This window comes from Mauremys mutica, chromosome 8 (genome assembly GCF_020497125.1).
Source record: "Mauremys mutica isolate MM-2020 ecotype Southern chromosome 8, ASM2049712v1, whole genome shotgun sequence".
Taxonomy (NCBI): domain Eukaryota; kingdom Metazoa; phylum Chordata; order Testudines; family Geoemydidae; genus Mauremys; species Mauremys mutica.
Genome location: NC_059079.1, coordinates 99,956,792 through 100,028,880, shown reverse-complemented (window position 1 = coordinate 100,028,880; position 72,089 = coordinate 99,956,792). Strand labels below are relative to the sequence as shown.

Here is a 72,089-nt window from a genome sequence, read left to right as displayed (position 1 = left end):
TGGGAAAACTTTCTGACCCGCCAATGGTCATTCTAAGCAACTTAGCCTCTAACTTCTCAGCTGTTCATGTAGCTTAGATTGTTTAAGGGATCCTCTCAGTCACGTCACATTTCTAAATCTGTAAACTCAACAGGGTGTTACTATATTACAGTGCTCAAAATACATTCTGTGTTTGAACTGTGCCTAGCACAACAGAGTCCTTGTCCAGGACTGAGGGTCCTACCTGCTAACACAATACAAATACAAATAATAATAATCACAACACTCAATAGGAACCAAATATTACTTTGGGACTTTGTGAGTCAAAACTCAAGGGAGATTATTCTTAGACATTTAGGACCCACTCCATTAGATTCAATGGGAGCTGAGAATGACAGAACAGGAAGTCCTCATCAACTTACATATTGAAAAAATGAGGATTGTAGAAAAATGCAACAGATTGCAATAAATGATGTACATAGGTCATAGTTTTCTCCCAAGGGTGTGGGAACAGCTTAAAATCGTTTAGGTGGGTGTGCCTGTGTATATAACCACTAACATTTTAAAGTGTGAAGCATACATCAGCATGTTTTCAGGAGGACACCTGCTTGACTAACAGGCCTCCGGGCTTCTAGGAGTATTGAAAAACCTGTTTTTAAAGGGTAGTATACTAGTAGACAGCACCTGCTTCTGTTCACAGTTCTGTCTATTGCTTATTATTATCCCAGTGCTGTATGAAAATCAAGCGTCTTCTGTACATTTCTAGCTAGATTTGAGTTGTGCTCTTTTTACCGAAAGTTCATTCACACATATATAAGCATGTGGTGCACATGATTATTTCATATAAAGTATCTTGTGTTCTAATTTATTCTAGCCTGTAGCCACCCATTTTAGCAATCCCACTATTATTCTGACTACAGAAGAAAATGACGAAGAGCCTCATTAAATGCCCTTTTTGCAGTACCAATACTTTGAGCTATGGTACAGACTGTAGGGGCAAAAATAAGACCAGATCCTAAGAACCAAACTATAAACAGAATCCATTTAAGTCGCACTCAAATCTATGTGCCAGTGCTATGTCACAAGGCACAAAAGTAAACAACAGCAACAGATCAATAGAAATGAAATAACATTCCCTTTACAATCCTGTTTATTACATTAAGCTTACAAGTCATGATTTTGGGTGCCTCAACTCTTGGGTGCCCAACCTGAAAAGTCTTGGGCTAATTCTCAGAACTGCTGGTCATAGGTAGTTGTTTAAATATGTAACCAGAAATTGTGAGCAGCAGCAGCCATGTACTGAAAGGAATAAAAGGAAAGTAACTCATCAAAAGCAGCTACAAAGGATCAGGGGTCGTCATTCATGAATTCAGATCAGGTAAAAAGGCACAATCCTGCTGAATTTAAGAGAAAGCACATCTGTTTATACTAGGTTAGACTTTGAGCCCGGGACTCACCCACATGCTCATAGCAAGCAAGATAAAAAAGCATTTGCATGCCCATAGAAATCAAATCCCAGACTGCCCATTGAAAACCTACCCTAGGCTTCACACCTGGTTCAGGTGCCACCCACTATTTATAATTTCCACAGAAAAGTAACTAAATCATGAGCTTGAACTTCAATACACTGGTGAGATCTCAAACTCTCTTTTGAGACTGAAAGAATCTAATGATCGCTATTCTCTTATAGCCGTATATTACTCCATAAACAGGAGAGTCTGTGTGCAGTGGTTCACTGGATTGACGCTCAGGAGACCTGAATTTGACTCCCAGCTCTGCCCTATGTGAATTGGCTATGTGAATTTGAGCAAATCACTTTGCCTATTGGCTATGTGAATTTGAGCAAATCACTTTGCCTCTCTGTGCTTCTTTTTCTGCTCCCGCCCTTTGTTTTGTCTATTTACATTGTAAGCACCTCAGGGCAGGGACTGTCTCTCACTATTAGAGCTGGCAAGGAATTTTTTGACAGAACATGCTGATTTGTGAAAACCAAAACTTTTTCACGGGAAAGAGTCGGTTTCAACAACGTTTTGGTTGAGAAGGTTTCTCAGGTCCCAGATGAACTTTCTGGTCAAAACCAGATAGGGAACGGAAGAGTGACCCTGGAATACCCAAGTGCTTCGGGCACTCACTGGGGAGGTGGGAGACCTGGGTTCGAGTTCCTTTGCTAAATCAGGCAAATCGGAAATTTGAAGACAGGTCTCCTATGTCCCAGGTGAGTGCCCGAAGCTCTTGGCTAGTCTAGGGGGCTTGTGACAGGGTGCTAAGCAGAAAACTGCTTAGCCAACCCTCTCTCACTCCAGCTCCAATTAAGGGAGGTGAATTGGCGCTGGGTAGACCACCTGGCTCTGATTGGGGAAGCTTGAACAGCTGCTGCCTCATCAGGCTGGTGCTGGATAAGAGCCCCAGGAGAAGGAAGCCAGGGAGGAGCTGGAAAGCTGCACTAGAGGAAAGGCAGTGAGGGGAAGCAGAAAGAGATCGCTTGCCCCCTCTCTCCTGCCGGTGGACTGCAAAAGGGGGACTACTTGTGTGGTGGAAAGGTGGTGGGAGCACAACCTGTAAATAAAAGCATCAGGTGGGCACTGCACCTAAAGGTCTTTGTGTGACTTTCTCAGCCCAGCAGGGGCAGGAGCCAGGAGGGCCCTGCAGGGACGCTGCTACACGGCTCTTGCTCCTTTTCTCATTATTTTTTTTTCAAAAAAAATTAGAAAATTCTCCATTTCATCCTGATGCAGAATGGGAAAATCTTTTGAAATCCTGAAAAATGTTGTAGGACAAAAATACCATTCTCTGCCCGCTCCCTCCCCCCACCCCATCTCTACTCGCTGTGTGTTTGTGCAGCGCTGAGCACAATGGGAGGCCAACTTTGGTTTGGGCTTCAAAGCACTGTTGTAATACAAATACAATTATGAACCAGACTTGACCACTCCTACTCATGTTGAGCAGCCCCTTGCTCGGCTATGGACTGACTCCCTGTGTGACCTTGAACAAAGGCTAAAATAATTTCCAAACTTCGCTGCCTAAAGTTAGGCACTGACATAAACAGCCTCATTTTCGGAGGTTCTATCAAGAGTGTTTTCCATCCACAGAGGACCCGCCCCAGGTTAAACGGAAACCCACATGTGCAGATTTACATGAATAAACCCTAAGATGAAATTCTGCCTCTGTCTCTGAGTCAATTTAATTAAAATGGTAAAGTAACTGAATTTCTACATTACACTGCAACTTGCTATGTGTGTAGTAAGGAAGGCACAGAACCTAATTCCCATTGAAATCAACTGGAACTAGGTGCCTAAATATCTTTGAGGATCAGGCTGATGTACTCAACCTCGGAAAGGTGGCATAAAGTGGCCCTATAGCTTCTTGATGTGGTTAAGACCGTGAAACTCCCACCCACTGTCACAATGGTGCAGGGGAGACAAGTCCTACCTGCAATTTGTTTTTCTCTTTTAAGAGGCTTTGTGATGATCTATAACACCCACAAACAAAAGCAGCGGGGAATCAGACGCTTACGTGTGAGCCGTGCCATATTTCAGCATTGAAAACATTAAGTAATATATTGCAGTAATCCATTACAGAAAACCATTACATATTGTGCAACAGATGTAGCAATTTTTCAAGCAGCCAGCACATTGTTCGTCACATCACTTAATGTGCCAGTGGAAAGTGCTCAGATATTATGGTGATGAGGGGGTGGTATGAGAACCTGTCTAGAACAGAAGAGATATACAGAAGTCCCGGTTTATAAAATTACCTTACATTAATATTGTGTTTATTATTTGTATTTCAATAGCACCTAAGAGCCCCAGTCGTGAACCAGGACCCCGTTATGCTGGGTGTGGTACAAACACAGAACAAATAGTGAGTTTACAGTCTAAGGGTTTGTCTAATGGTGCTTTAGTCCACACCAGAGGGGTGTAAATTTCTCCCACACTGGCATGTCATGCACTAACAAGCCTGTGTGGACCCTGTCGCACAGAAAAAGCTCCCCAGTGCATGTTAATATAGTTCGGTTTCACACAGCACGACACTGATGTGCACTAGGGAACTTTCTGTGCACTCCAGCAGGGGCCAGTGTGCAACATGCTGAAGTGGACTAAAAGTTACACCCCTGTAGAGTGGACTAAGCACCTTGTAGACAAGCCCTAAATCTTACCAGGTTGTGTTGGACTCTGTATTGGGATTTTTTTCAGTTGTGGCTTCACATGAGACATGGCTTGGTAATGTCAGGTCTATGGAGTCCAATCTGTAAGCAATTCAATTTGCCAATTTTACACACACACACACACACACACACACACACACAGTCTGCAAGAAATTCTGGTCACTGAACACCAGCCGTTGCCAAGACATCTGCAGCCAGAAAGCTAGAGGAAACACTGTTGGCAGAATGGGCCTCCAAACGAAATGAATGGAAACTGAATGATTTCCCCAAATGGAGGTTGGATAGACCCATCAGAAACAAATTAAAATCAAAACAACATTCTGCAAGAAACAATGGAACAGATGTAATAATATTTATTATTGGAACCAGTGAAACATGCCAATTAATTTTAAAGAGACTTAAAGGGATCAAACCATTTTTAACTGCAAAGTATCGTAACAATACCTTCAGCCATGTATATGCCTTTCCCTGAAGGTCAGTGTATAAATACATTTTTAAAAACTCCTAAATGTCCAGAGGTTGGCAACAGCCAGTCTTTATTGGATTCATTGTATTAATGCCAGAATTGCTATCCCTAAAATGCTCCACTATTATAGCATTGAGAATGCTGACGTCAGTTGCACAGTGCAACATCACCTAGCATCCTCATAGTACCCTGAGATGATTGAAAATTAGCCCTGAAGCAGAGAGAGCAAAACTACCACCAACACCGGCAGCCGCTTGTTGAATTTGTTTGACTAACATAGCAGAAATATGATCACAGCCTAACGACTTATTTAGCAGAGCCTTATCTCTTGCATCAATTATTTCTCTGTTAAAGTCCATGAGTACTAGAAAATAAAATGTATTTTCCATCATTCTCTCTCTCTCTGGGCCTAAATTCAATCCCTTCTCTCTAAATTAGGCAGCACACCAATTTGAACTTGAGTCTCCAACATCCCGTGGGAGGGCTCTAGACTCTGTTGGTTAGTTGGTTGGTTAGTGCGCGCACTCGTGCTCTCTCTCTCTCTCTCTCTCTCTCTCTCTCTCTCTCTCTCTCTCTCTCTCACACACACACACACACACACACACACACACACACACACACACACACACACACACACACGAAATTCCATCCTAGACCTAATTTTGATGAATCAGAATTTGCAACAACAAAAAATTGTTGAAACATTCCCAACCAGCTCTACTTATTATTGATCCTTTGATCCTCCCTCCCCTTTTCCTCCTCTCAGTTGTCACAGTTAGTGTTATATCTTTTCTGAAATTAGATTGCAATTTTCCTTCTATAACAGGGCCCTGGCTTCCTATGTTTTTCTGCAGTGCCTAGCACACTGGGGTCCTCCTGATCCTGACTGGAGTCTTTGGGTGTTATCACAAGAATAATATTAATAAATTTCTATTTTTCCAAAAAGCTTGGAAGTAGGAGAGGAGGAGAATAAAAGATGAAGGGGTGCAGAATCCACAGGATTCCGCTCATTTACATATGGAAGATAAATCCTGGACATATATCCAGTTAAACGGTAAGCAGTGGAGGAATACTGATAAAGACAAAGCTAAATGTAAAATCCAAAGGCACAATTTGAATTACAAACTCAGGAAGCAGAAGAAAATGTAAATAAAACCAATTCAAATTTAATGTGTAATTTAGCAGAGACTTGTTGTTGATTTTGGAATTAGTCACCTCAAAAGATAAATTGCTACATGATTGCATGCCTTTGCTTTGTATGTTTTATGCCATTGTTGTGATCTCAGCAAGAAAGATTCATTTTATTTCCTTCCTAGTGGCTTACGATCAGCAAAATGTATTTAGTTTGGCGGATTCATAGTGATTGTGAAAATGTTTTTGTCTGTGAATCTGGTATGTTTTCCTAACCAGAAAATTACTACTAAGTCCAGCCCTTACTCATGCTGATAAGTACCTTACCCTTTGAGTGACTTGTAAGAGAGTTTTAAATTTGCAAGGAATGCAAGATCAAACCCTTAGTACAAGGGTATAAGTGTTTCAACACATGGGTGAATACTAAGAAGGTTAAATAGAATGGTAGGCTAGAAGCAGAAAGAGTTTTAACATTAACCGAGCTTGATTCTCCACTGCCTTGCACGTTGGGTAGTCATTCACATTATGGCCTGGCATTGGGTGATAAAGCTTTCTCTTTGCATTGAGCTCACAATGTTTGTTTTATTCTGCTGTTTCGGACCCCACCAGCACAGGGAACACAACAAACCAATCGTATTGCTTGAGCAGACTTCATGGGTAACACAAATTTGCCAATAAAGAGGTAAAACAAGGAAAAGCCAAACTGGACTGTGTTTTATAGAGGACAAATCAATGTTTGACCAATAAAAAAACTAATAAGTAAACTGGGGTTATATTTAAGCTTCCAAACAATGGAGCATACCATTTTTTTAAAGCAATTGTTCACAGTATCCTCTAACTTACTCCCGGTTGTATGCCGTGCCAGATAAATGGTACAAAATGCTTGCACCATGCTGCCTCTGCTATTTGGTACAGTTCAATGAACATCTCAAAGGTTGCCATCATGCAAGGGTTCCTACAACAGTCATCATGGAAAGGGTTAAAAAAAACAAATAATGAGAAGCAAATTGTCCAAGGGTATTTTAGCTGCTAAAGTGCAGGTGTCAGCTACGGACCCCTCGGAAAATACAATATTTTCCCTACCATCAGCACAAAGCCCACAAGGAATTAATTTCACACTTACAGCCAGATGCTGCAATCACTTGCTGTTGGGAGAAAAAGGACTCACCACAGTTCATGTACTGGTTTTCCTAAGGTGTAAGACATATCCAGCCAAACTGTGCTCTCAGTGACTGGTGTGAAACTGGAGTGACTCCATTACAGGCAATGACGTTCTTCTGGATTTTTATCAATGAAGCCGAGATTAGAATTTGGCCCATTGTCCCTTGTTTCTAGCCATTTAGCTCTTATTTATGGGTTTCTCAGGAGAAGACAGCTCTCTAGGAGCCAAGCCCTTCAGTTGTATTCTCCCTTGCTTATTAAATACTTGATTATTAATTCCAAATTCCACAAATGTGAGGACATCTTTTAAAAAAGTACAGCTCAGAAACAGAAAATATGTGTCATTGCACAGTGTAGCAGTCAACAGGGTGGGTTGCTTGATGTCCCTGAGTGATTCCTTCCTTTCCTCCGCTCTGCTGCATGTGACGTATGGACTCTCTAATATGCAACAAAAGTGGTTGATGTAACAAGTAGCTTTAAAAAATAATAATAGGTATCGTCTGCCATTGTATTATTCTAGTTTAACACTGGTGCAACTGTGCTGATTTCAACAGAGCTCGGGTGTTACAGTGTTGACTCAAACCCTACATCCATAATTATACTCTTTGTAGTTTCCCATAAACCAAGAGCGAACCGTATTTCTCAGCCTGGATGGTTTCCAAAGGATGAATGTCACATCTTAATAAGAAACAAGGCAGAGTGTGTCTGTGATTCTGTAAGATCTTCCATCTTGAATCCCCTAATTCACTGCTCCCAGCAGCCTGAGTCTCCATTCACTTCTGCCAATGTAAATCTGGAGTCACTCCATGGACATCCATGGCCTTGATTTTCCACTATGTCCTAGCTGCATTCAGGTGTAGTGGACTGTGGTAGTCACTAGCAGTTGGTCGTGGCACCTGATTCAGCACGGTCTAGCCCCGGTATAAGCTGCAGCAAGAAGGCTCCTGTTCTAACTAGCACTGCTGGCCTAAGTCCCTGTCACAGGCTGGCTGGGGCCAGTAAATGAAGTAGGTCCAGCTCCCCTGTGCCAGAGCAGGCGCTCCCATTTGGGCAATTAAGAGGATGGGGCAGCATGTGTGGGTTATAATGGACCAGAGGGGAGCCAGTCAGAGAGATAGACTCAGTGAATCAGAACCAGTGAGGAAAGGCCAGGTGAGAGCTGCCAGAGGCTGTACATTTGTGACCTGGGAGAAGGCTGAAGGCCTGGGAACAGCAAGAGGGGTTTGCTGGCTGGGGTCTCCAAGCCAGAGAGTCAGAGCCAGAGGGCTGAAGGCAGAAAGAACAGCAGTGGAAAGAGTTCTCTGCTTGTTCTAAGCTGGGCAACCAGAACCAAGTGCTGGAGAGGGCCAAAGGTAGGGGGCTGCAGAGGAGCTTAACCACCAACATCTCCAGGGCTGGAGAGTTGGACCAGAGGAACCATGAGAGGACCAGGGAAGCGAGGGATGCTCTTCTGGCAGGAAGGCTCCCCAGCAGAGAGGCAGTGAGGGTTCCCCCAGGAAGACCGGGGTTGCATTCCAGTTGGAATGCCTGAGGCAGCTGCCCTGATACCAGGACAGAAGAGAACGGACAGAGACCGGGAATGAGCGAAGGCGCCAGTGGGTGATATGTGAGGCACCCACGGGACAAGATGTCGGGTGATCTTAATGACTTTACACTGGGGGTGAGAAACGGATTTATAGGTCTGACAGATTGTTTTGAAATACTGTATGTTTTGTTACTGGGTACTCTGAAAGGGATGTCATGGTGCAGCCTGCCACCAGAGGGTGCTCCAGGTGGGACGGCCCTACCACCAGTAGAGGAACAGGCATAGGTTACCTCTTAACACTGCAGCCAGGGATGTGATTTGCATCTTGCGTTGATGTACCTGTGCTAACTGTAATCTAGTCAGCTTGCTAAAAATAGCAATGAGGATGCAGTGACACAGACTTGACAACCTACTCGTTCATGCAGCCCACACTGAAACCTGTGCCCCTGCACCTTCATTGCTAGTTTTGATGAGCTCAGCTCTGACGTGCCTTGTCCCACCCTTCCTTCCCCTTACATCAGGTGGGGGCAGCTGGCTACACTACCTCTGCCAGCTCTGTGAAAATGGAGATTCCCCCAGTACAGAGTGAATTCTTTGCTGGAAATCTCAGGTTGGTTTAAAGCCACTTTGCACCATGTGGCCTCAGCAAACCACAGACTCCTGCCCTACATCTGTAATTCAGAAACAAACCCTTCCGCCTCTTATGTCTGTGGTGTATCACATATGCATGTACTTAAAGTATTTGAGCACTGTCCTTTGTTATTCAGACCCATAAAGTGGAAAGTTTTAAACTGACATTGCTACGGAAGTGATAATGCCTGAACTATTCCTAGTGCACACTGCTTATGCTAAATCCATAGCTCAGAGTATACATGGAACAAATGGGAAACAATGTGAAATTCATCAGGTTGCGGACCAGTAATTGCTGGAGATGTTATGCTTAAACAAACTAACAATCTGCTTTAAACTGTTTGCCTTCAACCTCTTGAAAACTAATCCAACAAAGCCCCAAAATAGCAAAAATCTGTGTGGGTTGGAGCCTGAAAAAAGATTAGGGAATATTTATTTAGCTCCCAGTATTTTCTGAGTGTACTCAAATCTCTCTTCATAAGAATCTGAGTGCAGAAGGATGAGCAGAGGGAATAAATAGCACAGCAGGCGACAAATTCATTTACAACTGTGAGAGATCTCTCTTTGTCTTTGTAATTTAGTACATGACATCTCTGGACAGCCTCCCTATTAAACCTGCCTAGTCACATTATTTTGTGATACAGCCTGGCATGATATCATAAAGCCATATATCTGATTTATCAGGCTTTCTAATGAAAAAGGCAGTAGGAAGCAAATTGTAGAAGGAAGGCAGGGAGAAGGGAGGTGAGAAGCAGCATTGGTGCCCAAAGGGTGGCGGTAAATGGTGTGCCCCAATAAAGGAAATAGGACTGAATCCTGTCTCTTTAGAAGCTCATGGGAGTTTTGTCATTGATTCCAATAGCACTGGGATACCACACAATACCTCCAGGAGTGTTTGGGAAGTGGACTAAGCAGCACAATCTTGCAATACCTGTAAAGAGCTGTAGTGTTGCTCTCCTGGTTAGAAAAGACTCCAGGTAGCCTCAGTTCAGTGCACTGTATGGGAAGGCAGCCATAAATTGGCCTTTGAAATTAAGCTTTTCCCTCATTAATTTCTCACTGCAGTATATATTTTCCAGTGGCAAATCCGAAATATTAAAAACAAGAAATCAAGTCTCTCAAAATTCTGGAAATGTAACAAAATTAAGACTGAATGTTCTCAGTCCTAGTTGTCCTCCTTGTATATAGACCTTTTAGGTAAAACCTTTAACTACTTCTTCTCTCTGTGGGCTGAATCTTCAAATTCTTTCTCAAGCAAAACTCCCACTGAAGTCAATTGGACTTTTATCTATGTTAGGCCTTCAAGATTTATCATGATATCATTGCATGTTACCTATCAAATAGTATAATATTTAATGCAATACAAGCTGGAATGTCTTATGCAAATAAAATTGGTTCATTGTTGTACAGGGAACTACTGAAAGAGAAAAGACGAAGTAGGAAGTTGTAATAATGGAGACAGCAAGGGTTGGTATTTAGACAGTTTGTTTGCTTTAAACATCTTTCAGAAAAGCGTAACCGTGAACAGCACCTAATTTGAATATGTTAAGATTTATTGGCTGATAAGACAATAATCATTAGATTGCAGCCTATAAAGAAGCACAGTGCCGACCAGGAAAAGACTTCTGTGATTAAGGGGGGGTAAAACACTAAAATGATTTGCATAGTGTTTGGCAGGAGGACAAAATGCAAATACAGGTTGAGCTTGTGCTATAAACATGAAAACAGAGGCACAGGGCCAGAGTAACTCACCCTGGTGTAAATTATTCCCTTCTGTCCCAGGCAGGCCCCTGGATCAGTATATCTCCTGATTACCTTGGTCATACCCCCTCAATGGCTAGCACCACCCACTTTTCTAGCCACTTCTATGGGACCCTGGTAGATAAGAGGCTGCAGCATCTTTGTCTGACTAGCTACTCCCCCATAGCAGACTTTCCACCACTGGTGGCCTCTACCACCATGGACTCTGGAATGAATTTAATTCTAGCACTATCTAAAGAATTTATAAAGCCTTGCTTAGGGACATAGACTCATCATTGCAGGAGTAGTGGGGATGTGCATTACTGATATGTCTCCACTTGGAGCGGGGGGAGGGAGGGTGATTCCCAGTTGGAGGAGACATACCCAGGCTAGGTCTGATTGAGCTAGTACACTAAAAATAGCATGTAGCCAGGGCAGCAGGAGAAGCTAGAAGGGAAAGGCACATACTTGAGGCAGCTAGCTCTCATGCCATTTGTGCTGCCCTGGATACAGTCTATTTTTAGTGCGCTAGCTCAATCAGATCTAGCGCGAGAATGTCGCCACGAGCTGGGAATCATGCCCCCACCTCAAAGTGTTGACATACCCTATACCTTACTAGGGTCAGCGTGTTATCTATGCAGATTTCCCCATACTCAAATGAAATTTTACCCTTAATCATATAAAGTGGGATTTTCAAAAGCAAAGTCCATTGAGAGTCACTGCAACTTGTGCTACTAAGTCACTAAATTAGATACTCTGAAAATCATGCCCACGGTGACCAACTCTACTGAAGTTCTCTTATTCATGGAAGGAGACTGATGAGCTTGAAAAGGTCAATTACAATCTCATTATCAGCCCACTGCTGACTGAAAGGGCTCCCTCACTCTCCTTACTCCTTTGAGACAAAACCTCACGAAACATACTGAAATGTATTTTACTTTCAATGATGCACGCTGAAAATATGTGCTTCTACCAGTCCACTCTAGTCATTGAGCAAAACATTAGAACACAGCATCAAAGGTGCAAGAAAAATAGCGCCACAATGCAATATTAAACAAATGGGTAGGGGGAAGCTACATTACTGGAGTTTCACAGATGCATAGTGAACGAGGTGCATAATAGTGAAAGCAGCATTTTAACTCTGCATGCAAGAGACTAAAAAGAAATCGCTAATTTTAATAGGATGAGGTGCTCATTCGTTTAGAGCCTGATCCGAAGTCAACTTAAGTCGATGGAAAGGCTCCTATTAACTTTGGCTTTGGATCAGGTCTATGATTGCCATAAAAGTGTATTGAATACAAGCCAGATCCTCAGCGGGTGCAAAGTAGCATAGTTCCACTGAAATCAACGGAGCTACATTTTTGATGCTGCAGTGTTGATTTACATCAGCTGGCGGCCCCATATATTTAAAATGAGAGTTTGTTGTGAATTATTTTCCTTCACAGAACAAGTGAGAAAGTAGTATAAGAAATTTAACTTCGGACATGTGATAGTAATACATAGCACTTATATAGCTTTACAACTTGGTATAATCATTAATTGATTAACCTTCACCCACTGCTTTTGAGGCAGGTAAATATTCCTACTCATTTTACAGATGAGGAACATGAGTCAAAGGGAGATTAAATGACTTCCCCTCTGAGTTACATTAGAAGTCAGGATTAAGACTCAGGAGCTAAACGGCTCTCAATCCTAAACAGAGCTGACTAACGATGCTTGTTCTCATTCCCACATTGTACTACAGTCTGAAGCTCCAGCCACACAATATCTTTTTACTCTTCCCCTAAGTGATGGAACATTGTTTAGCACCTTCAAAGATGAACCTACTATGCACAAAAATTTCAGAATCTCTTATAATCTATGACTGAATAAGAAGAAAAGTAAGGAGAAGATGATTATGGACTCCATGTAGGTTATGACAGAGCACAAGAGCAATACAACGCTGATTTCTGTGGAGGAACAGGGAGCTGTGCATGAAAAGAGGAGAAAAGGGTCTGAAAACATACCCATAGTCCTTTGCACAGACAGTTGCTGCAGAGGGAATGTGACAGAGCTGTCCAGAATGTTCTCCTAACAACTCAGCAAGGGAAAATACTTGGTGTGAACATGAAACCACGGCATAAAAACTGCTCCGTGGTCAGAAACTGAACCACATAACTTGTAACCAGTTACGCTGCACATACTCCCAACTGACTACAAGTCATACAATTCCAGCTGTAGCTACTGAATTCCAAACTACAGGTCAAGTAAATACCAATTTGTACAAGGTGCACAAAGAATAGAGAAGAAGCTGGGTGAGTTATCAAGGATGGATTTTTTTTTCTGTATTTACACCATCAAGCTACACTGTTTGGCTCGTGGACTCTCTTCAGAAGTCTGGTAGGTGTAACATTTGCTGGAGTTCCAGCAGAAGAAAAAGGCTACAGCTACAAAATTACCCAGAAACTGGCCAGTCAGATGATTGCATTATGGTCAAGGATTCTCCTCCTCAACATCAAGGCAACTGATCTATACGCCTAATGAACAGAACAACACAAGTGAGAAAGCTAAAGAGACAGCATAGGACTGGTAGATTTCCCATAAAGCAATCCAACTACTATGAAAAGCACAGCATACAAACATAACTAAAACCATTTGCATTATCAGATTACTGTAACATTTCTTTGATGCATGATGCCTTCAAAATACCTCAAATAACTGAATGTTTGATCTGTTCAAGAGATACATAATTTATGGAAGCATCTGTCTTACCATTTTATTACACATTTTTAATAAATCAAATAACTCCACCCAAAAACACAAGCCTTAACGTGAGTAACTAAACAATCCAGAACAGGCATCCCTGAGGACTCAAACTAAACACATATTAAGCCCTAGAGGTCTGGGTGAGATGATAGCCAGAACTACTGGCAATTCATCTGTTGTCATAAGTAATGTTTTTATAAGAGTCAATAGCAAAAGAAACATAATTACTTTATCAAGCTAGTTTCCATTCTGCACTGCCTTACACTCTGTGAAGCCCTACTGAACTGAATGGAGTTGCATATGGTGGAAGTCAGCATGAAATTTGGCCTACAGAACTCAATAAAGTCACACACTTAAAAAAACCAGACAAATATGGGCCAGATCCTCAGCTGATGAAGCTAAGCTGATTTATACCAGCTCAGGATCTGGCACTCTGCCTAAAGGTGTCTCAGGAATCTAGAATATATGCACAATTATCTCAACAATGTACATGTTGCATGATCTCAAGTAAATCCCATAGTATAAAAGATCAAATTGGTTGAATTAAAATGGATTTTGCTATGGCTCTGTTCCTACCTCATTTCCACCAACATTATAGCAAACAGTTTCACTAACAGGAATATTCATGGTATAGTGGACAATAGCCAGAAAGTAAAGTTTGAATTAACGAATGCTTGCATATACACCGTTAAACTGATTCTTATCCAATCTAGGAAAAGAAACAATACCATGTGATCTAGATACCCAATTACAACTATCCAGCCTGGCTGGAATTTTGAGTATTGAGTTCTGGTCATGAACAAGTCACAGATCAAGAATTGGTGATTCAACATATTTGGCAAATAATTCTGAACAACAAATACATTTGAGAATATCTTAAACGTCTCGCAAAAGAGAAGTGGAGGTTAGAGTCCTCACATAAATGATACAGTATGAATTGTCCACCTACACCTACATGCAATTAAAAGAGAATTGTTACCCTTCTGTGAGTGGATATATATTGTTATATATATATATATTGTTTCCATCTGTCTTCTGGTCCCAGCTGTCATTCTGGTCCTCCTTCCATTGAAGTGGGACCTCTCTCACCATACGTCTGTATTGAAGAATGGCTACAAATTATTTACCGCTGAGTAATGTTACAAATAACGTAGAATATTTAATGGATGCTTATTTGCATTTTTGTAGCCAACACAAACATATTCCTAAAACATCTGCTGTTCCCCCTCTTATGAGACTGAAGGGACACTGCAGTAAGTACCACTATGGACAGGTTAGCAGAAGGCTGGTGCAAACCCTTACAAATATTTTGTTCTGTTTTCTCACTAAAACAGCCAGCAACAGTGAATCTCAGAAACGCAGCCCTTAGAATTTGACCCCTGAAATCTACATTGATTGCATTAGGGAAGGGAGAACTACGTGCAAATAATTGCTGCCTCACCCTCAAAATTGTCTCCTAGCAGCAGAAAATAGAACATAAAGAATGTTAAAGATCTACTTGTCTTATCTTGCTTCAGTTCCTGATGGGTTTGTGCAGACAGGGGCATAAATTATAACTGAAAGTAATGACATTTGAGAAAACAGATTAAGGCATCTCTTTTCCCATCTGCTCTGTAGGGGCCACATTCCTGTCTCTGGGACACCTGTGTTAATGCTTAAGTGACACATAAGCACCAACATAGGAGAATGCATTCTTCTGTATCTAAGAGTCCCTTTTCATGAGCTGGGGAAGGAAGGCAGAAGGAAGATCCCTCAATTATGCCCCATATTTCTGCCCTGACTGATGGCAGCCTTCATTGTGGAATACTGGAGGCAGTTCCCACTGAAATCCCTCAGTGCTGTTTCTTCAGACAGCTAGAGAGAGTCACAACTGGTTGAGGAGAGATGGTCCACTACCCACTGAGACTGAAGGCACATTCTCTATGGTAATCCCAGCTCCCACTTGACTGTGGAATTCAGGTTGAAATCAGGACCTGAAGCTGGATCTTTCATGCAGTAACAGGTTTTGCTGCCTCTAGAGGTCTCTGCCAGTCCATAGTATTTTTCCAGTCTGTATGGCGGTTATTCAAACTTCGTCTAGTAAAGAATACAGCACACCAAGTATGCTCATACCATGATCCCAATTCTCAGCGATTCGGCAGTCCCTATAGCCGTCGGAGTCAATGGATCGTGACCCCAGTCAGATGATGGGCTATGAAACTCTGGACCATGTTAGGGGCAGGAATCAAAGACAATGACTTACCCACATTCCTGTGTGCCACTCCTAGGGTAATATCATTTGGTCTGCTGAAAAAATTCAAGACAGAATTCTGGAATTAAATTCTGATCCTTTTGAAGTCAATGACAAAACTTCCATTGTCTTCCATGGGGCCAATAGTTCACCCTAGGCATCTAAATGCGTAGTAAAAAGAAAAGTCAGAAGACATAATGAACAATCCTCTGTCTGTCAGAAATAGCTGTTTATAGTTTGTTTGATCAGTGTTAGATGATGTTAAGCATGCTAATCTGTATTCCTGAGAAGCTATCAGGAGGCTTGTTGATACCAGGATGTCTGTGACTTAGTGAAATTATCTACACTTTATTTCTTCCTCTTTTGGGCATGATCCAAAGCCCATTTAAGTCTTCACGAATTTGCGTGTCATCCTTGCGCAGGGGCCATGCTAATCTTCTCTGTATCGTTCCAATTTTAGTATATGTGCTGCCGAATGGAAAGGCTCCCCTTGACTTCAGTGGGCTTGGAATTAGGCTCTTCAGCCAGGGACTCTTAGGCATTGCAATGCTGAGTGTTGCTGCACCTAATTTTTAAATGCCTTCAAAATCACTAGACTCCACAAACCCTTGGCAAGACACCAAGCTGTCCGTACAATGCACAGGGAGAAATAGGTGCCTAAAAATGCAACCAACAGAAGCCAGCATACTAGACAGGGAGCCATCTAGGCTAACCAATAGCAAATGCTGAGGAGAGTGTAGGCCTGGACATAAGGAATTTGCCTTATTTTTTAGTATGCATGATTGGGAAGATAAATGGATCAGACAGGATGGCTGTACTAGCTAGGGTAAGGGGATTCTAGGACTAGAAGGGACCTCGAGAGGTCATCAAGTCCAGTCCCCTGCCCTCATGGCAGGACCAAATACTGTCTAGACCATCCCTGATAGACATTTATCTAACCTAGTCTTAAATATTTTCAGAGATGGAGATTTCACAACCTCCCTAGGCAATTTATTCCAGTGTTTAACCACCCTGACAGTTAGGAACTTTTTCCTAATGTCCAACCTAAACCTCCCTTGCTGCAGTTTAAGCCCATTGCTTCTTGTTCTATCCTTAGAGGCTAAGGTGAACAAGTTTTCTCCCTCCTCCTTATGACACCCTTTTAGATACCTGAAAACTGCTATTATGTCTCCTCTCAGTCTTCTCTTTTCCAAATTAAACAAACCCAATTCTTTCAGCCTTCCTTGATAGGTCATGTTCTTCGCACCTTTAATCATTCTTGTTGCTCTTCTCTGGACCTTCTCCAATTTCTCCACATCTTTCTTGAAATGCAGTGCCCAGAACTGGACACAATACTCCAGTTGGGGCCTAACCTGAGCAGAGTAGAGCGGAAGAATGACTTCTCGTGTTTTGCTCACAACATACCTGTTAATGCATCCCAGAATCATGTTTGCTTTTTTTGCAACAGCATCACATTGTTGACTCTTATTTAGCTTTTGGTCCACTATAACCCCTAGATCCCTTTCTGCCATACTCCTTCCTATACAGTCTCTTCTCATTCTGTATTTGTGAAACTGATTGTTCCTTCCTAAGTGGAGCACTTTGAATTTGTCTTTATTAAACTTCATCCTTTGGTTCCTACAAATCAACCACGCCAATCTGGAAGTGTATAATGCAATGTGTAGTTAAGAATGCATGAGTTATTAGTGTTGATCTAAATGTATTTAAGGAAAAAAGTTTTGCTGTGTAACTCTGGATGTGAGGTATATCCTATGCTGATCCCTACCCTTGAATCTGAACAACTCAGCATAGCTTTGCTATATGCTAGATAAAGGAACTTGAGTGAAGAGACTGAAATCAAACTGAGTTCTTAGGGAACCAAGTGGAACAGGTCTTGTGCTGGGACCTGGTGGAGTAGGGTGGGACCCCAGATCCTCTACCCTTGCTGCTGCCAACCCACCCCAGGGTGGCAGTGTACCCACCTGAGACCAGACGGCCTGTGTTTGTTTGCCATCTGCCCCAACCAGAGGGTTGGGCCATAGACTGCTGTTGCTCTTCCCTGCCCAGAGTGCTTGAGCCTGATGGTGGTGGTTGTAGGTCCCAGTCACGGCTGACAGGGCCATAGACTCTTTATTGATTTACCATGCTAATCCCATGTTGATCAGCTGTCGGCCACTAAGTGGCACAGCGAGGCGGAGTGGCCTCCCTCTGATGCTGACAGCGAGGATCCACTCCAAGCCACCAGAGTCAGTAACGTATGTAATTCTTTAACATACTCAGCCCTCGTACACAAACAACAGAAAGAAGCTGGATGGTTCTTCATGATCTGCCAAAATGATATTTGAAAAATGCTAATTAAACATGTAAAGAAGCAAAGGGTCAGAATGAGGTTGTTCTTTTGTGCCAGTTGGATCGTAGTCTAGTATACGAAGACTGGTATATGAAGTAATTAATAAAAGAGGTCTTAGGAGCAACGCTAATGCATCAGATCAATAGCAATCTGCTTCCATAGTGTCAAGAGTTCCGAAAAGAAACAAGGGGAAAAGAAACAACGTGTCTGAGAAATGAAACACAATTGACAGTATAATTAAGGACAATCATAGAAAAACTGTTGCTTGTATTAAGTCTGCCTATTTTAAGAGCTTCCTCAGCAAATTGTCTGATTGGGCGTCTATATTGGTGCACAAGGATCATTTTCTCTCACCTATAAGATGAGCCAAATCAGTAACTGTGACCTTGTCTCCTAAGGCTCTTTAGACTAGATAGTAGAGAACGTGGATGTAAAGCTAGGACTTTGTCCTGACAAAGGGAGATATAGTATCTTATTTTTCCTACAGCACCCAGTGTTCCAGATAGTTTTCATTTCCCACCACTTACGTAAAAGGGAAATTGTTTTGTGGGTAAGTGTATGTCTCAGGGCACTGTGGGCTGTGTTATTTTACTCAGTTTGGAATTGTGTCTTGAAATAAAATATTTCAGAAGTCAATTTTGACATCTGTTCTAGACTTCTTTGGTGATTTTCTTTTTGTTGACCTGCTACAGTGACTGCACATCAAGAATCGCTACAGACCTTTGAAGAACTAGCCAATGATTTCAGTGTCTCTTTGGCAAAACCAGATGATCCCAGTGGATTATAACATTAAGCTGTTTAGGACTGGCATTGCCAACTTACCTGCAAGGGTACAGGCTAAGGCAGATCAGCATTCTAAATCATTCAAAGCTTGCCAGATCTCTAGCAGGAAAATACAATTATGTGAGAACAGTCATTTTTTAAGCAGAAAGAAAGAACAAATATAGAAACAAAGAGTTACTTGGAGTTGGAGCAGCCTGTCTCTAACAGCGTCCAACTACCGATGCTTGACAAAGAATAGGCAAAATTAATAATGTAATGCACTTACCTACAGTGTATTTGTGGGGAACTGGAGAAGGGTGGATTCTTTTTGAACACTTTCAGGTGTCAGGGTTGGCCCTTCCAGTATGAGTTTTATCTTAGCTTGTTTTAATACAAATATTCCTAGTGATCATGAAATTATCCAGCCCTTTTAACAATGCAGGAACCGATTTCAGACTAACTATATCAGTGCATTGCAGAAAGAAGTATTTTCTTTTATTCGTCACTAACTTTTTTATGTTAACTCCAGGAGTTCATCTGATCCCATGCTGTGGGACAAGGTAAAAAAATAAACTAATCTGTTTTCCTCTGCCCTTTTTAATTCTGAACACCTCCCTCTTAGAATCCTCACTGATTCTCTTGCTCCCCAGGAACACTAATCTTAGTGAGTGTCCATAAAACTTTTGCAAAACTAAACTTTATTGAAATTGGCACTCTCCCAACCCGAATAAGCCTGGAGGCTACTGAGAACAGAAGTGTTCTTGGATATGGTGACAGACACTCAGCAAAGGATACTATCCCGATATCCGGAGCTGTGCTATCTGCTGGGCTTTCCTGATCCACTTTGTACATTTTGTCCTGTTAATTTTATGGAAAGACGATATGTCATTTAACTGAATTATAGTTGCTGTGGGAGTAAAGGGGAGGGTTGTTATGCTCTACATTGCACAGAGAAGGTGTGGGAACGAGACACTGCTGCTAATTCTGTGTTCTACCTAGTGCATTCTGAAAAAAACACACAGTGACGTATCCAGCTGCTATGGGACTTAGCATATGCTCCTGAGACCTTACAGACTTTTCTTCCAGAGCGAGAGGATTAGTAAAAACACACAGTCCCATTTGTACCAGTGACACCAGAACCAAAACTTCTCCCAAAGCCTTTGGAATATGGAGCACTGCTTTTGTTTCCAATTTGTTATAGCAACTACTGCCCTCCTCTTCAGAAAGGAACCATTTACTGGGAAAGGTCACCAAAGATCTTTGGAATGAATCAGAAGCTAAAGAAAGATGGGGAGTAAAATGAGTCGGAGAGCACTGAAGTTTGGGAGATCCAACTAGGGAGCTTGCAGTGCATGGAAGATTCAGCCAGAACTCTCAGCACAATCTTTGCAAATGTCAATCCCCGCTGCTGACACAAAGGACCCAGTATATGTGCCTTTTATAGTATTAGTCTATTTGCAATATATTTATTTGTGCAGCCTTTTTCTGTAGCTATTTTCTGTTTCCCTACCCCCTGGTTAGTACCCACAAATCATTCAGTGGGATCTGCCCATCTCCTATACATTTACTATCTGATTTTGTGCGTTTATTAGATGATTTAAAAAAACAACACTCTGTTTCTCCTCTGCAACCTAATTGCATTCAGCTGATGCCCTCAGTAACACTTGTGCAAACCCACTGAAAGCAAATGGGGTGCTCAGGTTTAACCCAGGGCATATAAAGGTCTGCAGATTGTTATCACTGGTGATGATATTGTGATCCAAGAATGTCTTAATGCCAAGTGGCAAGGGGGTGCAGGGGAGTTACAGGAATCTCCTGATTCTGGTATGTACATTATGATTCACCGGAGAAAATCATGTGAGGTCTCAAATGAAAGCTGATGTCACACTGGTCCTCAATATTATCGTGAAACGTATGTACAGCTATTATGTAAGGAATTATGTATATACTGAAAACATGTTCTTAAAGTCTGGGTGTGGCAGCTGGTCACCAGCAAAAGTGACAAACAGGTTTTCTGTCAGACAAGATATGTGTTTTCATCCGTCTGTTTACATGTAAACTGAGAATTGTCTCATTCACAATGGGTCACCTATCACCAGTCTGAACTGAAAGCAAATGAAGGATTGTGAGGACTTCAGAGAAAAAAAATCTAACTGGAAGAGAAAAACAGCTGCAGGGAGGAGAGGCAAGAGGGAAGGATCCTATCTGGAGGTATACATCAAAGGTTTGTTCCACTATATTTGGGATACAAGGGGGATGCTCCAGCACCCTTCACGGATGGAATAAACGGCCTGCACTTTTGCTTCATGAAAAAGGGATCTCAACCAGGCTGGGCTGAAAGTGCTGAAGAGAACTTTGGGTGAGAGAAACTTTAGACAAGAGAGTAACTTCTTAATGAAGTTTAGTCTCTAGAAAGTGTGTTCTGACTTTGTTTTATATGTAACCATTTATTTCCAGTCATCTTACGCGCTATCACTTGAGTCTCTAATCTTCAATAGTAAACTTACTCTAGTTTTCACTATAGATATGTCTAAGTGCTGTGGTGTTAAGCAAAGTGCTGGATCTGAGTTGAATCTTACAGGCTGGTGGGCACTGTTCCTTTGGGAAAAGCAGACCTGGTCATTCTATGAGAGTTCCATGGAGAAGGGGCTGGATGCTACAGGGAATGGTCTGAAAACTTGGGGATTGGTGCCTATTGTTACCTGTATGGAGACAGCAAGGCCTGTGGAGGCCTAGAGAAGATACTGCTTGTGCTGCCAGATGCTGTTGGTTTCACGGAGCTGATCCATAGCAGGCAGAAACAAGACTGATTCACACTTATGGGCAGATGGTGATGAGATGATTCTCAACCCTGGGTACCCCGTGGGGCTGTCAGAGATATGAAAGATGGAAACCGCCCACTCAGACTGTCAAAGCCCAGAGTGAATTTGCAGGGCTGGCTGTTGTGTTTTACTTGCACACTGAGCCAATTTGATATGGAAACGGGGAGGCACATGAATATGGAACCTCCATAATGCCATTTTTTTAACAAAGTCATTATTCAGGGTATAACCACATTTTACAATTGCTGGCTTCAAATTACGACCTACTTCTCTTTCATCCATAGTCACTGTCTGTGTCATTGGTTAGAATGCTTTATTTTTTAAAAAAGGCTTAAATATGCTTTTCTTTCTAAGGAAAAAATAATGAGTGCATGAAACTCAGCATTCATTAATAACTAATACTGCAATAACAGAACAGCAGGTCTGTGGAGCACCAATGAAGTCAAGGGGAAGGAGAATTTAGTTAACAAACTTCCAAAGGTTTGTTACAAATAACCAAAGTGGCGGGGGGAACAGGGAAATAGTGTTTTATAAATAACGGAAAATTCCATCTGTATCCTTTAAACCAAAGTGGCGGGGGGAACAGGGAAATAGTGTTTTATAAATAACGGAAAATTCCATCTGTATCCTTTAAAGCTCTACCAATGTTGTTCACAAACTGTGGAATTCACGCCTGTGCAGAGGGCTAGCACACAAGCTTGGGCTAAATGGGACTTAAATGGCCCTTGCACTGGCTGTCTGCATAGCAATGAATTTCATCCTGTGTGTGTGTGTGTGTGTGTGTGCACGTACACACTCATATGTTGAGCACACTTGATCTAAAAATTTATCATGAATGCTTTTGCTCCTTTCAGCTGCCTAACATCACATGAGATGAAGTGAAGTGATTTATCTCTGTACTTAACCACTCTAAATTATAGTAATTGTACCTAATTGCTTTAATACTTTCTTCTGTGGGTGTTTCATTGCCATGGTTACTAGTCATGTGTAAACAGTTATCAATTATCTCTCAAAGAGAATACGCTTTAAAAAACCCTTCAAAGGCTATAAAGGAGGGACCCAGATGTACATTGCGTTTACACACAAAAAAATCGTATTTTTGTAATGTGAGACCATAGATCTAAAAAAGCCAGCAGAACCAACTGGTGAGAGTGTGTATATAAAAATATATGCACTGGGACCAATTCTGCCACTCTTCCTCACATTGAATAGTGCCTTTCTCTTCTTGGAATCAATGGGACTAGTTCTGAAGTAAGGTACTACAGCATGTGTGTCAGGGTGGTAGAACTGGACCCGGGAATAGTATAGCAGGTTCAAGTAAGGAGTCAGATTTTCAGGTAAATTCACATGAAAGTACTGGGAGTGCATGCATAGTCCTGAAACCTGCATGTGCAAACAACCAGCTAACACTCCAGCTGAGAACATTCATCAACAAATGTTTTCTAGGCCCTAATTCATCCAGCAAATATGTGCTCCTGGCTTGAATCATTTTAGCTGCTTCCTGGAGCTGATCAATAGCAGCAAATGGCAAATACGGACTATAAGGAAGCCTACAAGAGCCTCCTCAGAGTTTTGTTTCAAGTTTTGATTTTGCTATTTGGGAATAAATTTATAGAGTAAATAACGGGAATGTATTTTATAGGGAATCTGAAATATAGAGAGGAGGTTTAGCATCCTAGATTAACTCTTCAATACCAATCCAACTTGTTTCAGTGTGAAATATGAAATAAAACTTTATGGCAATTTCCAAAACTAAATTTTTATTTCTAGGAACATCCTGTGAGCGACAGATTACACACCCAGGTGCAAATGCAAGACAAAATTAGAGAATGCAAATAAGTTAGTCAATAGAAAGTTAGGCACAACTGAAAACACATATTTTTTCCAGTTCATCAGCTGTTGGCAGAACTTACTTGTAATCCTGAGATGTATATCCCGAGATGTTTCTCAGATCAATTGTAGAGTGTCAACACACTGCTCTTCCATGTTATTACCAGTCTTATTTAATCATTCATGAGGAACAGTTTCAAAGAGAAGAAATAGATACCTTGCAATGCTCTGATTTGGGAGCTACTCGTTCGGAGTGTAACAGAAAATCCTGGCTGCTGAATAATTTAGGGCTATAAGGAGAATTGTCTTAAACTGACCCAAGGGAAGAGAACAATGTCTAGAATTTAAACTCATAAAGGAAAAAAATAAAAATCAGGAGAAAGCAGTGACTGCAAAAACAATAGAACTATGTATTGCAGAATTCATCCATTGTTTAACATTTACTGAGGGGAACGCAGACGTTTTCGCTCAAATGTTTCTTCTTTCCAGAGTCAGAGAGTTGAGATCCAAAGCTCAGACCTCCAACCTCCAATAGTCAAACACCAGAAACAACCATTCAGAACTGTAAAAACAAAGTCATTCCAGGTTAAAGCTGAAAAGGTGGACTTGACACTGTCTTGACACACCCGACCATCACACACAACACACACATCTCTGTTTGCAACTTCCTCTACTGATCTAATACAATTCCTTAAACATGCAGCGTACAGAAAGGAGTTTCATACAGTTTGTTTTATCTGACACACACAGCCTGTACTTTCAGTCCAATGGTTTTTATACAGGAAAACAACAAAACACGAAAGAATACAAGTAAAGTCTCTGTGAGAGAGCACATTGCATGTCTCCTTTGCCACAGGTTGCATCTGCAGCGAATGCAAAATGGCCACTGCCTCCAGCAGACAGCAAACTTGGAGGAATTTAAAGTGCAATATCCCGGGGGGAATTAACAGTGCTTCTGAATTTCCTACTGTTTGTGTAAGTCTGACTCCTCTCTGAAATTTCTGACATAATACACAGGAATTTAATCATGTGACTTCCAATGACTAATTTACTCCTTAGTACAATGATCTGGGCATACTTAAGCATTAAACAAGGATTAGCTGTTCCCAATATTTTTCTCCCATGGCTGCGAATACGCTCCTGTTTCATGCCATTTTTTATAAACATTACTCCCATATCGACTAGCACCTGATATGCATTCCATTCATCGTACCTTTCTCTCAGCTAACTGCATATTAAATCTAAAAGGGTGGTTAGCCTTAACCCAAATACTGTCTTAGTCTATCAACAAAATAAACCACATGGATGAAGCCAGTGAGACTTCAATAATATATTTTCTAACCATTGGGATACAAGAAAATGTTTAAGCACTACTAGCTCTGAGTCCATACCATGCCAAAAGCCCACATATTCGTGCTTTAAAAAAAAAAGGTAATAATTGGAGATACACCAATCTCCTAGAACTGGAAGGGACCTTAAAAGGTCATCTAGTCCAGCCCCCTGCCTTCACTAGCAGGACCAATTTTTTCCCCAGATCCCTAAGTGGCCTCCTCTAGGATTGAACTCACAATCCTGGGTTTATCAGGCCAATGCTCAAACCACTGAGCTATCCCTTCCCCCATTTAGTTTCTGGTGGATTCAGAATCAGAAGACCTAGGTTCCATTCCCGGCACTGACCTGCTTTGTGATCTTAGTTATGTCATTTCCTCTCTGTTTTCCCTTCCACCCCTTTGCCTGTTTCACCTGTAAGTTCTCAGAGCTAGGAACTATTTGTGTGTGTGTGTGTGTGTGTTTGTGTGCGCGCGCGCGCCTTGCATAAGGAGCCCAGATTTAAGTTGGGGCCTCTAGGCACTACTGAAAAATAAATATTTAATAATAAATAATAATGCTCTAATTTACATGATGTCACCAATGTCCCTTAGAAGTCCAGCACCTAAGAGAACCACATTTCTCCTCCAGTTCTGCAGCAGCTTCTAAAGGGTCATGCCAAAAACAAAAGAAACTCTGTACTGATCTTCTTGAATATTTGTTAAATTTATGTCAAGTCCCAGTCTCTTACAAAGTCCTAATGCCTCCAGGTGTGACCCTCTTCCCCTCGTCTCCAGCACGGATCCACCTCTGCAGAGAAAGAACTGAGCCCTAAGCACTTAGGGAATGATCCTGAAACAACTCACGCGAGTAAACTATGTTCAGTACTCCCACTGCGGTCTATGGGACTCATCATGTAAGTAAGGGCCACTCACATGAATAAGCTTCGCAGAACAGGCCTCTTAAATAAAAATAGATTAAATTTTCACCTAGGGTCAAATCCTGCTCAGAGGTACAGCTAACCTGAGCCACTTAGCAAAGCGATTAAGTACCCCACCAAGCACGTAAGTGGTCTATTCACATGCAGTTCTGCCAGTGCTACCCAGCCAGTTCCAGAGTACATATCCAGACCTCATGTCTGCTATCCCCTCTCCAAGTTTCTACCAAGTGGGTAGTTAGGGAAAGGGGCACATTACAGGTGGAGAAGGGGAACGGGGTGGGCTTTGTCCAGTTAGATCCTTCTTGCTAAGTTATGGTGAGCAGCAATCACGCGGGCAAAAAAACATACCCATGCCTCAATTGTAAAGTCAATGGACTACGTCAGAGGTAGACTCCTCTGGAATCCATTGTCCTCTTGTATCTTTAAATGCATGTGCGTGTGTGACTGTGAAGCCAGACTAGCAGGTGCAAAGTGTTGCATGCAGTATTAGTATCTTTAAACCAATGTCACTAAACGGAGTAATTTGCAGATTTATGGAGAAGGGAAATATTCTCAGCCACTGGGATAGATTCTGCTCTCAGTTATACTGATGAAAGCCCTAGATCAACTAGAGGGTTGCACACTTCATTGCTTATGTGAGACAAACTGTACACACAGCTGGGCCCCTCATCCCCACTCCAGCCTGCCTGTCTGAGGGGACCTGGGCAGGCAAGGAACCCAGATAGGAGGGATAGAGAAGCTTGGCCAAAGTGGGGTGAGGGGTCGGTCCACTAACCCTCTTCCTAACCCTAAACCCAAACCCTACCCCAAGGTCACTGCCACACCCCTGCATCCAGAGTGACTCAGCTCCCCTGCTCCAGGTCACTGCCTCACTGCGTACACTGCAATTAGACACCCACAGCTGACCTGTGCCAAGTGACTGGGCTCCCGAGGCTTGGGCTGCAGGGATGTTTAATTGCAGTGTAGGCTTCTGGGCTCAGGCAGGAGCCCGAGCTCTGACACCTTCCCACCCCGCCAGGGTCCTACCTCCTGGGCACCAGCCCCAGCCTGGAAGTCCACACGGTAATGAAGTAGTCCTGCAGCCCAAGCCCCGCAAACCCGACTCAGCTGGCCTGGCACGGGCCAGTCGCGGGTTTTCAATTGCAGCGTAGACCTACCCTCAGCGACCCAATAGTGATTTCAGTGTCAATCAGGTTTTCCTGTTTTTCACCAAAATCGATAGGGTTCTGCCTACTGGTGCCTAGAACATTCCCTGAAATTTTGGAATTGATCAGTCACAGTTTTCAAAAGTTATCGTGTTTATAGACAGACAGAGAGAGAAATGCCATCAAGCTGAGTGTAGGGCCTGGCTTCGCTCCACCAGCTACACTAACTTAAATGAATTTAGCTTCAACGACCTGAGCAAAATTTGGCCCAGTGTGCAGGTATTTGCATAGGGTATTAGCAGTGGGGAAGACTAAAGTCCTGATAAGAGGGATGAGTAGTGTTTTCTCTCCTGAGGATTTCCTTTAAATAGCTGCTTTGATGCCAGCTGGTTTACTCCACTAATTGTTGGGTGCTCTCATCTCTGAAAGCCCCATTAGCCTGCTAGCTGCTTCTAAAGCAGCTTCTGTGCATTCCTAGTGAGGGCATCAATGCACCCGCTTCGGGAGTGGGGGCAAAGCAGCCATCCCACCAGTCTGAGGATCCAGCCTACTGGGCAATTGCTGCTGCGAGCGCCTTGATGCAATTCACCAGGCCTCTGTTGGCAAGCTGTGGCTGGCCTGTTCAGTGGCTCTATTTTCACCAGCAGGCACTAAGCCAGGCCCTCTCTGCAGTTTGCCAGGGAGCTTTATGCTGGGCTAGGGCACTGGAAAGAATGATTGAAAAGAATAGTTAATTAGATTAAATGTCGGACCTGTCATCAGTGACAATGTCCTTCTAATTAGCTGATCGGAGACTGTAATATGCTACCCGTAAAGAGATTGCTGCGCTCCCTTGGGGACATGTGCTGCTGTCTAAACATGTCTCACAGATGTTAATGTCAGTCACATATGTGGAATTGAGGGCACTAGATAGCCCTTGTTAATTATGATGTGAGTTATTAGGTGATATTCCTCACTTAGGGTGCTAAAAAAACCCATCTGTACTTGATCAGCTGTTTTGTGATGGCCTGGGGTGTCGAAAGGAATGCTTTGAGCCCTCCTCAGCCTCTGGGGAGCAGAAATCAGGGAAGAAGGTACTCAAGATGGCAGGATAATTCTCTGCAGGTTTTTAGTGATGGGAAGCGCACTAGCTGTTTGTGCTCTGAACTGAGGGCTAGTCTACACTTACCGTCCGGGTTGACGCGGTGAGTTCGACTTCTCGGAGTTCGAACTATCGCGTCTGATCTAGACGCGATAGTTCGAACTCCGGAAGCGCCGCGGTCGACTCCGGTACTCCACCACTGCAAAAGGCGGTGGCGGAGTCGACCTTGGAGCCGCGGACTTCGATCCCGCGGCGTCTGGACGGGTAAGTAGTTCGAACTAGGGTACTTCGAGTTCAGCTACGCTATTCACGTAGCTGAACTTGCGTACCCTAGTTCGACCCCCGCCCTTAGTGTAGACCTGCCCTCAGACTTCTCTCCTGCGGACAGTCACTCTCCCTGATTCTCCATATGGAGGCTACCAAAAAATTCTAGGAAACACATCTTGCTCCAGGGCCAAGGAACCACTGTAGCAACAAGCGACTGGTTCTGGTTCCCACAGGACAGTGCCCTTTCCTTATGGAGTGGTGGAAGACTTCTCCCCTGGTTCTCTAAGAGGCACCATAACAGCCTATATAACAAAGTGTTTGTCACCATCTGTGCATTAAAATGTATATATTCACTGAGTCTCACTAGCTCTTTCAGAGACACACACTGCAGATAGATTAAAACTCAATCAACACGTTTTCATAATCAGTTTGGTATTTGCTTGCACAGAGCAACCAAATCTAAAGGAATATTCTGGAGCTCTTTACCCCACTTTATTAGGATGCAGAGCATGGCAGGTCACCACCCACACAACACCACACACATTGAGTCTTTTCAAAAATAGCTCCTAAGAGGTGACTTATTCCTCTTTTTTCCCCCTTTGGCAAAGCCCAATAAAGAATGAGTTGTCCTTCCCATGGTACTTGTCCTCAGGCTCACTGAGGTCACAGACTTCCCCCAGATGGTCACTGTTGAAGTCCAATAAAAGGGGAATAAAAAGGTTCTCCCCTTCTCATGGTGCTAATTCTCAAGGGTCTCTGTGATCACACATTCTCCCCAGAGATCTGTGACAAGTCTCTAGGGAACCCCGGTTCTCCGTTTCCCCTGGAGAAATTCTTTTCCTCCCAATCTCTTCCTGGTATAAGAAGAGGAAGCTGTGGAAGCCTACACTTCCCAGATGACAAGCATCTCCTCTCCAGCATTGAGAAGAGAGGGGATCTTTGGTCCACCTTGCACTTTGAAGTTCTGATTTTAGGCTCTGAAGAAAGGCAACAGTTCAGATTTGCTTCCCAACTTCCTTGTCAAGACATCTTTCTCCTCAGTGGCTGCCTTTATCATGAACGTCCAGAACAGAGAGGTTCTGGCCTCGTGCCTTCCCTCGCCAGTTGAAAAGGGCCAGCCCACTCTGTTATACAAGGCAAGAGGCTCCTTAGAACTACCTCAGATAGACAGATATTAGCAAACCTGGCCTTACGCACATTGATAAGGCACTGCTTGGCTTGTGGCAATCCCCTCAACAATAAGAAGCCCAATTTCTCCCCAGGAAGCAGGACCAGAGCAGGGAGGTACTTTACTTGATGGGAACCGACAGCTGTCTCAACAACAACCCCACCAGAAGTCATACAAGATCCCCTAATTTGTGGGGGCTCAAGAATGTCCCTCAAATTTTATCACTGTCCTGCAGAAGCTTCCTTGTTTGGGGCTTTTCAAAGCCCTGTTTATTAAAGCTGCAGCAAAGAATTTACTAGTTGTGTGAGCTGTAGCAAACAAGCCCGCCAAAACTTGTGTGCTTCATCTGGCAAGTTCATTGCCATGCTTCTCAGCTTGTGCTCTCTCTCTCTCTCTCTCTCTCTCTCTCTCTAACACACACACATACACACACACCCGTTGTCCATTGTACACGAGCAGCACGTCTCTCAGAAAGGAAATATTAACACATATTTGCATTAGCAAGCCTGCAGGAGACTCAGAATGTTCCAGGCATGTCAGCACATCTCACATGAAAGGCAACATGCAGAACAAAACAACTGCATCATGAGTTTGTGCTCAACGTGCTGTGTGTGTGTGGTATGCATGTACTCCTCAACCTGCCAACGCCCGAGCATGAAACACAGGGCAGGATGGAGGCTCAGAACGAGGGACACAAGAATAACAATGCTGTAGAAAACTTAATATGGAATGGGAACGCATCAGATTTAGGAATATGTGGGTTTGAAATCGGGGTTGTTATTCACAAGTGATTGGCGGATAAGGATTTCAGCTGGTTTGGACTGGTGTTAGTAATAATGGTTATGGTTAAAGCCTATAATTAATATTAACATTTTGGCTTTTGTTGTACAGCACTCAGTTACCTTATGATAGGTGTCCTAAAAACAGGTGAATAAACATATATAAAACAAGGAGGGAAAGGTGTGTGTGTGGCTTGTGCATAGTCACAGGAAGTCTGCGGTGACAGGAATAAGAGAAGCATTCACTACAACTCCTAGTACTACTTATTTAAAATATAGTACTAACAGAGAGACTGCGGGCCTGACTCTGATCTTATGACATCTCATTTACACGGGCAGAAATCTAGAGTTATCCTGTTCATTTTAAAGGAGTTATTCCAGATTCAGAGAGGTGGAACTGAGATCAGAAACTGATCTGGAAACAGAAATATGGAGGAGAGACAGAACAAATTGCTCAAATACACCTTAAAAGCAATAAATTGATCCTTTAATAAACACTCTCTGTGCTAACCCCCGCAGGGACAATTTTGTCCATTTAATTCACAGAAGCTCACTTAAATTTGGAAGCCTGGCAAAGTTGAAGAACTTTAAATAAAAAAAAAACCAGCAAGATTTCTCACCAGGTGAAATTTCCCAGAATCGTTTTATTCTTCACTTTATTTTCATTGCCAATGGGAATTTCCCAGGAAAGCTGTCATTTCTCTAGCTCCTTCATTGCTTAGAAACAATCTCAAAATATAGCTCAGACCGACGCAACTCCCTTCAGACAATTGCATCCACCACATACTGAATGGAGCCAACATTACAATTCTTTGAGAACCCCGCACAAGTTTCCTCCTGCCACCTGCAAAAGAGTCAAAAATACCTGGCAAATGTATAAAGAACCTGATTTCCACATCTTCCTCCCTCTTTCTGTAGATTTAATGAATGATTTTCCCCCTTTCCTTTTCTCTTCCCTAGACTAAACCCATCCGATCTCCTAGCTAGGATCACTTCCATCCCCACCCTCCCTTGTGTTGAGAAATTGCAGTGAGTTGAGTCGCTCTGCATATTAATGAGTTTGCAGGAAGGGCAGCAGGAGCTGTTTTAAAAGAGGACAAGAGGAGGAAAGAGGCAGAGGCAGCTCAGACAGAGAGCTGAAACTGACAAGGCAGCAGCAGCAGCAGCAGCAGCAAGAGAAAGGAATCCGGAGGTTCTCCAAGTTCCCTCCCTGGCAACATCAAGCCAGTGAATCTGCTCGAAGACCAGAAGCAAGAAGAGCAATCCGATTATATAAGTGAGCTCTCTGACACATCTATTTAGATCCCTGAGGTCTTACCATGAAGCCCCTGACAGCAGCTTTACTTCTGCTGTTCATTGTAATGTGCTTAGCCACTGCAGAAGGTAAGTTAGTTTCTTGTACCTGTTCTCCATTTAAACTTCTTTCCAGTGATTTTTTCCCCCCTCAGTATCCTGTGTTTGCTCCTTGGAATACTATAATGAGATTTATTGTTGTCCTCAGTCTGTATGGGGAAGAATTAATATGATGAATCTAATAGTAGTGGAAGGTAGTTCCAGGCTGTTGTTTTTTAAGGTGTAAGTAGTGGCAAAACGCAGGGGACAAAGTTGTGTCCTTGGTTATAATTTTACAGCCCGTTTATTCTGGTATGCAGTATATCTGGGGTAAATGCTCTGAAATCAGTGAAGTTACTCCAGTTTTGTGCAGTTGAAAGTGTGCAGAATTTAGCTTGATGCAGTATAATGGATTGAACTGAGGGTGAAATTCCGACAGAGACGTTTTCTAGTTTTCCACGAAAATGACAGTTACAAAACTCGGATTTTGTCAGGCTTGGGAAAGACCTTTAGAATTTGTGCGAGTAAGAAATTCAGAAGCACAATTTAGAGTCCCCTCTCCCCAGTTCTACTTGCGAAAGTAGAGTGGAGGCAAAAACCGAGAGCCCTGTAAGCTTGTTCATCTTTACGACAGATTTTAGCTCTTTCCTTTTGCATTTGTTAAAGCTTAGTTTAATCACAGCAGGTGCACTTTAAAAAATCAACACTGGCCACACTGCAGTACTGTGTATATTTACCACAACAGTTCCAGTACTTTAACATGTCTTTCTCAGGGAGTTACTAAAACTTTCTGTGGTAAATCAGGAGGAAAATATTGCCCTTTCAGCTCAACAACCCCCCAATGTGTACATTTTTATAGGTTTTTAAAACATGACTAGTCTGTATATTTACATAAGCTAATGACGAGGAGGGGAATTAACTGCAATTGGTACACAATTACTTTGTACACAAATGGTAAATACTTTCTCTTGTAGGATCAAAGTGCAAATGCTCAAGAAAGGGTCCTAAGATAAGATTTGCTGCTGTTCAGAAGCTGGAAATGAAACCAAAGTATCCACATTGTAAGGAAAAAATGATCATGTAAGTGTCCCTGCATGCGTTCTGCTGTGTACCAAGTGAAGTGCATCTCCCTGTAGTGCAACCTCCTCCTTTGTTTTTTAGAATTTCCTGATATACTAATTTCCAACGTTAGCCATAATAAAATATGTAGCTACATGAACCAATCCTATTTGTAGTATGTCAGTACAGTAGAATCTGCTTAATACTATAAATATCTAAAGAATATTGCTTATAAGAGTAATTATTAGTTGAACAAATGATGAGGGTCAAATTCTACTTTCAGCTGCCCAGATGTAAATCCAGAATGCTAAACTCAGGCTACTGTGGATTTACATGGGAGTAACAAATGAGAACAGAATTTGGGCCACGAAAGTTTCATGTAATGAAGAATCATCCAAATTCATTGGGGCAAATTTTTGTCTCAGTTACGCTCATACAAGTCCCTTGATTTCAGAAGGGTTGCGTGGATTGTAACTGAAAGTAGAATTTTGTAAGAAAAATGCCACTATCTGTATTAGCAAATAACCATGCATTGACCAATGCTGAAATGAAACCTCAGTAGAAACAATTGATAAGCTAAAGTCAAAGGGAGCTCTAAAGACTAGATCAGTGGGGTATATTACAGTTTAAAACAATGGCACGGGAGCGGGGTGTTAATGTATCCTGTCTTGTATATTGTCAAAGTTTTTGAAAGGCTTTGCACAAAACACAAAACAGGCTATGTGCCTGCATAAGAACCATAGGGTCAGGATAGCTGAAAATACTTATTCTGTTGTTGACCCCATTGCTCTGCAAGGACAGAAGAATGTCCTCCTATACCCAGATGTACAGACACTCTTTTCTCAACCTAGGTATTATACAATTTTTTAACATTAGCTTTAATTAAAAACTGTTATCTGTTCTTATTAGCTGCTTGTCAGATCTTCACCCAAAAGGCTAAGCATTGAATATCTTGTAGCATTTGTTCCTTACCAGTTAATGTTACCAAATCTACTGAAACGTAGAAAGATGATTTAATATATCACGGTGCAATAGATTTATATCTCTTCAAAACACAGACTTCTCTCGGTTGCACCAATGTAAACTCTGGGTCAAATTATTTTTTTAGTTACTCTGGTTGGGCCCAATCCTGCCTGCTTTGAAGTGAATGGCCAAACTCCCCATTCAATAAGGGAAGAATTGAACCCACTGATTTCAAAGCAGCTACCCCAGATTTACAAGCAGTGTAGCCGAAAGCAGTACTTGGAAGTTGCACTCATCTATCTAAGGCAGGATTTAGCTAACGCAGCCCAGGACATATCATTTATATTTAGATGATCAATGCTTGAGCAAAGTCAACTCTCAGGCTCCAAATGAGTCATTTGAAATGAACATGTCGAGTAAACGTTTTGAATCAATAACCCTTTGAACTTTCGCAGGGGCTTAAATAAACACCACTTCGAATTGTCAGAGAGAAAGGCATCTTTGGCAAAGTGGTAATACTATTTAGACTCCAGAAGTCCTCCGCTCAGGAGCGGGGCCCTCGTTCCCAGCCAGCGGGTGCAAACAGTCATTTCTATTTTATGTCAATCACCTGGGGCTAACAAAAGGAGCTGAAACATGCAGCAGCACAGAAGCAATTGGAGAATTTGCTACAACGCTCTGTGCTGCTAGAGACTTCAGTCTGTGCCTGGGAGTTTGCCTGGCTGCTGGAAAGGCAAGCGGCAATTTGCTCTCCCCAAGCAAGATGCCAGCAGAAGCTGGATGGTGAAGCGCTGTCAAGAAAACAATAACAAGCTTTGCTGGGATAAGTCTGGGAGAGACGACTGCTCCAAAGCACTGGAAGCAGGGCCAGACTTGGCAGCCAAGGGGAGAAGGGGAAATTGTGAGCATGAAATGAACCTCATTACCGCAACGTCTCCCTTTCCATAAGAATGTCAGGAAAATATATAAAATCCTTTAGCTTTCGCTAAAATGCCTTGGCAAAAGAATTAGCTTTCAAACGAGGCTCTGATCTTGAGTATAGCTGTGCAAATTTGGAGAACCGCAATTACCTTGCCTTCCTCTGGTTTTGCACCCAAGTACTGCAACAAGCTGGCCATTCCTAGTCTGTGGAGAGAGAATTTAAGACTTCAGTGGAATTACTCCTGATTTACACCAGTGTAAGAGGAGGAAAAGGCAGAGATGTTGTCATGAGTGCTTTTGCAGGCAGTGACTCTTATCGACTTCAGTGTCACTTGAAATCAGTACTAGAGAGAAGTGGGGGATTTTGGAACTGGAGGGAGCTGTGACCAGAAGCGATTGATACCATAGTTTCAGTACAAGACGCAGAAAACCCAGGTTCCTGTAACGGATTTTTGTGGCTGTTGTTGAGGAAATAAAATCAGTGAATGATCTTGATTCTCCTCCAACCTGCCCCATAAGCCTGACCGTTCTCTGGTCTATTTACATGGAAGAAGTGTGTAAACTGTAGGGTGATTGGCAGACCGGAGGATACTGGAATATATTGTTTGGAAGAGATTCATCTAATGACATAAAATACGTAGGTAGAACTGGAAAAGTTTGTGAAAGACAGCAAATCCCTGACCCCTTGGTGTTGTCTAGACCTGCTCTGCGCAGGGTTAGCCAGCATGGTGGCCGATACCCAAGCAGCTGGTCTACACTGCCAGCTTTACCTTTGCTACCTCCAATGGAGTTGAAGTGGTGAAAGTGCAGAGAGCCTGAAAGTGAACTCAGCTGAATATTTGTGAGAAGAGGGTTTAATTCACTGACAGAATGACAAAACTCTCCTTTAATTCCATGGCAGCCAGATCACCCTATTACTAAAAACCTAATGAACAAAATTCTACACTGATTTATATTCCATCCAGTTCCTATCACTCACAAACATTTGTGTACATATATACAGAGAGAGAGAGAGAATATGCCATATATTGTTCAAAGTCTTAAGAACTCTTATTGGTGTTAATGGAAACTGCCAACAGAGATTAAGAGTTTCTTTATTCTATTTAAAAAGCAGATGGAAACAGGGCAACCTCTTGGAACACATCTTGTCTTTGTGTAATGGAAGTTGTATGGTTGCATATAGGAGAAGAGATGGACCAACCTACCCCAAAGCTACTTGATACAATATGCAGATGATTTTAGGCAAAAACTGTACACGCTAGCCCTGATTCTAAAATGTGTTGCCCAGCTCAGCCACATGGCTATGTGGTGGCTTGGCCTCCTTCTCTTGTCCCCAATTTGTAGTTGGGCAAAGCAGCCAGGAACCTGGTAGATCCAGCCAGCTGAGATTTCCCCTTGACTAAGGAGTTGAGTTATCATAGCAGCACTATGCCACCTGGTTACTTTCCCCAACATAGAGAGAATGGCCAGGGGAAAGGAATGGAGCTTTAACTATTTTTAGCTGTCAAATGGCCCCTTAAAGCCATAATCAGATGAGCATAAATTAGGGGAGTGGACCAATCCCCATCCAGCCTCATGATCCTAGGGGCCAGCAATGATACTATATAGCTACCTTTGGTCCCCCGGGGTACACCCCTAATCCCAGAGTGACACAAATATGCAGGAAACCACTCAGCATCAGACTTGTTGCAAAACTGTCTTTGAAGCAGATGCTGTAAAATATGCAGAATGACTTCCAGCTGGTATTAACCAAGCTCTCGGTGTACAGGTTTTCCCACAGAGTAACTCTCATTTGGCTCACCTGGGGGAGCTGCAGCCTTCGCAACACCAGTGTTAACTCATCTGGGGCAATGTGCAGGAATCATATGCACACAGAGAACAAGGGCAGCCACAGGATGAGGAATTCTGTTAAATGGCAAAACCCACTCTAGTGGCTGGCAGTCAGAGGAGGTGCTAACTGGGTTACCCATGATCCATATACTATACAAAACCCCAATGGCAAAAGAGTGCATCAGTCATTAAAGTATGATTTAACTGTATGGATTTATCCAAAAATCTATTAGGAATTTGGAATAGCCCTTCAGAAGCCATTCAGGATTGGTTTTCCCCCAGCACAGAGTTAACATGGTATCACTCCAAATGATAAGATGAACGTCTGCTATAAAACAATGCATCTCAGTCTTAAAACTCCTTTATTAACCCAGCTAGTCAGATAATCATGCCATGAATGTTATCATAAGTTGGTAATAAACTTTAGTGCAAATAAAGTTGCCCTTGATTACTTTTCTGAAGCAGAGTTATGCATCGTTATTCTGCAGAGGCACTGCACCTCTTCTCCTGGGGTTTAGTTTGTCATTTTCTGAAAATATTCTGTTCACTCCTTGAGTAAAACAGCACAGACTGAGTTCTGATTTCATATCTCTCTCACACACACACACACACACACACACACACACACCACCGCCAAGGCAATAACCACTGGATGCAAATCTATTCCTCAAGCTTGATTCCATTAAAACTCACTGCCCACAGGTCTAAGTTCTCCCATTCAGTTCAATGAGAAAATGTTTTCTATGGATTGAACCACACAGGAATAAGAGCATAGGGTCTGTATGTTGTAGCATTAATTCCCTTCCCTCAACACACACACAGACCCTTAACACCTTTTCCCGCTCCTATTGTTCATGCTTCCAATATAAGTGATTTGATGTCTTGTGCTTTTGCAGCATTCATTTGCCTCTTAACTGAGGACAAGACCAGGCAAAGCCAGAATTCAGCCCCCATTCTGTGTCTTGTTAGTGAAAGACATACTGAGACCCTGGGCCAGCCCTGTGGGGCTCCAACCAAGAATTCGGTCCAGTATCCAGAGCTGAAGAAAAGGACGTTTCAACCTGCTCTCTCTGTCCTTTGTCTGAATTTTGCATTGTGGTATCCCTTGCTGATTTGTAGAGCGGGTAAAAAAAAATGTACAAAAAAAGGTATTTTCATCCAAAAATTGGCCCCTTTTTCAAAAATGAAACTTTTGTGAAAAATTCTCAACATTCTCAGAATTTTCCATTTTCCTGAATTTTTTTTTAACGGAAATTTTTACTAACTTAATTTTCTGAAATGTTTTAGTTTAACCAAAAATTGTGGTTCCATACTAAAAACCAGATTTCTAGAAAATGAACATTTTGGATAAAAAATGTGGTTAAAAACATAACAGAAAAAGTTGTCAAAAGTGGAAAATTGAACCATTTTGAACTCTTAGAACTAAAAGCAACTTTGAAATTTAAAATGTTTTACTAACTTATTTTCCCATTTCTAGACCGGCTCTGCTGATTTGTCAGTGAAATCATGACATCATCTGGATTATGGTAGACCATTAATTAACCAGCATTAAATGGTTGGCACTCAAACAAAGGACAGAATAAGAGAAAACCAGAAAGGCCAGGAAGTAAATCGGCCATGTGTTACCTCCTTGCCTGGTCTTATTTCCAGGACTGCCATCAGTCCTGTGTGGTTCCTCTCCAGTGCAGCTATGGGCAAGTTTAAATGGATCGGCCCGCACACTGATAAAGCTAGAGATGGTCCCAGGTGGCTGCTGTCTTCCTTGCACCACAGACTAGCCTTTTGGGGTCTCCAGAAGCTTGCAAAGCACACATGTACTGCTAATGAAAGCATTACTGCATACAAAATCAGTGATCCAGGCCTAATCCTTACTCTCCCAAGTAGCATTGTCCAATGGGACTTTTTCCACGTGCTTGAATTATTTGTCTGAGTAAAGGTTTGCAGGACAGGGCCCTAATTGACCATTTTATTTAAATCAGTTATTAAACCCCAAAATAAATGTTTGCTAGAGGGTGGAATAAAACTATTGATTAAAAATTATGGGCAGCTCAGCTGGTGTAAATCGGCCTAACTCCATTGGTGACCATGGAGCTACACCAGCGGAGCACCTGGCCCAATTTTATAATTGCAAACTCAAATTTTATCATGGAACATAGTGGCTTGTTATCCTCTCAGTGCACATGTGCAACTCTCATTAACGTGAATGAAATACCTGGAGCAAGAGAGAGCCCGTTGGTTTTTATGAAATGTTCACGGTGACCAATGTGAGTTATTCATGACCTTTCTGTAGTGATCGTTCCTTTTCCATTTCAGTGTAACTATGCAGTCACGGTTCAGAGGAGGACAGCAGTACTGCTTGCATCCCAAACTCCAAAGCACAAAGAGATTAGTTAAGTGGTACACAATATGGAAGGAGAAACGCAGGTGAGTATTAATTTCACTCAGCAAAAGATACTCCTGTTTTCTGTGGGATAAAGTGATGTCATTATAGGTAACCAAATTTGTTCCTTTTGGCAAATAACCTATCTTTCTTGCTTGAATGCTTGAGACATGGCAGCACAGAACAGTTAGGTGTAATAGTCCAAATGGCTCTCTCTGAAATATGGCACAAATACTAATTAGACTGAAATGGCTAAAACCCTTCTAAATAAAATGCTACAGATAGCACATTAGTTTAACTGCTTCTGGGTCTATTTTTTTTTAAGCATCGTGAAGGTGAATAATGTGGTGCAAGGTTAGATACTATTAATAGAGTCTTGAGATTACTATCTAAATGCATACAGTAAAATTCTCATACTCTAAAAAATCAATTCAATGTGATCGATTTATTTGATAAAGCCTACAAATTACATCTGTAAATAGTCAAATAATATAAATGGCTCTGAATGCAGTTTATTCCTAGTTTTGGGATAGGCTTCTCTGAGACTAAATAGTAATACTTTGCACTTGCACAATACTTTTTATCTGATGTTTTCAAAGTTTGTTACACCTTATCGCCTCCAAATCAGAGATGAGGAAGCCAAGGCAAGTAAAGGCTAAGTTACTTGCCTAGGATCCAACACAAAGTCAGTGGCAGAGTTGGGAACAGAAACCAGGTCTCCTGAATTCAGGTCCCGTGCTCTAAGCACTAGGAAACACTACCACCCTATATTTGATTATCCAGATTTTAGCACATTTTCACCCAGCTGTAATTTCATGCTATAGCTCTCTATGGCTTGATTGCTGGATGCAGTGCTACCTTTCCCCTTCCATCCTGGCCTTTGCACAAGCTAAGCCATCAGTGATAAACAGAAAAGAAACACAGACATAAATAAACACCAGATTTAAAATGGGTTATGTTGTCTGTAAATAATTAAGAGGAAGTCTAAAGGAACAAAGGGGAGTTAGCTCCCCACTGCCCCCATTGGCTTTGAAATGGAGTTGGGCGCTCTGTAATAATCTTCCCCTTGGTAAGGATGTCCAGCAATTTCTTAGAGCTCATTATTAGCTGAGGAGCTGAGGCAGGGGAGTGTAAGAAAGCTTCATTTCCTCTCACGCCCTGTAGCTAGTCTCCCCATTTCTTTTGGCAGGAAAAGGGTAGCAGAGGGAGGACTTACCATACACAGAACTTAAAGGATATCCTTGGGAGGAGTTAAATATCTTACCACCAGCTCCAGTAACCATACCCTTGAGCACAAATATTACTCACACTGGTTTAAATTCACTCATTGGTAGAATATCGCTTTACCCATGCAGCACCCCAGAATGTGGGATGTGCAGATGTGGGCAGCTCTCTGTGGGCTGGGGGAAGTTGGATCTGCCTGAGCTCTGAATATGCTGGCATGGAATAGAGAACTGTAGAAGAACCCACCAGATGCAGGCTTACATTGGATCCAGTGCCTGGCCTGGGCTATGGAGCAACAGTGGCCACTCTTACCTCCCCTAGGAATGGGCCTGACCCTGGGTGTGGATTAGATCCCATCTCTCCAATCACCACTTAATTCCTTGCACAAATCCCATTTACGCAAGTGGTGTGAATGGGGGACTCAAGCTGCGTCCATTTACAGCACTCACCTTTGAGATCTACAGCTGTTATTGTGATGGTGCAATAGAATGTCAAGCACTCCTCCTTCACAAATATATACTGCCATATCTCACTTGCTGGATCCACTGCAAGTTTGCAGCTCTGAGGATATCTAAGTGGTACTTGGTTTTCAAGGAATAGGGTTGAAGGACATTGCAGAGGAATAGACAAGTAACTTGCCCCTGATTTTTCTCATAAATCTAGATGGGACTCTTCTCTCATTTCTACCTTTAAGATTCAGGTCCCAAAATACAAATCATAAGCTCCATGAACCACCAGGAGGAGCCTCAGTTACCAGTGCAACATTCTCTTTCACATTCTGGAAATGCTCAGCAGTCTTTTTAGAAAAGGGTATCATCAAGGATATAATAAAATCAGCATGGGAGAATTCTGAATCAGAATGTAAAACTAAACAGCGTGTAAAGGTTTTAGGAGCTGTGGAATGTTTACATAAGTGTTAACTGCGAAAAGCACGTAGCATAATCTCTAGCGAAAGACCAACTCTGGAGCCTGAATGAAAGAACTGGACTGGGGCCATCAGATGGAATGTACAGTAGCTGAATTAATTAGCTGTGTAGTAAAGGGTGTGAAATGGAAAACTCTCATTGACTTCAATGTGCTTTGGGTCAGGCATGTATGTTAAGAGATGAAGGATTTCTAAAGTAGCAGTAATATAGAGCCAAATCTTTTTTTCCATTTTAATCAGTGAGAACTTTCTTGTTAACTTCAGTATTGAGCTCAGAATGTGATCACCCAAACCCTACCCTAAAAATCCGGTCGACTGAGCCAAGGGCAAATGCAAATTCTTTTGTGGAAACGTCTTGTTCCTGGATGACAAGTTTGCCACTGTGCAGGGCAGATAGCCAGGCTGATGAAAGCTCATGGCATTAATGTATGTAAGGGACACCACTCCATGCTGATATTTTTGCCTGTCTGCAAGCTCTGTATAAGCTGTTTGTGGGCTGGTAAGTAAATAGAATGCATTGTGAAATGTCAACTATTATGTAACGCCGTATTTCCTTACTGTTTGTAAAAGCTACCATTAAAACAACAAAGGAAATGAAACCACAGACTCTTACTGTGACACTATGCCCCATATCCTTCACAGAGATATTGTTATGATATGAATATGCCCTAACTAAGGTGTGTTTTGGCCAAAATAAGTCACGTGAGATACCTTTGGAAAGGTTATGATTTGCTAAACATCATGTGGCACCCCAGAGGTGGGGGTAACCTGTCACACTTCCGTTCAAGTAACGTTACCAATCTGCCTTAAGCTGATAAAAACAAGACGCATAAGATTTAAGCTTGCCATGGCAAAGGCCCTGGTATCACGTGGCCTCACTCGTGCTGTGATGCCTGGGTATAAAGGCACTGCCTGGGGTCTTAGCCAAATCTTTGAATTTCCTTGTGTGGGTTTGTCAGACTTTTAATGCCCACTTTGATATTCTTGTGCCTTATTAACATGCTTCATATAATCATCCCCTTGTTAACAAACAGGACAGTATTTTAGTAAAGCATCAATACCTGTCTAACTCTGTTGTCTTTCAAGCTTCACAATATAGGATAGATCGTTCCGTATACAGGGAGATACCCATGAACGGGCCAGGAATCGCCAGGAAGTGTATGTCCTACTGTGCATTTAACCTGTTCTCCCTTCCTCGCATCATCCTCCCCGAAATACAGTTCGGGGGCAGGAGTAGGTTATAATTGTACCTCATCTGATATAATTACTGTACATATATTCATCTGTTTAAAAGAACTAGGAATTTGCTCAGCATGTTCTGACTACAGTGATGGCATATTGACACCTTCTGTAAGCCTGGGGAAATATTTCACTTAGAGAGAGTCCTCCCCAGCTTATATTGTACTATCTGCATGTCTGTTCTCCAGTTTATTCCCCTCCATGGAAGTAGGTGTCATGCCCCTTGGTATCTCCAGACTGTGGGTTCCACTTCAGGGCAGGCTGCTCTATAACAGGGAAGTTACTCCAGTGCCTGCTGTGACTCTAACTCCTTAAACACACCAGCTAACCGCACTGCCTATTAGCTCCCTAGGCTTTTGCCAGCCTCAGTATAGAACTTAAACAGTCCCCTTGGAAACCTCAGTCCCTCTTGACACTAAGTAAGTGGACCCCTGTGAAATTAGCTCCCTTTCACTGTAATGTCACAGAACATCCAAGTTCCATGGTTCTCAAAGGACCAGACACACACCACAGGTCAGTCAGTTCCTCCTTAGATCTCCCTCCTTTACCCAATGAGGCAACACTCAGTCCGACCCTGTAATAAACGCATTTAGGCTGCATTGATTAAGTAAAAAAGAAGCAAGAGATATTTGCACAATGCTAAGAATACTAAAGACACCGACAGACGAAGACAAACTTAGGTTATTATCTTATAAAACTTCTGTTTGAAGTAACACAGTCATACAAGTTCAGCTTCTGAGGCTTATCCCAGCTGCGGCAGCTAAAGGTCCTTTACCTGGGAGACAAAGCCCTTTGTTTTTTTAGGATCCAATCAAGTATAAAGCCCTGTATCCTTCCAGTGGGCAGCTTTTATCCCAAAACCCTGACATCTGATTGTTCTGACCCCAGAGGTAGCAGATGCAAAAGGCGATTGGGGAGTCCATGAGGTAATCCTTCGGAGAAGTCATCCTGTGTGACTCATCCCTGGGTAGGAGTTTCCCCTTCTTTATGGTCCTGTAAACTGTACCTACTCCCTGTACTGAGAATCAAGGAGTTTCCTTGGAACATGTTGCTTTTCAATAGGTGTCAATTGACCACTCTGCCCCCTAAAGGATGTAGCCATTTCTATGGGCAAAACTCAGCAATTATTAATGGCTCTTGTTATCACGGGGTCTGTCCCAGCCATGTGAGAGTTATGTAATGCACATGTACAGTTATTACTCTTAACATGAAAAATCCAGAGATAAGTATCTGAGCATTACAGTCATCCATTCACCAGTGTTTAGGGAAGTCCAGGCACTACATTTTACTGCAATTTTAACATCTTAATTTAAATAATGTTCCACCAGCATTAAGCCTTCCTGACTCTCAGTTGATACATAGCCTAGAGTTGGCCTAAGCCTCCACCCTCACAGCATGATCCTGTTAACTTTCTCCTACGGCTTATTCCCCACCCGAAGTCTCAATTCCCCTTTTGCAACAGCACATCCAGTTGTTTTTGAAGTCATGATGATGTCACAAGCAGGGAAGAAGGGGCTAGATTTCGCCCTGGGATACACTATCAGGGCACATGTCCCCAGTGGCTGCAGATCCATCAGGAAGGATGCTGGGATGGCTAAAGGTTCCTGCAACTCCTCTGCCCTCCAAGTGAACGGTTGTTGGCTGCACGACCCTGGAAGTGGGCAGCACTGGCCTATGGAGGGGAGCATTGCTAGGCTGGACACAGAGTGCACTGAAACTCAACACAACGTAGAGAATCAACTCCAGGAGAATCTCCAGAGAGTCGTGGTGTTTAGAGCGGCTCCGAATTCTTCCTTCCGCCCCCCACTCTCCCAAGGAAATTTTTGAAGAAAATAAAAAAAAACCTTTTCTTTTTGCCCAAATTTTCCACATTTTCAGCCAAAGAAGTCAAAACCCAAAAGATTTTGGCCATAAACCAAAAGAGTTGGCTGAAAACTTTTGGATTTTAGCTGGAATATTTTGACAAAAAATGAAATTTTCCACAGAAAGCAGACACCTTTTACAAAAAAAATTAAAAAATTCATTGCAATGAAAACATACGTTTCCATCCCAAAACAGTTTTGATGTTAAAATTTTCCACAAGCCCTAGTGGTCTACAAAGCTTGCCTGGGGATCATCTGAGGATGAGGTAGATGTAAACTGCAACTACCAGCAGCAGCAGGGTTAAGTGAGCCTAATGGCAGGAGTCATAGAGAGAAGCAGCAGGAGCAGACGAACTTCTCAGAAACCAAAAGGCTGATTTAATCCGAGACTCCCCTTGTAATAAAAATTTAGGGAAGAGACAAAATATGTGATGTTTTGAACCCAATCCCATTGCCATCAAACTCAAAGTGGGTTTTGCTAATGACTTCAGTGGCTAAGCCCACAGAATGTTTTTTCATGAGGTGTCAGTGGTTTTTAAAGTCAAATGTAGTGTAAAAATGAATTCCTGCTTTCCCAAAATATCTCTGGGGCCAATTATAATCATGCCACTGTAGATTGTTTTAATCTGTGGAGACGGCATGCCTGGAATGTTTCAGCAATATTACAGAGGGAAAGTTAAGTAATTCTTTTAAATATTTAAACTAGCAACACATTTTCACATATTAGCTTGTACTATTCCCCGGGGCAAAAAACATGTTGTTGGATGTGGAGTCCCTCATTTTAAATGTCCTAATAATCTTTTCAGTGGTAGATTTGACCACTCTCAGTGCATTCAAGAAAAGAAGAAGGGTGGAAAATTTTGCTTTCACTTGTGCCAATGCAACTGACTCTGCTGAAGTTGGTGACATTCCTCCTGATTGCCACTGATGTAAATGAGTGCAGAATTTGGCTCCGAGTCCGAGTGTTTAATCACCAGGATGGTGGGGAAGGTTTTAACTGTAATCAAAATGACTTAAATACCTAGCTTTCTGTTTTTATTTCCCAGGGTTTATGAAGAATAAGAGGAAAACTCTTGGTAAAAGGAACGGAATTTGTTTAGCTGACTTAAGGAATGGACTCTGCAAAGAATATTTCTCTCTCACAGACATAAGACACAAATTCTATATTATTATAAAGCACTTTTTACCAAGGGTCAGTTTTTACATTTTATAGCTGTGTGCGGAAGGCTCCCAGATTTGTCTGTTGCACACTTCAAATTTCATACCTGTCTGCTTTATACTGAGATTGTGAAAACTCATGCTTTTCATTTTAAATAAATGCTTTTTTCGTATTCATTCAGACATCACTATGATTACAATCGAGCTTTATAAGCTCATTAGACAAACAATATTTGTAGCGATATTATATAATGGTGTCCCTTATCCTTTTGTACCGGGAAAGCTTCAGTGGTGTGCTTAGGGTTTCTAGTAACGTTGTCCAACTATGGTGGAAGCAGCACAATGTAGGGACTGAGGAACAGCTTTCTGTGTAACATGCCACTGAAGTGGAGTGGCATTTATAGCTGCAGAGATGAGGTTCCTTAGTGGCTTGTCAAATGGCTACGAACATCACTTTGTATCTGTTCTTTAATGACACAGGGTCTTGCTGAAAGGTGAAATGTATTACATACCCCCACTTAATGTTTTACATACACTAGAAAACATTTCTTGAGCAGTTTTATTACTAAGAATGTGTTTGATCTATTTTCACCTGAGGTTCTTGTGAAAAGTTTGCAGCTTCATCAGTTTTCAGATATTTTAATTTTCAAGAATATTGTGTATGATTTTGTAGATTTGTAGCAAAAAATCTTTGAAAGGTAGGTACCTTTTTATGAAAAATCAGAGAGGGCAAACATATAAAATATATATACATGTTTTAGTCACAAAGCAACATATTCATTATTTTGAATGTAATACTTAAATATTAAGCAGTGCATTCCTCTTTTTAAAAATAAAATAACAAAACTACCTTTTCATGTGTAAATATACTACAGGGAGTCTCCCTATATTATCTTTCTGTATAATGTATTGTACTGCTAAATTATCATATGCTATTTAAATGTTTGAAATATTTAGAAAGTTGCATGCAGATTTCATATTTCTTTCTAAAAACAAATGGAAAAATAAGTAATAAAATATATTTAAAAATGCCAAAGGCTGTTTTTCAATTTCATTAAGACATTGTGAATCTCAGTCCACCTCTTATGCTTTTTATCGAGGTTGCATTGATTCCGAAAGAGCCATAAAACATTAGTGAAAGAAGCTTAAGATACATAGCAGCAGTGGATATCCTGAGAATGTCATTTATGGCCAATTCAATTCTCACTGACCTCAATAGAAATTGGACTGGACCTTAAATCTAGAGAACCAGCCTATGTGAAAATGATATACATTCCCAGTGCAGTGGATATGACGGTCTTTGTGAGTGTTATGTTTAATACTACTAGGGGTTGCAGGGTAAAGCACCCAAGTTCAGGAAATAGTGTACAATAAAATAAAATGAAGGGTTTCTTCTAACAGTAAAATAAGATCATCATGGAATCCACATCCCACTGAAGTTTGATGTCAGTGATATTTGTGATACTTACAAAATATCAACCATCCACAGTACAGCCTAATGTTTTATTACACATAGGGACAAATACTGCTTGATTTTCTCATTTATTCATTTAAATCAGTAGGACTCACATGTACAAGGTGAGCAGGATTTAACTCAGTAGGCGATCTGTAACCTTTGTATTTCCTGACTTTAGGAGTGGAAGCCTGGCTCACTGGAATCAAGGGACAGGATTTTACCTCAGGTGTTTAGAGTTGTTAACATTAACATAAATGTTTGCATGTAATATACTTGTCCTCATTCAATACACGCTGTAGACACAAGCATGTACATAACAAATGAACATACTAATATAACAGACAACCTGAGTACATTACTATGACTAACAATATCTATGTAATTTGAGGACTTGAATTATTATTTTAAAGTCAATTATAGAGCTTATGAGAAACGTCTAATTAGCAGCACTGTGAGCTGGCATCCTCCATTGAAAGTATTATTATTGCATAAGCAAATGCAAGGGACGTTTACCTTGACATCTTTCTATTTTCATCAATGTGCCCTACCACTAAACCATTTGATTTTTTGTAAAACTGGTGCAAACGGATTTTTCCTCCACTAGTTTCAATGACACTGAGAATTTTTCCATGTTCTAGTGGAAAAGCAACTGCCCCACATCCGGCTCAGGCCATGTCCCATACGTTGGCAGCCAAAAGGACACCAGATCTACTGACGGTCAAGCTGCACTACGGTGCCAGAGTGGCACATGGCAGCTGGAGTGCAGGGTGAGATCTAGTCCACTGCCTGGAATGTTTTGTGCAGTTGATGAAAAATCATCATAGTTGCCTTGTACGTAAAATAAAATGGGCTGTGACAGGCTTAGGCAACTTGTCACTAACACACCATCCATCTATAGCCAACGTGGTGTGTTCAGTAGAGCATCTACAGCTAATGATGATAATGAGATAGGCATCTGCTTCTCCAGAACATGCCCCAAACATGTAACTTTATTTGTAGAATACGAGAATGTGTGTTCTAAATGGTCTCCATTACATTAAACTGGGTAACTTGATGGAAATCTGACAACAAAAATCTAAGGCTATGTCTACACTACAGCTTATGTTGGCATAACTTATGTCTCTCAGGGGTGTGAATAAACCACCCCCCTGAGCAACATACGTTACAATGACATAAGCGCTTGTGTGCACGGCGCTATGTCGGCTGGAAAGCTTCTGTCGCCGACACAGCTTCTGCCGTTCGTGGAGGTGATTTTATTATGCTGACGGGAGAGCTCTCCCCCATTGGCATAGAACATCTTCACCAGACACGCTGTAACGGCGCAAATGCACTGATACAGCTATGCCACTGCAGCACTGTACATGTAGACATATGCCTAGACTCTTATCCTTGTCTTTGCCTTTAACCTCAGCAGCAACCAAAGGGCAAAGCATTTCAGGGAATCTCTGCACCTCAGCAGAACAATTTCCACACAGAGCATCAAGGCTGTCAATGAAGCTATGCTGTGGTTGATTTGATTCTCTTGTTAATACTGCAGCTGTTAAAAATATGAGTTTTCTAGAACCTAGGTTGAACGAACACCAGACTTAAGCTCTCAGTGCACTGGTCCACAAAAAGAAAATGTGTAAGCCAGACTGTAACCTTATAATAACTGTAAAGTCAGCACTAGTTCAAATCACATGGTGTCTTTAAATAGTCTCTCTTTCTTTTCTGTATCTTTCAACAAAGGTTGCGCATAACTCTCTTCCAAAAATGTATCTGTATTAAATAACCAAGCAAATGCCTGTTTTAGCCAAAGGACCTGGTCAGTTTCAGATAGAAGAAAATAGTTAGGCGCTTCCTGATGCCAACTTCAGCAGAGAAGGGTGCCTGCTCTCATTGCAATATAGGATGAATGAGAGTATGTTGCTCATCATGTTTTGCAAGTACTAGAGGAAGATGCTTTCCTTTCTTAAATCTACTTTTTGCATGTAGCTATCCCTATGACTGCTTAGCCCACATGCTCTCAATTGGAAACCTTCCACTCAGTGCCAATGGTAGTAGCTTTCTAAAAACACTGAATTATTTACCCAGTTCAGTTCATAATCAAAATGCAAAACAATTATCTTTAAACACAACCCCTCGGAAATGCTATATTTTTAATTTTCCAAGGAAATTAATGGTCATGAAAAGTCCCCAAATGACAGTCCTGGGGCTTAAAGTCCTCTCTCTGTCCACGGAATGGTTGAGTACAAGGAACGTTGTTATATGCAGTGTTGTTGTAGCTGTGTCAGTCCCAGGATACTAGAGAGAAAAGGTGGGTGAGATATCATCTTTTATTGGACCAACTTTTGTTGATGAGAGAGACAAGCTTTTGAGTCATACAGGGGTCATGTCTGACATTTTTACTGAGAATTATATACCTTATAGAGACCATCCACTTGTGCCAGACTAGCTTATGGAAAATTCCTCTGTATTCTAATATCTAGCACAGGATTGCCTTTTGCTAGAAAAAGTTTTTCTTTGTTTGTTTGTTTGTTTTGTTGTTGGTTTTTTTGTTTGTTACTAGAAGCACCCTTGGCAGTGGTCTCCAAGTGTATTTAAATTATAGGGGAAAATGTTTGTGAATGTGAACCAATTTTGCAAGCTCTGAAAATCACATCTGTAGTTTGCAAAGTTCATAAAGCCTCCAAGGCTACGAGGTGTGTCAATCTCTACTAGTGAGCCTTCACTCATAATAAGAAATAATGTCTGTCAAGCACTAGAGATGTCAGCTATTTCCCAACAGCTGAAACACTCCTGGTTAAACATTTAAAAAGAATAAAAACACATTTAAAGTAATTACACCCCCCTGTTCTACTGGTCTGGTCTCCACTGCAGTGTTGTCCATTCCTGTGTATACAAATATACAAACACGATCTTAATGTCCTTTGAAATGCATAGATTCGTAATCAATTTACCATCCAATGGGTGAAATCCTGACCTCAGTTGAGTCAATGGCAAAAACTGCCGGTAACCACAATGGGGACATGGTTTCCCCATTGACTTTAATGAGATTTCATGGGGTAACTAAAAGCAGGATATGACCCACAGTACTTATAGGAAACAGAACACCAACTTCATCTCATGTGCATTTGAGAGCCATATCACTCCGTTTTCAGAAGCCAAGAGGCACCTGCAGCACAAGTGACAGTAGAAAATAATCTATAAGAATTCAAAAGTATGGATGGTCAGGAAGGTTGAATGGGAAAACATTTAATTCCCCTTTCTCAGAGTGTGGTGCTGCAGCTTCCTTTGATCCTGCTGTTCTGATGCCAACCGTGGTTGTTATGCTTGTATTGACAATAAAGAAGAGTGAGCTACTGCTAAAGTAGAAAGAAGAGTGTCTCCACTGGCCCAATCCAGTGGGAGGTATAACCAATTCATGTACAGAATGTGATAAATACTGTATGTATAGTATAACATATGTCATATATACCTTATATAACTGTGTGTGTTAAGCTACACATGTTTCACAGATTTCAGTGTGATACCCAGACCCACCTGGATATATGGTCCTAAAATATAAACTATGAGCCAGCCTCTATCCCCAGCTACAGCTGTGCAACCCAAGAGTCCTGCTGCTGTATGGAAAGCAGGTAGTTGAACTGTCGTTGTTAAATGGAGCCATTGGAAGCACATTTTGGAGACTGTAAATCCAAAACATATAAAATATATATTAAATAGCAGAAAGCTGAATTGGCTTGGTCAAAAGGTAATTTTTCTTTTCATAGATACATAGATTTTAAGGCCAGAAAGGTCCATTGGATTATTTGGCCTGTGTTGTACAAGTGGCCAGGCTTTAGATTTGCATTCAGTTACCCCTTTATTGAGCCCAATAACACATGTTTAAGTAAAGCATGTCTTCCAGAAAGGCATCCAGTCTTTATTTGAAGACTTCAAGAGTTGGAGAATCTCTTCCCTGGGTAGTTTGTCCCAGTGGTTAATCACCCTTGCTAAAAATGTGTGCCTTAGTTCTAATTTGAATGTGTCTGGTTTTAACTCTTTTGTCATAACCAAACCAATTCAGCATAAATTCTACATGCTTCACATGAGCTCATCTCGCAATTATTTTTAGCATCTTCACCAACCTGTAGACATGAGCTTACTTTGGCAAAATAAAAACCAGGAGTGTGCAATGATAAAAAACACCCAAACCACGCCCTAAGTACAATGCTTTAAATGTTCATCATCCACTCTCCACCCTTCTATTTGGCATCGCATATCAGCTGGGCTGCATTCATTTAGCAATTATGCTATCGGGTTCTGTTTTAATAAGAGCACCAGTGTAAATCAAGCAGCTGCACTGAAAGTACACGACAATACAGGAAAACCTTGCCTTGCCTTTTTTTCCGCATGAGCACTACATGGGATTAGTAACATTATACAGAGCCTTTCAGCACTTGCATGTCACTTGTTCATATATGGTCTAGGTCAGTGATGGCCAAAAGTTTATTAACAAGCGATAGTCGTTCAGTGACCTCTGTGAAATGAGTTGATGCTCTAAGTCCAAGTCTTAGTCTCCAGATGTCCGCTATGCTTACTGGGGAGCTCTTTAAATCAAACCACTGAGACTCACTAGTGAGCAGGGCTTAAATTCAGCCACAGCCAAATATTTTCAAACCTGCGGGAGGCCTGGCACCTCCCACAAGGCAGAAGCCCCGAAGCCTCAACGCGCTCTGCGGGACTAAAGCCCCAGTGCCTACTGCAGGGTTAAAGCCCTGAGCCCCATGCCCCAGCGCACCCTGTGGGGCTGAAGCCCCTGCATCCCCCCCAGCACACGGCTAAAGCCCCAAGCCTTCGCACCCTCTCCCATAGGGCTAAAGCCCTGAGACCCCCCCACTCCAGCTAAAGTCAGGAGCCACAATGGATGGGAGGAGGGGCTCAGGGAAATAATCTCTGAGGGAGGGTTAGCTCAGTGGTTTGAGCACTGGCCTACTAAACCCAGCATTGTGAGCCCAATCCTTGAGGGGGCCACTTAGGGATCTGGGGCAAAATCAGTACTTGGTCCTGCTAGTGAAGGCAGGGGGCTGGACTCAATGACCCTTCAGGGTCCCATCCAGTTCTATGAGATAGGTATATCTCCCTATATTATTATTAGAATTTAAGCCCTGCTAGTGAGGGTGTATATAAACTAAGAGCTTCACTGACCACGTTTGTACTGTGTGACTATTCCTACAGCGCTAACTACATTTCTCTAGTCCTGTCAGAGCACACAATGGGCTCAGTGTTAAACCAGGGTTGGTATCGCTAGAGACATTCTTTTAATTGGTTGTTCCAAAGTCCAGGTCAGGAATCTGGGAGCTGATATCCCCAGGATATAACAGCGCCCATTTCACAAAACAAACACCACCACAATTATTGGCACTAGCTGGACACACCTTCTTCTTGGTAATCCCAGCAAAGGAGTTAAGCAGAGAACGTGAATGGAAAGCAAATTACCCTCACAGCCTTAGAGCTAGTCTGACCTGGTCATAAATTGGCTAACTGGTGGGAGAATGGTAAGAAACCTTTTATGGCCACTCAATAGACTGTACCTGTTGTGTGGAGAAACGGGAGGACCTTTCTAGCAAAGGCATCAGTCTGGAACCTTCCAGAAGCATTCATATTTATTCACTGCTCTTTCAAAGCATCAATTCTACATGTTTCCAAGCTCCAAAATGTGCTTCCCATAGGTTCTAAATAAATCTAGCCCACCTTTTTCAAAGCTGGCTGCCTAAAGTTAGGCTTCTAAACCCAGAAGTACTGAGCACCCACAACTTCCACTGAACTCAATGGGAGCTATAGGTACTCAGCATCTTTGAAAATCAGGCCATTTTCAGTTAGACATCTACATGTGGAATTAGGAGCCCAACTCCCAGCTCTGAAAAATGCTGCCTGGAGTGACTTTGGTAAATTGCTGAGTTTAGATTTCGGCATTCCATACTTTTCACACTGCCTGCTTATCAAGCTTCCTTCAGTGGATTGTTGTGTGTGGCCAGATCAGGTATTTTTGAAAGCAGCCTGTGCCTCAGTCTAGCAGACCAATCCAAAATGGACTTCCTAGATTTTTCTTTACCAGACATAACACAGACCAGAATAGGAACTGTGATTACCATTACCTGAGAAATAAACAGTCTGCAGCTGCAAAAGCAAGCTCCAAACAGCTTATCGCTAGAACATCTGACCATACTGTGCAATATGTATAATAATCATCCCGAGTTTTTACATCCTATTCATGGCTGGCCGGCAACAATGTATTGTGTCACTTTGCATTAGAGGCTGCAGGCGTTGGTGATGTGAGGCTGCCTTCCTCAGCACAGTGAAAGACATATCAGAGTTCATCCCAGGGCTCTTCCAGATGTGTTTGTGAACCTGAGAGGGGATTTTGCCTTCAAGTAAATCGGCATGCCGTTAAAATACTGGCTCTATGTTTTACTAGTTAAAAAATTCAATTTATGAAATCACTTAGTGTGAACAGGAAGAATGGTCTCAAGACACCGATCCAGACTCCATTCCCGACTCCGGCACAAGTTTCCTGTATGACCTTAGGCATATCAGGGACAGATTTTTAAAAGTATTTAGGCACCTGAAGATGCAGATAAACAATCACCTCAGCACCTAACTCGCTACCTAACTCGCTACGGACAATTTTAGAAATCCCATCTTTGGGATTTAAAACACCTTAAAATACCTTTCAAATATTTACTCTCAATCTCTCTGGGTACGTCTACATGCAAAGAAAAACCCACACCTGGCCCATGCCAGCTGACTCGGACTCACGGGGCTCAGGCTGCAGGGCTGTTTCATTGCTGTATAGACTTCTGGGCTCTGGCTGGAGCCCAAGCTCTGGGACCCTTTCACCTCGCAGGTCAGTTTCGATACACTTTTTAAAAATGGCATTTAGCGCTCATATTAGCTAGTGCTACATGATCCAGAGCAGTGTGAGAGGGCCAGGAATATGTAAAAGGGAACTTTGAAATGACTCAGTCAGCTGGTAGCAAGCCCCTATGTTATGGAATCCAAGTTCATTAAATCCCAGACCATCTCTTTATTACAACACACAAGTTGCACAGCTGAGGCCCCATCTTTTGTTTTTCATGCTATTAAATATGCTGACTAGTGGCCAACGTATTTTTCAATAAATATAGTTGCATGGGAGGGTTAGTGATGATATTAAGGGAATTTTCTTGAGAAAGAAGAGCTGAAGGGACATCTAGTGGTGACAGTGAAAGTCTGCATCCATTTTGGACAAGATTTTGGAGACACCTTTGGAGTATTTTCTCTATAAACCAGACGGCCATTGCCTGTTTCTGATGAGATCTGGGCTGCCTGTCATGCACCAGATCTTTCATCTCTGTTTGATATCTAAGGGGCATCTCTTGGAGCTCCCTCTCCAAGCCCCAAACACAATGAAAAAGTGGCATTTTCACTTCATCACGAGGCACAGTTGAAAGCCATTCAGGGTACCACACACACACACACACCTGGGTTGCAACATGGACAAGGAAATGGGCTCATGGAGGGCACGACCAGCCAGTAGATCCCCTGGACACAAACCTTCACAGCAGGAGCTGCAAGGCCATTCTACACCCTCGGCAGTGGTCATGATTTTGATGCTCTGGGCATTACTGCATGTTGTGGGGCAGATTCCTTCCCCAGCCACCATCTAGTTTCACCAACCAAAGTCCTTTTACTGTGGCTTTGCTCACATACCAGGATCTTGGCCAATATCCAGCAGCATATGAAAACTTTCCACCAATGCTGACCCTGAAATTCCTGCACAATGTCCTCTTCCTCCTCCCTTCTCTGTCCCACCGTGATGGCAGTCAGGCTTCCCCACCACCACTCCTTTTATAATTCTGGAATCGTTACCCTGTGGTAGTGCCCTAAGGCCCTTTGAGGCTACACCTATTCTACAAACTAGGGCTGTCATTCCAGCTCGGGTTGACATACTTGCACCAGCTCTCATCTTTCCTGACATGCTAAAAATAGGGGTGTAGCTGTGGTAGTGTGAGCAGTGGTAGCACAGGCTAGAAGCCCTAAATACATACCCCGGGGGGGTTCAGTGGGTTTGTACTTAGCACAGCTAGCTCATGCCACCACTGACCTGGCTACCATGGCTACACTACTTTAGTGTGCTTGCTCAATGGGAGTCTGTCTACCCAAGCTGGGAATCACCCCCCTAGCTCCAAGTGTAGACATAGCCTGAGTTTCTGAGGACAGAAAGTGACTTCCTCTCTTCCCCCGCCCTCCTTCTCTTTAAATGGAAGAACCTGGTTTCACTTAGTAGGTATTAGTATGGCTTGATTAAACCACCGGGAAGGAACAAGGACCAGGACAGGGAACATTTTAAAGACATGAGAGACTGCACGATGTAGTAGCTAGAGCACTGACATGCCAGGAGATGTGTGTGTGTGGGGGGTCTGTTCCTGGGTCTGCCACTGAGCTGATGCGTGACCTCGGGCAAGTCACTTCATCTCTCTGTGACTCTGTTTCCCCTCCCACTGCCTGGTTTGATTGTAAGCTCATTGGGGCAGGGACTATCACTTAGTATGTGTCCGTACAGTGCCTAGCACAGTGAGGCTATGATTTCTAGGTGCCACCATGAAACAAAAAATAATGTAGCTCCTCAAGGAGTTTGAGATTTTTCCTAAAATTATAAACTTTTTTACCTTACAAAAAGGTAAGATGTGGGGAAATCATTAGGCCTCTGCTGTTGTTTTTCCACCACCACCATCAAAAGAAAAAGAGAGGAGTGGATTAGTTCTGGATACATACCAAACCCTCAGAGAAACCTTCTGATGTTTGCCTCAGCCTGATAATTATAGCCACAATTATGATTTATTCCAGTTGTAAACCTCAGAGTGAGAAATGGTTATTCAGGCTTGCAAAATTGTTGTTGATGACAGAAGTGAAACACAGCTCTAATTGCCATTCTTTGTTGTGTTTAATTAAGGAGTCTGAAGCAACCGATCTTTTCATGTGTCTTTTCATGGTTAGAAACCTACATGGAAAAGAAATCTTTCTGTAGAGCCACCAATCCATGCTTTGTTAGGTTACTAGGCACTAAATATGCTACATCTGAACACTTAGCACTGCAAGAAAAAGAAGCTTATTAAAAGGAAAGGAAACTCAACAACGGGCTTTTTTCACTAGGCTTTGGCAATTTTGAGCTCACTTTTAATCCCGGAAGAAATATGTGATTCCTTTATCCTTCAGCGTTTTTGTTATGTCATTGCCACTTACATGGTGGCTAGTGGGCATACCTCATCATTTCTGTTACCTTAATAGTTGCACCATTTACAGTTTCCTTTTGGATTTATTTCAGCTTAGTTTTTAAGTCTGTACAACGTATCACTTTTACAAAGATATTTTAGAAAAACAAACCCATAATTAACTAGAATAAGGAGCCTGCTGAAAAAAAAACCACAAGGGTCTTTCCCAAAACCTAAAAGGACCTTAAAGTATGGTTTTGCTCTATAAAAATGACATTGTGAGTCCTATTGGTTCAGTGATTTCCAGATCAACTGCACTGTTTGCAAATAAAATAGATGCTTTCTAACTGCCACCTCTGCAAATTCAACCTGGAATTTGATTATCAAGCTGGTTTCTCTCCTTTCTGTGCATCGTCACCAGACACATAGGTTCTGCAAGGCAAAGCAGGTCCTTGATTACTCCAGTGCAAGCCCATTTTCTTCAAAATCATGCCCTCGGTAACACTTGTGCAACAGCTTTGCCGGAACTGGGTTTACACAGATGCAACTGATGGGAAGGACAAGAAAGACTGAAATCCAGCTCACTCTCCTAGAGCTTCGTTGGCTGCACAGGGCTAACAGGAATAAAAAGCAGCAAAAACGTCTGAGCATATGTGATGCTGAATAGACATCAGGAGCAGCTATGCCAAGTAGGAAGATATAATTTATTACAGAGTTTCTCTCCAAGAAGGATTGCACTTTAGACTAAAGGGTCAAGAATCAAAGATTCAAAGAGCTATATATGTATAGTTAGGCTAAGCAATGACTATGAGTGGACATGACACTGCCTACTGATTTCTGAAGGGCATAAACACCAAGGAAGGAAAAGGGGGCACAGTCATGGAGGTACAACAAGGAATTATGGGACAAATTTAAAAAAGAGAAGAGTATATCCTGTAAAAGCCCTGACACTGAGAATTATGAAGCTGCGGAATATTTTTCCAAGTGGTGGAGCTCCATCATTTGGGATGTTAAACTATACTGAGTGAAGCACTAACAAAAAAATGGAGGTGGAGATACTGATCAAGAGAAGGAGAAGACCTACAGAAGTCTTTTCTCTGATTCTTTGAGACTTCTTGGCGTTGTCCAGCATGGGGGATTTTCCCTAAAGATCAGGAAAACAAAAAGTTAAGAAGGGAAGAAAGGTGCAATGCTCAAAGGGAAAGAAAAGAAAATGGCAATGCTACTGTTCATTGCACTATTATCAGTCCTAGGCTCTCGGTGTAGAAATGCAGGTAGGGTTGCCAACCCTCCCAGACTGGCCAGGAGTCTACCAGAATCAGCCTCGATCTCCCAGTGGAAAGCAATCCGGGAGATTTTAACAGGCCGCTAAAAGTCCGATCGATGGCGCAGCGGGACTAAGGTAGGCTCTCTGTCTGCCCTGGCTCTGTGCAGCTCCTGGAAGCAGCCAACATGTCCAGATCCTAGGCACAGGGACATCCAAGGGGTCTCCGCACGCTGCCCTCACCCTGAGCACCAGCTCCACAATTCCATTGGCCAGGAACACAGGCCAAAGTAAGCACTGCCCAGCCAGAGCCCATCCCCCTCCCTCCCCCCAACACCCTGCCCTGAGCCACCTCCTGCACCCACACTCCCTCCCAGAGCCTGCACCCTGAACCCCCTCCTGCACCCCAACTCCCTGCCCCAGCCCTAAGCCCCCTTCTGCACTTCAAACCCCTCAGTCCTAGCCCGGAGCCTCCTCCTGCATCCCAAACCCCTCATCCCCGACCCCACCCCAGAGCCCGCACCCCCAGCCGGATCCTTCACCCCCTCCTGTACTCCAACCTCCTGCCCCATCCCCATCCCAGAGGCCACACCCCCAGCCAGAGACCTCACCCCCTCCTGTACCCCAACCTCCTGCCCCAGCCCGGTGAAAGTGAGTGAGGGTGGAGGAGAGTGAGCAACAGAGGGAGGGGGGATGGAGTGAGCAGGGGCAGGACTTCAGGGGAGGGGGCAGGGCAGGAGGCGGGGCAAGGCTGTTCGTGTTTGTGCGATTAGAAAGCTGGCAGCCCTAAAGGGAGGGTAAACCATTTTTTACAGTGATCAAGTTCTGACAGATGTGACAACAGATGTGACAACGCTCCCTCCAGCTACAAATGTCGAGAAAGGTCACTCCTTGTTGTTATGCAATAACATCTGACAATAGAATATGGATAACAGCCAGATGTGAAATCCTCCCAGACTACCAGGAATTGAAAGATGTGACCTTTCTAAAGAAAGGTCACTTTCTCTCTATTTGCCTAAAGGTCTCAACTTAGACCTATGTTCTCTAGATCATGATAATTCAGTTAGTTCATTGTATACCCATTCCTGTAATTGAATAGTAACTAACGATAACATGTATGTAACCTAGACGAGAGGAGGGTTGTGGCTGTGGTTAAGGGACTGTACTGGGATTCAGGAGCTCTGTATTTGATTCCTAGTTTTGCCACAGGCCTCCTGTGTGATCTTCGGCAAGTCTCTTAGGCCTGGTCTACACTAAAAAGGGGGTTTGAATTAGGGTACACAAATTCAGCTACGTGAATAGCGTAGCTGAATTCGAAGTACCCTAATTCGAACTACTCACCCGTCCAGACGCGGCGGGGTCGAACTCCGCGGCTCCCCCGTCGACTCCACCACCGCCGTTTGCAGTGGTGGAGTACCGGAGTCGACTGCGGCGCTTCCGGAGTTCGAACTATCGCGTCTAGATCAGACGCGATAGTTCGAACTCCGAGAAGTCGAACTCACCGTGTTGACCCGGACAGTAAGTGTAGACTAGCCCTTAGGCTCCAATTCTTAAGCTCATGCCTTAATAGTGCCATTCACTTCCCTCTGTGCCTCACTTTGCCATCTATATAATAGGAATGATACTCAGGGAGTCATACATTCTTAAGGCCAGAAGGGACCATTGCAATCATCTAGCTTGACCTCCTGTATAGCACAGGGCATGGTATTCCCTTTCTCCCAGCCTTTGTCCATCTTGTCTTCTTAACTAATAAGATACTCTTTCTTACTATATGTATGTATGTATATGTACAGCACCTAACACAATGGGGCTTAATCCCAGTTGGGGCTCTTAGGTGATACTTCACCACAAATAATAAATAACATTAGCCCTAGCAAAGGAAAAATAACAGAAAAACAACCAATTGTCAATTCTTTGACAAGAATTAAGAGATTTTCATCACTTAGCTTCAGCAAAACCCCAGGATCTTGGACCTAGTGCTCTACAAATGGTTGACCAAATGAACTATCGTTCTGCCTCACTTATGGATGAGATTTGAGGTTCCTGGCTCTGAACAGAGGTAACATTTCAGAGTGGTGACAAAGGTTGCCATCTCGTGGCTGGTTTTGCTACTTACAAGTGGCCAGTGGGTTTTTTATTTGTTTGTTTGTTGTTTTCTTTTCTTTTAATTTAAGCACTAAAAACCAAACGTCTGACCATACAGAGAAAAAAAAACCCACTAGTGGCCACAACACATACAGGCACCAGCAGGATGGCTTAGCTTTCTGATTGGCTTTAGTCTACAAACAGTGGCGCTGATTATGTTTTTTAAGTGTTTCTTCTGCCTCTTTCAGTTCAGATTTCTATTCAGAACTATACGAAGCTTTTCATTAATACAAAGTTAAGATTGCTCCACCGCCTTTCCTATCAATGTAGCCACTAAAAGTCAGGACGGTCACTCAGGAAGATAGCACTACCTTCCATATAAGCCTTAGTTAACATGCCTTACCCCCAGATATAATAATCTCCAAACCCACTCATCACAGCCTCCAGAGCTCCCTAACAAACATCCTTTTGGGTCCAATTTATAGCCAGCCCCAATGCACACATCCTGTTTCTCACAATCACACTCAAACACACAACTTGAACACTGACCTCAGCTACATTAAGACAAATTCCCTACGGACATCTGTGTAGCGATTAAGCATTATTTGTGCAGGAAAAATTCTGAGATGAGAGCATCTGATATAATTTTGGACAACTTTTTATAAAGAAACCATTGCTCTGAGGACTTATGGGGTTGTGAAGACATTGTCAGGGGGCAGGATGGGGCAGCGAAAGTGGTCCATGACTGGGGCACCAAAATACATATAATAAATAAGAAGAAAGGGAAGACAGTGTGCATTGCAATATTTATTTCTAACTCTACAATCTGACTTTGATCTCATACCAGTTTTATGTGGCTGGATAAAATGTTCCAAAGTGCCTAAGTCCCATTGCCATAGGCCTCTAAGTCACTTAGGTGCTTTTGAAAATGTTGGACTGTGTAACTCCACTGACATCAGAGAAGCTATACCTAATTTACCCTGGCATAATTGGGATCAGAATCATGCCCACTGGAGTTGCATCACTTTAAACTGTTATGAAAGAAGAATCAGATCCTTTGGCTTTTATCTAAGATGACAACAGCTAAAAGTAAGGACATTATAAAGCTATATCGGGGAGGGATCCATTTACTTACCACTCACAAATTATCTTATTTTTCTGTTTATCCATGAGCACAGAGCTTAATGGAGACATGATTTTTGATAAATTGAAAAAGAGAAATATTTTTGCAGCACAGGCTAACTGGAGATACATCAACCAAGTCTTCCTCGCATCATTAAACAAGTACTTGTTTCAAGATAATTCATTATTGTAAAGTATATAAAGTACTTTACAGCCCTGAAGAAAACAAGCACCTGTAGAAAAGAATTTGCTTTACTTGGAAAATGCTTCTCTTAAAGGTATTCAGCTCTCCAGACTGCTAAAACTAGCGCCTAGCACTTATTTAGCATTTTACATCTTCAAACCAGCCCCAGTTGACAAACAGTTTAGTCCTATGCCCATTGACATCAATAGAAAGTCTCTCATTGACTTCAATAGAGTCTATATCTGCATTACTGCTGTAAGTCAACCTAAGTTACGCAACTCCAGCTATGTGAATAAGTCTCCTGTCGACTTACCTTATGCCTCTCGTTCCCGGTGGAGTACTAGGGTTTACCAGATAGCGCTCTGCTGTCGACTTAGCGTGTCTTCACTAGACCCGCTAAATTGACCCCCAGTACATAGATTACCGGAGTGTCAATCCCATAGTAGTGTAGACATAGCCTCCAGATAAGGTCTCAGTTTCGTTCACCATACATGTTTGACTGCCTTACCACTAATCTACCTCCACTGGGCCTACTTCTAACATGCCAAACTTCTGAGCAGCTCCAGAGAGCCACAATGTTTTAAAAGAAAATTACCTGCCAGAGAAAGGTTCCTTTTCTTTTCTAAAACTTTAATTTCCCCCCTCAAACATATATTGACCTGACGCTCAATATGAGCAATATTCAGTTATGGAACAAAGCCAGGTTTTATGTCCAATATCTTGTCAATGCTAGGAATGGTTTCCAATGGGACATGCAGCATTTGTCTTTAGCTCTGGGAGGTCCAAATTGTTGGATCTTAAGAGCATAAGGTTATTACGCATAAAATGCTATTTTAGATACTGTAATTGTGGATGTATTCACTATCATTTTTCTCTCCCTCTGAGGTCTGTACAGTTGATCTTATGATAACTAGTCCTAGTCTACATTTTAAAAAGTTTTAGCAGCACAGCTATTTGTAAGGGAGGTGATTTTTTTACTGACATAGTTATCCCAGTAAAAGCCCTACTGTGGACACAGTTATACTGTGATAAAGTGTTTTATAACAGCTTTCACTTAACAAGCTGTACTTTTATAAGCACTTCTATACTGGTATAAGTGCATCTACATGAGGGGGAGTTCCTGCTTTAGTTATAGCAGCAAAATTTTTAAGTGTAGACAAGGCCTAAACGTATTCAGTGTCATGCCTTGGGATGAAACCCCCACTCCTCTTACCTGCAGAAACAATCAGGGAAATGCATCAGAAATATTCACATATTATTTGGTTGCAATGCAGAATAGTAGTTTCACCAGACACTTTTATAACCCATCTGTTAAAACTGTGTCAAGATTATAGACAGTGGGCTGTTTATTTTAACTGCTCAGTTACATGCCTGTGACTCTAAATTCTCCCTGCTGTTCACAGGTTCATGGAGTATGTGCAGGTGTCTGTAGCTCTGTGTCCAGTTTTTATGTCTCTTTCTGACTGAATGCACCTGTTTTAGGATACAGTGACACCATCCCATTCTCCCTCTTGGCAGCTGCCCAGGTTGGGAGCTGATCCTCCAGCTATCCCTCTCTGTTGCACAGAGCAACAGACGCCTGCACATGCTCAGTGGGTGTCTGTGAACAGCAGGGAGGATTTGAAGAGACAGGCACATAACAATGAAACGTTAACCAGCCCCCTGTCACTTCTCTTAGCACTGTTTTAACAGATGGATTACACCTCCATCCTCCAAGAAGGGATTTCCACAGCCTGTGTAACACATCAATGTTGAATGCAATGCATCTGCAGAAGAAGATCTGGTCATTTAGGCCAAAAGGTGTGTGGTTTAGTCTTTTGCACCACTAATATGGGTTTTACAGTCTCAACCTTTTTTATAAGGGAGCTCATGTCAAATTCTTTATCGTTTGTGATAAAGCTTCTTCTGGTGTGGAGACACTAGGCATCTGGATGGACACATATTTATGGCCATTTATACAGCTGCCAAAGTAAAAGTCACTAGCAAACATGACCTACATGGAACATTAAGTAGGTTGTAGAATTTTACAGGTGAATCGATATGAATAATAGTCCCAGCTTTAAAAAAATTGAAATTTTTTCTCAAGTAGCTTTGCTGTAAAATATGTAGGACTTGAGATCTGAGATGGGGTGATATGAATGGTTTTGATGTTTTAACATTCCTTCAGTATGGCCTGCATAATTCAGTTGACCTCCACTCTCTCTGTATGCATGTGTGTGTACACACACCAGATATAGATATATACACGCACCTGCATATTATATTATTATTATTTTATTATTATTTGTATGACTGTAGTGTGTAAGCCCCTAGTCATGGTCCAGAACCCCATTGTGACAGCTGCTGCACCACCCCAGAAGGAAAACATGCACACATGTATAATGATGAAAAGGATCATTATGATTACTTTCCAAAATATTTACACTGTTTATATAATACACATAAAAAATTAAGTTTCTTAATTCTCTTGGGACAACAGTTCATAAATTAAATAATGTGTGTCATATTTGATCAATTTGTTTCTTTTCTACTTTTATGACATAGTATCAGCTGTCTCAAAACCAGACCACAATTGAAATGGCCTTCTTGGTGAATTGTATTGAACGAGAATGATTTTTTGATTAAGAGAATCTTCTTAATCGTTTAAAATGCTTGTGGCCAAAAATGTCAAATGTGTGTCCCTAAAGACACTGGAAAATCTATAGTTAGGCAACTAATTAAAATTGGTCTGATTTTCAGAAGTGCGGGGGACTTCCAACTCCCACTGATTTCAAAGCAAGTTGGGGGTGCTCGGCACTTCAAAAAAAAAAATCAAGCCTCTTTATTTAGCTGTCTCAATATGGATTTAGTAGCCAATCTTTTGGCAGTCAGGTTTGAACATGTTTGCTTATGTTCCTAAACCATACTACATGGGGTTTGGATAAGTGACTATTAAATGCAGAATGATTTATGCACTGCTTAAACTGAGTGGGTGGAAACAAGACCAGATACACATAATCAATAATTTACATACAGGGAGATAAGAATGTCAGTGCTAGATATTATTAGAGCTATTTGTCGACTATTTGGGATTTCTCGCCTATAGTGTGTTTGTGTAGCCGAATTATAGTTCTATGCAACATTTCTTAATTCATTTACAATTGATGTCAACCCAACAGATGGCGCTATTTTCTACAGTTGGTTCTCTAGTGAACCCCAAACTCCAGTAAATTTATTCAGTCTCTGGAACAACTTTTTTAAAATAGCAACAACACTAAAACCAATAACTATTTTCACTTCATAGTGTAGCTATCTAGCACGATTAATGAAATATCCAGATTATAAAAGGAGAAAAATTAAAAACCTATGATTAATTTAGCAGTGCATTCGATTGCTTGTGAACTTTTAATTTTATTCACAGAAAAACAAGATAATGGATCCTTCTTTCACTCCAATCTCACACTGACGTCAAGGCAGGAGTTTTGCATGAAAAGAGTGAAGGATCTGGCCAAAGTTTACAAATGTATTTTTGACTTTATAATTCTCATCCCCATGAGTTTACACTCACTTCCTAATCCTGGAAAATCCCTATAGAGGAGAGTTACGTTGAATCTGGTGTGTAAATAGTATTTGGTACATAGAGAAAGAAACTTTTGCAGGCATCCAAAATGCTATGTGGATTATTTTACAAACTCCTACACTCAGCGCTGAGTTTTATTGTGCTGCTGAATTAAATCCAACTTTGATGTAAAACAAATTATTCGTGCCATTTCCTTTGTGTTTCCTCTAGACATGCTAGGAATCTGATCAGGTAAGGAAAACAGTGGTATGATAAAGCATAAAGTGTAGCAGGTAGCTATCATTGGTATAATATATGAGTGAAAGGTATAATATGTGGCACATCAACAGAGAGATATGTGTGTTATAGGAAAAGTGTTGTACAAGAAACTTTACCAGCCTGGGTGGGTGGATGGGTGTTACACACAGAGACAGACACACATACATGCACACAGCTACAGTTTCCAACCCCAGTTCAGAACCAGCCCAGAAAGCTCAGATGAACCATCTAAAATGACCCCTCTTCCCACTGAGGGTGATGGGACAGGGTCCTCTGACCTGTGGGCAGGACGGGTTCTTTCAATTCACCTGTCAAACGGTATTAGCGGATGTCAGGGCTGCCTGATCTAATCCGCTGTAAGCAGGGGCAGCACAATGCCTAGTCCCCCTTACCTCCGCTGTGTAAAGGGAGATGGGGCGCTTTCTGTGGGAAGGATAGAAGCGGCTTGGTTTTTCCCTGTTTAAAGGGAACACCTTCCTGGGTGAGGAGCCCAGAGCAAGTGCTGCAGCTGGGCCAGCTCTCACACGCTCAGGGCTAATGGGGGAAGCAGAGGGGCAAGGATGGAGTTTGGTATGAGCTAACAGGTCCGCATCCCGATTTGGCATCTTACAGATCAGTGCTCCCACCAGGTTAAAGATGATCACTGGAGGGCAGGGGCGGATTACACACTTCTGCTATAGATCTCTGGGGAGGTCGATTTCCTTCTTTCTACTGCAGTACTGCCCTTGCTAGCCTGTTCTTCCCATTTTTTCTGTGTTTCTCTCCTCTTGCCTCACTGGGGAGGATGCAACCCCTAGATAACGATGCTAGCGTTAGATATCACTGAAGTGCACTCAGACCCATCGCTTTTGTGCTGCAGAGTGACGGGCGCTGTATCCTCCATCCGGGTGCAACCCCTCGCAAGGCCCTATCAATTGTTTCGCCGAGCCTGCCTTAAAGGCAAATGCAAAATGGGGGCAGCTTGCCAAGTCAGCAGCTAGCCAAGGCAACAGGTAGCGGCTTCCGCAGGTTTGGGGGGGGGGCGATCCTGCTCCCATTGTAGGTGAAAACCCCTCCCTGGCTTCCATGGTCCAGGAGTGGGGCCCCCGCAATTTGCTCTCCTAGATAAAGGTTGTTTTTTTACCCACACCCCCAACCAGGGCCGCCCAGAGGGGAGGGAGGAAGTGGGGCTATTTGCCCCGGGCCCCGCAAGGGCCCCCCACAGGAATATGGTATCCTATAGTATTGCAACTTTTTTTTATGGAAGGGGCCCCCGAAATTGCTTTGCCCCGGGCCCCCTGAATCCTCTGGGCGGCCCTGCTGCCAACCGAAGGGTGGGGTTAATAAAGGGGGAAGCTTGGCTGTGAGCAGCTAATCAGAGAAGATGGAGCCTCCCCCCGGAAAGCTTTCCGGGCGCAAAGAAACCGTCCCTGGCTCTCCCCTCCCCCTCCCTTCAGATGCAAAGCGAGCGCACGTACGGGCTCCTCTCCCTCTCCGAGGGGCGGTTCCGGAGTCTCCGGCCAATCGCGTCCCAGACCCGCGCGCCCCGCACAGGGGGCTCCGCGGCGCGTGCATCATTACCCCCAGACAACAGCTTCATTAGCCTGAAAGGGCGGCTCGCCGCGCAGCCGGCTCGGCCCCCGACCTCCCCGGCCCCATTGTGCGCGCCCGGCGCGCCCGGCCTCCCCGCACCAGATGCTGCGGCCGAACGTCTCCAAACCCCCCAAGCGCCGCGCCAGGCAGGAAAGCGCCCGGGATTTGCGCCTTTTAAAACCCCGCGCGCCTGGGCAGCCTGGGACGCCGAGGGGCTCGGGTTGGAGGGCGGGTTGGATGAATGCGTCACGAGGAGGAGGATTTCTGCTGCCCATGGCGCAGCCCGGGCAGGGGTTAGCAACGGGACATATGTTAAAACAACCCAATAACAAAATAGCCCCCACGGCATGCGCTGAGTTGGCTTGGCAAAGGCATTCGCTTCCAGCAGGAACATTTCCAGGCGTTCATCCCCTTGCCAGCAAAAGCATCGCCTAGTGCTGCCATCCGGAGCAGTGCGGCGTGATTCGCCTCTGCAGCAATTCGGCAAACTTGAGAGCCAATTGCTTTCCAATATATACCGTGGTGCGTATTAACCACACCGATCCTGGCAGTCGTGGCCAGAGGTGGAGGAGTTTGAAGGCCTTCCTACATTTCTAAAGGGCGTGGACACCTATTGGCGTGGGGGCGTGTAGTGGCGCCTGTTTCTAAAGGATCAAGTCCCTAGGCACGTTTTGCAGGTTGTCTACGCGGTGTCCTTTCGGCACCGACTTTAATAGAAAGCTGTAGACCAGTTTCCTTCGGCAATCAAGTCCGAGAGTTACAGGTTACCTAAGATGTGCCTCAGGTCTGGTCCACACTAAGAAGCGGGGTTGAACTAGGGTACGCAAATTCAGCTACGTGAATAGCGTAGCTGAATTCGAAGTACCCTAGTTCGAACTACTCACCCATCCAGACGCCGCGGAATCGAAGTCCGCGGCTCCAAGGTCGACTCCGCCACCGCCTTTTGCAGTGGTGGAGTACCGGAGTTCGAACTATCGCTTCCGGAGTTCGATTAGACGCGATAGTTCGAACTCCGAGAAGTCGAACTCACCGCGTCGACCCGGCTCCTAAGTGTAGACTAGCCCTAATAAGTGAGTAGAATAAATGTAAAAGGGAGAAGGGTAAGAATTTCTCTCTCTGGGGCAGCCCGGCGTTGCTCCGAGCTTTTCAAACAGAAGGAATGAAGCATTCGATCCCAAAGAGCTAATTCCTGACCAGCTACAAAGGAATTGGTTTCCATCCCTGGTGTAAGCATGAGCTGTCTGGTTTGCTTAAAAAAAAAAAAAACCAAACCAAAACACACTCCCGCCAAGATGAAGGGCCGCCCTCCCAGCACCGAGAGCTGCGCTGGGACATGATGTAAGGAATTCATTATCATTCACAAGTAATGGGCCTATTTTGACTAGCCTGATCTCCCCCCCCCCCCCTTTAAAACCAGTAGGGGAAAATAAGAAAATCTCTTGTGGCTGCAGTACTTCTACAATACCAAGGGGAGGGATTATACCAAGGATTAGCATTTTAAACTCCTTTACCAGACTTTCTGACTCAAAAAAAAAGCTCCTTGGGCCAGTAATCGTATTACTGTCTTCAGATTATTGTTTTACCAGACCCAAACGGGAATGTAAAATCAAATTGATGAAAGTTCCTTCCCTCCCTCGCCTCCAAAAACAACTTTTTGTTTTGTTTCACACACTGAGCTTTCTCCCCTCCCGAGCTAGGCAGGAAGGATGACTACATAGTCCCATCTCGTGTCCCCTGCCTGCCTCCTCCTAATTCCTGGTCATTTATCCCGTATTAAAACTTCTTTAAGTAAGAATGGACGAGAATCAAGCACCTGCTATGCAAATGGTAGCAAATCCATCCTCACTTCTGATAGGAGGCTGGGAGGGGAGCTGCAGAGAAGCAACAGTGTGCATTCACCCTGCTCTAAGGGTAGGGTGAGCTGGCTGTTCATATGTAAACGTGGTTGGAGTCCTGACAGATTGCTGCTGTTACTCAAGAAAATGCTGACATTTGAGGACATTCTCCTGGACTGAAATAAACTTATTCATTCAGTCAAAGCAGAAAATATTCTCCCCCCGTCCCCTCCCTTGAATATTAGTGTCTCGTTCAATATTTATGCCTGAAGTGATATTTTCCCTTCTTGGAAATTCTTATTTTAAATTTGAACTGAGGTATTTATAGCCAACAAAAATGAACAGCTTGAAAGCTATGTAAACTTTCCACCTGGGATATTTAGAAAGTGGCCATCGCCCTGGGCCATTTTGCAAATAAAACTTACAATCAATCCCAGTTTTTCTTTTGGGAAAATCTTATAGGTTGGTTCTTTGTTTTTTTTAAGTCAAAATAGAGATTATTGAGTAAAGAGAGTGAAAGAAAAAAAATCCCACCACAAAGAAAAGTGGGAAGAGGGACCCTGAATACAAAATTTAATTTAATTTTCTCATAGAGCTTCAGTGACGTTACAACTGCAGACTGGGGGAAAGACGCGGCAGGGTATTACCAACAAGGGATTTTTTCTTCTTCTGTTGGATAACACGGATTAGTTTTGTTGAAACCTTAGAAATAGTTTCATTTTCTCACGTGGCTCTGCACGGAGCTGCAATCCTATCTCGTGCAGGTCTAATCCGATCAGGTTATCTCCTTGGAGAATCCTCTCGGTTGGTCACTTTCATCCCCAGGCAGGAATGCCCGCCAAGAGGGGTTCTGCAATCCAAGCAGCCTCATGTCCCTCTCTCAGGAAGACTGAACTCTGGCCATCTCGTAAAAATGTTATTTTATCGCTTTATGGGGGTAATAAGGTTAAATTGCATCTATTGTCAACCCCACCGGCGCTCCCCATCAGCATTCTTTGCAAACATTCTCCTCAAATTTGATGTCCCTTAACACGATCATATATTTCCCAGAGCCGAGAGCTTGACTGACATTTAAGCTATTATTCTAAGAGAGAGATTGTTTGGGCTGAAAATGCATTGTTTAGGCTGCTCATAAAAGAAACAAGTTAAACGCCAAAGCAACCACACACACACAAATAAGCGTTCATAGCCATAAAACCAGTTGGACGGGGAAGTGAATATAGGAGTCAAACATACGATGCCCAAAAAGTTGTTTGGCGTTATAAATAATTTGTGCAGAGTTCTCTCTTATGTGCCTTAAAACCACAGAAAAAGTTAGACTTTTTTTTATCTCCCCTTGAATTCAGGAGCATAATACACCGTGAGGACTAATAATTGATGTATGTTATAATTCTTCATTGCCCCATCAGTAGTCTGGGAACATTGGAAGAAAAGAAAATGCCAGAAAGTTATGGCAAATCTTAAGATGCGACAGAAGTAGCTTTCTTTACTCACGCTGTGAGTGTTTGAATAAGAAGAATGCCCCTGCACTGTAACAAGCTAAAAGAATGAGGAAGACAAAGGATTTCAAGAAAAAGGTTTAGATAGAAGACCAGGCAAGTGAAACTGAAAGGAAGAGGGGAAAACCCATTTACAATGGAACAATGCATGTACTAATCGCTTTGATATATTATACAAACCCAAAGACCCAAAACATTGTGTAATTATTTATAAATGACTTCTTCACTCCTGTGTATAATACCAAAGAAAGAATAAAACTGCAGGCTACTCTCTAAACTATTTCTAAATAGACCTGGCTCAAAAGGAAGCAGAAGATACATCAACCAAGTCTTAAAAAAAATAATTAATGGTTGATTTTATGGTTGTCTCATTAAAACATTTTAATTACTACAAACAAAATACATTGGTGCTCACAGGGAACAATAATTTACTTAGGTCCCCACACCCCCGACAAAAATGTTAAATCACATTTTTAAAAACTGAAAAAACATTATTGCTATTTCCGCGTAATACATAAAAAGGGATTAATTCTTAATTCTAATGTATGCTCAAATACAGATGTTTAACAGGTGTTTCTGAATGGACTTTGGTCCCTGGTATGAAAATAATACACACACAACCCCTCAGATTCTCTGACCATGTTGTCAGTGGACATTTTGTAGCACTCTTGGCTTATACATATCAACCCAAGTATGAAATGTCCATGCTTTACTGAAGAAGGGATCAATCCTGTATCCCAGGCACACTCTAAACTCCCAGTGAAGTTTTGGCCACAAAAAAATGTAGAATAAAACCAGAAATTGACCAAAGCATTCTTGACATTTAGACAGGAGTGAGATTAGGATAATTCCTTTTACAAATGAACCCCCGAGTTCTATCCCAAGATAATTCCTAAATCAGCAAATCTGCAAATGCTCTAAAACTGTCTAAGATGAGGTTTTGTCAGGTTATTTCTCTTTAAAATATTTAACTTCCAGAATTGTCCATTAGTCAATAGCTCTCCAGCAAATGCATGAACCTCTGAACCTTTTTGTGGTTTCTAACTGTTGAACCGTCAAAGAGTTGTGTGTCCATTGGGGAAAGCACCTTATGTCCATCATTAAGTTTTACAATTCAGTGCTGTAACACATGCTCTACACAACTGCATACAAGGCATTCACCTCCTCTACAACCATTTAAACAAATAACTGTACATAAGCCTTTTCACTCCAATGTATCAGTGTAAACACAGAAAGGGCAATGTCCTTGGCTGTGGAATTGTGCTATCAGTAATTTACAACAAATTCATTCACAAATCTCTATGTCATTTGGCATCAGATAATGTTTGTTTTATCTTCCCCATCCTCTTCCCCCAATACTATTACTAAACATTCAGCTGTAAACATTTAATCTTTGCCATTTAATTATCTATCTGACCATCCATCTATGCTAGGCATTTTTACTGCACTCATGTTACTTTGGGAGGAAAACAAAACGATGTGTCAGACAGCTGGATTATATGGACCTGATCCAAAACCCCTTGAAGTCAGTAAAAAGATTCCCACTACGGTAGCATCTTTCTGTACTTGGTTTGATAGTTCAAGAAAATGGCTATCAACCCAAAATATAAGGCACTAAAAACATCCATCTACCTTCCAACTTTGGGGCATGTTTTCAATCTCTCAATTGTATAAATTAGGGCTGTTGATTAATCACAGTTAACTCACGCAATTAACTCAAAAAAATTAATCACAATTTAAAAAATTAATCACATTTAATTGCACTGTTAAACAATAGAATACCAACTGAAATGTATTAAATATTTTTGGATGTTTTTCTACATTTTCAAAGATATCAATTTCAATTACAACACAGAATACAAAGTGTACAGTGCTCACTTTATATTATTTTTATTACAAATATTTGCACTGTAAAAATGATAAACAAAATAAATAGTATTTTTCAATTAATCTGATACAAGTACTGTAGTGCAATCTCTTTATCATGAAAGTGCAACTTATAAATGTAGTTTTTTTGTTACATAGCTGCACGCCAAAACAAAAGAATGTAAAACTTTAGAGCCTACAAGTCCACTCAGTCCTACTTCTTGTTCAGCTAATAACTAAGAAAAACAAGTTTGTTTACATTTATGGGAGATAATGCTGCCCACTTCTTAATTACACTGTCACCTGAAAGTGAGAACAAGCGTTCACATGGCACTGTTGTAGCTGGTGTCGCAAGATATTTACATGCCAGATGTGCTAAAGATTTATATGCCTCTTCATGCTTCAGCCATAGTTCAAGAGGATATGCTTCCATGTTGATGACGCTCATTAAAAAAATAATGCATTAGTTAAATTTGTGACTGAACTCTTTGGGGGAGAATTGTCTCCTGCTCTGTTTTACCCGCATTCTGCCATATATTTCATGTTATAGCAGTCTCGGATGATGACCCAACACATCGTTCATTTTAAGAACACTTTCAATGCAAATTTGACAAAATGCAACGAAGATACCAATGTGAAATTTCTAAAGAAAGCTTCAGCACTGGACCCAATATTTTAAAATCTGAAGTGTCTTCCAAAATCGGAGAGGGATGAGGTGTGGAGTATGCTTTGAGAAGTCTTAAAAAAGCAACACTCTGATGTGGAAACTACAGAACTCAAACCACCAAAAAAGAAAATCAACCTTCTGCTGGTGGCATCTGACTCAGATAATGAAAATGAACATGCATCAGTCCACACTGCTTTAGATCGTTATCGAGCAGAACCCATCATCACCATGGACACATGTCCTCTGGAATGGTGGTTGAAGCACCAAGGGACATACGAATCTTTAGATCATCTGGCATGTAAATATCTTGTGATGCTGGCTACAACAGTGCTATGCAAAAACCTGTTCTCCCTTTCAGGTGACATTGTAAACAAGAAGCAGGCAGCATTATATATTCTGCAAATGTAAACA

At 42.3% G+C, this 72,089-nt stretch overlaps 1 protein-coding gene, 1 long non-coding RNA gene and 1 other non-coding gene across 3 annotated transcripts; 1 reads left to right on the top strand and 2 right to left on the bottom strand.

Annotated features, from left to right (window-relative positions):
- Positions 1–16,149: 16,149 nt before the first annotated feature.
- On the bottom strand, positions 16,150–16,259 carry LOC123376762. The gene has a single exon (XR_006581933.1). It is a non-coding gene; the product is annotated as a U6 spliceosomal RNA (small nuclear RNA).
- Positions 16,260–23,810: 7,551 nt separating this feature from the next.
- On the bottom strand, positions 23,811–60,788 carry LOC123376219. The gene is made up of 3 exons (XR_006581716.1): positions 60,736–60,788; positions 34,628–34,682; positions 23,811–24,077 (listed from the first exon to the last, which is right to left on the bottom strand). It is a non-coding gene; the product is annotated as an uncharacterized LOC123376219 (long non-coding RNA).
- On the top strand, positions 31,315–46,067 carry CXCL14 (C-X-C motif chemokine ligand 14). The gene is made up of 4 exons (XM_045028059.1): positions 31,315–31,586; positions 32,510–32,615; positions 38,622–38,732; positions 44,985–46,067. Exons 1-4 carry the CDS (start codon positions 31,523–31,525, stop codon positions 44,998–45,000), a joined length of 297 nt encoding a protein of 98 aa, XP_044883994.1. The 5' UTR covers positions 31,315–31,522; the 3' UTR covers positions 45,001–46,067.
- Positions 60,789–72,089: the final 11,301 nt, after the last annotated feature.

Excerpts from the sequence above, each read along its gene's own strand:
- CXCL14 (XM_045028059.1), top strand. The coding sequence starts at position 31,523 with ATGAAGCCCCTGACAGCAGCTTTACTTCTGCTGTTCATTGTAATGTGC. Across the intron at positions 31,587-32,509 it reads GTGCTTAGCCACTGCAGAAG|GATCAAAGTGCAAATGCTCA; the intron begins GTAAGTTAGTTT and ends TTTCTCTTGTAG. Across the intron at positions 32,616-38,621 it reads TGTAAGGAAAAAATGATCAT|TGTAACTATGCAGTCACGGT; the intron begins GTAAGTGTCCCT and ends TTTCCATTTCAG.